This window comes from Rana temporaria, chromosome 11 (assembly GCF_905171775.1).
Source record: "Rana temporaria chromosome 11, aRanTem1.1, whole genome shotgun sequence".
Lineage (NCBI taxonomy): Eukaryota > Metazoa > Chordata > Amphibia > Anura > Ranidae > Rana > Rana temporaria.
In genome coordinates, this window is record NC_053499.1 from 132216712 (window position 1) to 132288800 (window position 72089).

General features: G+C 45.1%; 1 protein-coding gene across 1 annotated transcript; it reads left to right on the forward strand.

Annotated features, from left to right (window-relative positions):
- The first annotated feature begins 12028 nt into the window (after positions 1-12028).
- Positions 12029-56940, forward strand: GAN (gigaxonin). Its single transcript, XM_040329175.1, has 11 exons — positions 12029-14398; positions 23507-23621; positions 27259-27609; positions 38762-38979; positions 43562-43683; positions 45732-45844; positions 47931-48080; positions 52855-52991; positions 53077-53205; positions 54009-54118; positions 56599-56940. Exons 1-11 carry the CDS (start codon positions 14223-14225, stop codon positions 56778-56780), a joined length of 1803 nt encoding a protein of 600 aa, XP_040185109.1. The 5' UTR covers positions 12029-14222; the 3' UTR covers positions 56781-56940.
- Positions 56941-72089: the final 15149 nt, after the last annotated feature.

Here is a 72089-nt window from a genome sequence, read left to right on the forward strand (position 1 = left end):
CTGTCAAGTGTCATGTTTTGGAAATAAACATGTTGGATTAAAGGGTCACTAAAGGAAAACATTTTTTTTGCTGAAATGACTGTTCATTGGGTATAGAGACATAAAAGTTAACTGATTCCTTTTAAAAATGATTAAAAATTGAATTTAATCTATCATAAAATGTGCCTCTAGTTTCACTTTCGGTTTTAAAGGTACATACATGAAGTTCCGGGTGAGAGGTGAGTCGGGAAGACTCACAGAACAAAAACAAACAAATCCAGGGCAGTGTTTTGTTTTTAAAATGAATCTGATTGGTTCTGAGGAGTTTTAGACACACAGTAATGACAGCTTAGACCACTGTGAAAATCTCCCAGTACCATGGTTATAAGGAAACAGGCAACCAGGAAGTGTGGAGATCACAGCAGAATTACAGCTACTTCAAAGCAAAAACGAACAATGAGGACATGAAACCAGTACTGCAGTAAGGTAAAGGAAGCTATTTAGCTAAAAAAAAAAATTCCTTTAGTGACCCTTTAATTCTTTGGTGTGCTGCAGTTTTCTTTTGTTCATTAAACTTCAGTGGCGTGGTCAGGGCCGTCTTTACCGCAGGGCAAATGGGGCAGGTGCCCTGGGCCCTGTCACTGTTGGGGGCCCAAAGCAACCCCCTTTGAAAAAAAAAAAAATGTTTTTATATTTTTATTAAAGGGACAATTTTTTTATATATTTTTATTTTATTTTTTATTAAAGGGACAATTTTTTTTTAGAGGTCTGGGGGTCCCCAGGGGCCCATAGTTCCCCAGGGCCCCGGATGACAACCCCCCTTTTTTATAAAAAAAATATATATATATATATATATATATATATATATAAATAAATGTTTATTATTATAGGACCCAGGGCCCCGGATGGCAACCCCCCTTTTTTTTTATAAAAAAACATTTTTTTTATATATTTTATTTATTTATTTTCTTTTTATATATATATATATATATATATATATATATATATATATATATATATATATATATTATATAATTATTTTTTTTTTTTTTTTTTTTATTACAGGGCTCAGAGGTCCCCATGTGGCAAACACCCTTTATCTTTTTTATAAATGTTTATTTTTTTATTTTTGTTTATATATTTTTTTTATTTTTTATTTAAGGGCCCAGAGGTCCCCAGGGCCCTGGATGGCAACCCCCCCCTTTTTTTTATAAATGTTTCTTTATATATATTTTTTATTAAAGGGCCCAGAGGTCCCGGATGGCAACCCCCTTTTTTTTGTAATTTATTTTTATTAAAAAAAAAATATTAAAGGGCCCAGAGGTCCCCAGGGCCCCAGATGGCAACCCCCTTTTTAAAATATATTTTTTATATATATTTTTTATTTCTTTTTTTATTTTTATTAAAGGGACCAGAGGTCCCCAGGGCCCCGGATGGCTACACCCCTTTTTTATATATATTTTTCTTTATTTCTTTCTTTATTTCTTTTTTTGTAAAGGGCCCCCCGCTTCTAAATTTGCGGCAGCCCCCCCCCTGCTTCTCAATTTCAGGCGGCAGCACCCCCCATCCCGGTTCTCTGCTCCAGGGGGCCCATGCCTGAAGCTGTGTAAGTGGCCCCATAATTCCTGATGGCGGCCCTGCCTCCCGTTAAGCCCCTGTGCTGCCCACAAATCAGGCTGAAAATCATCAGCGGCACACAGCCAGTGACAGTACTGCTTCCCTTCCCAGTGTTTTAAAATGTACAGCACCCCTGGCTTCCCTTTGGACACGCACTTCTCCCTTCCTGCCACTGGGTGCTGCTTGCATATAAAAGTGAATTAGAATGTGATTTTATAACATCCCCAGTTTGCTCTTCCTGAGGCTGACTTCTTCATGTCCTGCTCCTCAAGGTATGTCACTGTTTGCTAATCTATATTGTAAATTGAAGTTTTCTGTAGAGTGTGCCCAAAGTCTTTATAATATTTGATGATTCACTGCAGGTCTGGTCAGTGTTTTAAAAAGTTTCTCTATTTTACACATGGCATGGCATGGGGTCACAGCACCGTCTGTCCATTCTGCTTTAGCACCATGGGACCCCATGCCATGCCATGTGTAAAATAGAGGAACTCTTTAAATCACAGACCAGACCTGCAGTCCAGGCTGAGTAAAGCCTCAGAGTACATGACATTACTGTCTGTATTTAACTGCTTGATGGGCTTATTTTGGGCCTGGCTGGTTCACATGTATGTGTTTTGGCGGCCCACATTTGCGCAGGCACAGCAGCCCATTCATTTGAATGGGCCGCCATGCCTGCGTTTCCTGCAAAGAAAAGTGCATGCCTCGTGTAATAGGCTGCGCACACGGCACGCTTATGCCCATCAAGCACTGAAATACAGCACTGTCTGTCCATTCTGCTGTCTGCTGTGACTTATCTGCAGTTCCCGCACTGTCAAACTTGCTGCATTTTTAGATGTTTAGGTCACGCTTTTAAAAACACAGTGCGTTTGTGTGTGCAAGAACTGCAGGTAAGTAGCATGGTGCAAAAGCAGAATGGATTTCAAGGCAACTGTATTTTTAAAATGCTGAATGCACCTTTTTTCTGCAGGAAACAAAGGCATGGCAGCCCATTCAAATCAATGGGCTGCTGTACCTGCACAAATGAGGACCGCCAAAACATACATGTGAACCAGCCAGGCCCAAAATGAGCTGGAGGGGGGCCCAAAAAAAATGTTTGCCCTGGGCCCAAACCATATTAAAGACGGCCCTGGGCGTGGTATTGTACCCAGCACTAAGGATGAGCTCAGGTGTGTTCGCACAGTCCATGTGCAGAGCCTGCCAGGAAGTCGGCACTGTGCTAATCACAGGCAGGGAGACATTGTCCCGATGCTCGGCTGCAGAGATCGGGAAATGTCTCCCTGCCTGTGATTAGCGCAGCGCGGTGCAGACTTCCTGGCGGGCTCTGCACATAGACTGTGCGAACACGCCGAAGCTCATCCTTACCCAGCACTATTGGGATGGCAGTAATTGCTTAACTGGAGCGGAGTTTCCTTCTTTGAATTGTTAGCAACTCCCCTCACACCAGAACGACAATACCACTGTCCAAAGGTGTTTCTGTTGCTCCTTTATCCAGATTGAAGGCACTACAACACCCCTTTCACACTGAGCTTCTTTTCAGGCGTTTTAGCACTAAAAATAGCGCCTGCAAAGTATCTGAAAAGCACCTCTAAAGCCACCCCAGCGTGAAAGCCTGAGTGCTTTCCCACTGGGGCGGTGCTCTTGCAGGTCGGAAAAAAAGTCCTGCAAGCATCATCTTTGGGGCAGTGCAGGATCGCTCCTCCACTGCCCCTGCCATTGAAATGAATGGGAGGTGCTGCCGAAGCGCCTGCAACCTGCTTCGGCAGTGCCGCAAAACGGGTGCCATTAACCCTTTTCTCAGCCGCAATCAGGGGTTAAAAGCGCCCTGCTAGCGGCCGTAAAGCACCGTTATAAGAAGTAAAGCGGTAACGTCGGCGCTGCCGAATCGCTTCAGCAGCACTGCAAAATGGGCCATATTAACCCTTTTCTCAGCCGCTAGCTGGGGTTAAAAGTGCCCCGCTACCAGCCGAAAAGTGCCGCTATAACAACGGTAAAGCGCTGCTGTAACTAGCAAAGCTTTACCACTAACTGACCCGCCGCCCCAGTGTAAAAAGGGGTCGAAATCAGAAGGTGTGTTACTGGCCAGATCACCAGGTGAAAATAGAAGGGGAGGAAAAGCCTAAAAAAAGAACTAATGCAGCCACCACATCTAATAATTAGTAAGCTGCAATATATTACATTTTTAGTTTGGGGTTTTATACCACTTTGGTTTGGTAAAGAGTTTTTCATTCGTCAAAATTTAATATATTTCTGCAGCAAACAGTGCCAACTAATATAAGCACCAATGGTAGATAATCCAGTCTGCCCATATTCACAAAATGTTAGTAGTCACTTAAGGGCCCTTTCACACGGGCGGATCTGTTTTTAGACATCCGCTTGCTCAGCGGGGATCGCTCCGTTGATCCCCCGCTGAGCCGGCGTATGACAAGTCCGTCTCTGCACACTTTACAGAAACCAGTCAGATCTCCACTTTCCTCTATGGGGGTCGGATGAAAATGGACCATAGTGTCAGTTTTCATCCGATCCACCAGACGGATGGAAAATAGGGTTTCCATCAGTCTGGATTTAATGGAGCGGGTCGGATCGGATGTCAATGAACATGTCAGCGCTGACATTCGTCGCTCCATGGAGATGTATGGAGCGTCCATTCAGGACTGCCGAAAAAACTGACAGGCGGATCTGAATGGTCCACCTGTGTAAAGGGGGCCTAAACAGAAACTCAAGTTTTGGGGGAAAGAAACAATGGGCCAGATTCACGTAGAATCGCGGCGGCGTAACTTATCCTAGATAGGTTACACCGCCACAATTTTTCATCGCAAGTGCCTGATTCACCAAGCACTTGCGATGAAAACTACGCCCGCGGCCTCCGGCGCAAGGCGGGCCAATTCAAATGGGCGTGTGCCATTTAAATTAGGCGCGCTCCCGCGCCGGACCTACTGCGCATGCTCCGTTTCCTAAGTCCCGCCGTGCTTTGCGCGCCGTGACGTAATTTTTTTGAACGGCGACGCGCGTAGCGTACTTCCGTATTCCCGGACGGCTTACGCAAACGACGTTACATTTTGAATTTCGACGCGGGAACGACGGCCATACTTTAGACAGCAATACACTTGCTGACTAAAGTTAGGGCACCAAAAAAAACGACTAACTTTGCGACGGGAAACTTGACTAGCGGCGACGTAGCGAACGCGAAAAACCATCGTGGATCCGCCGTAACTCCTAATTTGCATACCCGATGCTGGTTTACGACGCGAACTCCCCCCAGCGGCGGCCGCGGTACTGCATCCTAAGATCCGACAGTGTAAAACAATTACACCTGTCGGATCTTAGGGATATCTATGCGTAACTGATTCTATGAATCAGTCGCATAGATAGAAACAGAGATACGATGGCGTATCAGGAGAAACGCCGTCGTATCTCATTTGTGAATCTGGCCCATTGTTTCTGATCTGGAGATAGTGATGTCATTGCCTTATTACTTTTCTCAAAGACCCCTTTCACACTTGGGGCGCTTTGCAGGCGCTATAACGCTAAAAATAGAGCCTGCAAAGCGCCCTGAAAAAGCCGCTGCTGTCTCTCCAATGTGAAAGCCCCGAGGGCTTTTATACTGGAACCGTGCACTAGCAGGACGGTAAAAAAAAGTCCTGCTAGCAGCATCTTTGGAGCGGTGTGTATACCGCTCCTGCCCATTGAAATGAATGGGCACCGTGGCTATACCGCCGGCAAAGCGCCTCTGCAGAGGCGCTTTGCAGTGGTTTTAACCCTTTCTCGGCCACTAGCGGGGGGTAAAAGCGTCCGAATAGCGCCGCAAAATTTACGGTAAAGTGCTGCTAAAAATAGCAGCGCTTTACCGCCGACGCACCCACCACCCCAGTGTGAAAGGGGCCAAACTGACAGCAAAGTGAGAGGGTCTGTATCATTGTCACCATGTAATCAGTCTCTGTTCCATAATGGGAAGCGGTTCTGGCATTCATTTACTTGTGTAAGAGGCTCAAAGATTCTCATAGAAATTCAAAAAGTTAATTGCATAGTAATTATTTGATCCAAACTTCTGTACATCAGGAGAGACAATGAGCCAATCTCATAAGCAGCAAATAAAATTCTGGGGGTGTTCTGTACATAGGGAGACATTTCCAAAAACGAGTGCACACAGAATCTGGTGCAGCTGTGCATAGTAACCAAGCGGCTTCTAACTTCAACTTGTATAATTAAGCTTTGAAAACAAACCCTTGTGTTGATTTGTCAAGTCGCACCCTATTGCCGGAAAGTGCGCTGCTTAAAGGGTCACTAAAAGAAAACATTATTTTTGCTGAAATGACTGTTTACAGGGTATAGAGACATAAAAGTTAACCGATTCCTTTTAAAAATGATTAAAAATAGATTAAATTCAATCATATAATGTGCCTCTAGTTTCACTTTCGGTTTTAAACTGGTTTCATGTTTCTGTGAAGTAAAGAGACCCACGGAACAAAAACAAACAAATCCAGGGCAGTGTTTTGTTTTTAAAATGAATCTGATTGGTTCTGTTAAGTTTTAGACACACAGTGGGGTGAATTCAGGTAGGGGCGCACAAAACTGCGGCGGCGTAATGAACGACATTTACGTTACGCCTCCGCAAGTTTTACGGGCAAGTGCTTGATTTACAAAGCACTTGCCTGTAAAGTTGCGGCGGCGTAGCGTAAAAGGGGGCGGCGTAAGTGCGCATAATTCAAATGATCCCGTAGGGGGCGTGGATCATTTAAATGAGGCGCGTTCCCGCACCGAACGTACTGCGCATGCGCCGTCCCTAAAATTTCCCGACGCGCATTGCGGTAATTGACATCGCAAGGACGTCATTGGTATCGACGTGAACGTAAATGGCGTCCCGCGCCATTCACGGACGACTTACGCAAACGACGTAAAATTTTGAAATCGCGACGTGGGAACGACGTTCATACTTAACATTGGCTGCGCCTCATAATAGCAGGAGCAGCCTTACGGCGAAAACGACGTACGCAAACGACGTAAAAAACGAGCGCCGGCCGCGCGTACATTTGTGAATCGGCGTAAGTATGCAATTTGCATACTCTACGCTGACAACTACGGGTGCGCCACCTAGCGGCCAGCGTCAGAATGCACCCTAAGATACGACGGCATAAGAGACTTATGCCAGTCGTATCTTAGGCTACAGTCGGCGTATCGCGCTTTCTGAATACAGAAAGTAGATACGCCGGCGCTACTTAGCAATTATGCTGCGTATCTATGGATACGCAGGCGTAATTGCTCTCTGAATCTACCCCAATAATGACAGCTTAGACCACTGTGAAAAGCTCCCAGTACTGTGGTTATAAGGAGCCAGACAAGCAGGAAGTGTGGAGATCATAGAATCAGGTTCCGCATAGATCTCCCTAAGGCCCCACACACACGATAGAATCCATCCGCTGAAAAATCCCAGCGAATGGGTTTCAGCGGATAGATCCTATGGTGTGTACACTCCAGCAGATCTGTTTCCGCGGATATATCTCCCCTGGGATGGATTCCAGCAGATCGAATATTCGCTGACATGCTAAACAAATCCATCTGCTGGAATCCATCCCAACGGATGGATCCGCTGGTCTGTATAGACTCACCGGATCCATCCGTCCGAAGGGATCCCCCGCATGCGTCGTAATGATTCGACGCATGCGTGGAATTCCTTATATGACAGCGTTGCGCACGTCGCCGCGTCATAATCGCGGCGACGGCGCGACACGTCATCGCCAGAGGATTTCGGCGCGGATTTCAATGCGATGGTGAGTACACTCCATCGCAGAGAAATCTGCTGAAATCCTCGAGACGATTTATCCGCGGAAACGTTCTTCCTTTCCCTTTTTACTAGTAATGGCGGCGATCTGCGATTTTTATTGTGACGGTGACACTGCGGCGGACATATTGAACACTTTTGACACATTTTTGGGACCATTCATATTTACACAGCGATTAGTGCTATAAAACTGCAGTGATTACTGTGTAAATGTGACTGGCAGTGAATGGGTTAACACTAGTGGGCGCTGAAGGGGTTTAATGTTCCCTAGCGAGTGATTCTAACTGTAGGGGGAGGGGACTCACAAGAGGAGGAGACCGATCTGTGTTCCTCTGTACTGGGAACACAACATCGGTCTCCTCACCTCTGACAGGATATGGATCATATGACGTCCACCCAGGATGGGAGATCCCATCTGTGGACGTCATATGACTATGGGCGGGATGTTAAGAGGTTAACCGCTTGCCGACCACCCACCGCAGTTTTACTGCGGCAGGTTGGCTCGGCTGCGCAAGATCACGTAATATAACGTGATGCTGCTCTGCGGCCACTAGGGGCGTGCGCCCCTGGTGCTGATGCGAATGCATGGCGGGTGCGATCACCGCCGGGCACACGCGATCGCTCGTGACAGAGCGTGAACTGGGAGCTGTGTGTGTAAACACACAGCTCCCGATTCTTTCAGGGGGAAAAATGACTGATCGTCTGTTCATACAATGTATAAAAAAAAAACGATCTGTCATTTGCCCTAGTCAGTCCCATCCCCCCTTCAGTTAGAACACACTTTAGGGAACATAATTAACCCCTTCACCGCCCCCCTAGTGTTAACCCCTTCACTGCCAGTGATATTTTTACAGTAATCAATGCATTTTTATAGCACTGATCGCTATAAAAATGCCAATGGTCCCAAAAATGTGTTAAAGGTGTCCGATGTGTCCGCCATAAGGTTGCAGTTTTTTTTACGAAAACTATGTAGAAGAATCAGTTTCGGTCTAAACTGAGAAAAAAAATTGCCTTTTTTATATATGCTTTGGGGGATAGTTATAGCAAAAAGTAATTTTTTTCAAAATTGTCGCTCTATATTTTTGTTTATAGCGCAAAAAATAAAAACCGCAGAGGTGATCAAATACCACCAAAAGAAAGCTCTATTTGTGGGAAAAAAAGGACGTCAATTTTGTTTGGGAGCCACGTCGCTCGACTACGCAATTGTCAGTTAAAGCGACGCAGTGCCGAATCGCAAAAAGTGGCCCGGTCATTGACCAGCAAAATGGTCCGGGGCTGAAGTGGTTAACAAGAGAAAAGTTTAATGTAGCAGTTAAAGGCATTGTGTAAAAATGTACAAATCTCCCGGACCTGGAAAAATCGCAGGTGTTTAACCCCTCCCCCAGGATGACGCTCATCACGAGGAGCCCACAGACCACTTCTTTTTCATTAACATTTGAAACTGATCCCGTAGAAGTGCTGCAAGAGGAAAGCGATGAGCAGTCACTAATCACTATGCAGAGGCTGTACAGCAGAGCATCTACTAGAGATGGGCCTCTCTCACACGGGACTGATCCGTCATGAATCGCCCCGTAAACCTCCGCTTGCTCAGCAGGGATCGATCCGCTGATCCCCGCTGAGCCGGCGGATGACAGGGCGATCCCCGCACACTGTGCAGGGACCGTCCTGTCAGATCTCCGCTCTCCCCTATGGGGCGGAATCTGATAAACATGGACCGTCTGTCCGTGTTCACCTGATCCAATCCACAAAAATAGGATTTTCCTCCGTCTGCAGAATCGGAGGATTGGGGACCCGGATGAGATCGGGTGTCAGCGGATGTTCATGCCATTAAACGCAGCCACTGTGCCATGCCAAACACAGCCACTGCACCCATCAATTGTCACCACTGTGCCCATCAATTGTCACCACTGTGCCCATCAATTGTCACCACTGTGCCATGCCATCAAACGCAGCCACTGTGCCATGCCATCAAACGCAGCCACTGTGCCATGCCATCAAACGCAGCCACTGTGCCCATCAATTGCCGCCACTGTGCCCTGTAAAATGCTGCCAGATTGCCACCCGACCGGCACCTACCTTTCTGCGGTCAGCCATCCTCCTTCCACTGTCCCTCAATGTCGCTTCAGCCAATCAGGTAACTGGTCACAAGAACCGGTGAACCTGATTGGCTGAGACGCCTGTCAGTGTTAGCCAGGGAACGCACACCCCCTGCGTCCCCTGGTTAACTATTTGGAAGCCGCTGTAATCAGAAAGCCTATCAGAGCCAGCGGTCACAAACCCCCAAAAGTGAAGGACTACAAGTCCCAGCATGAACCCCTGAGATCTAAGGGTGTGACTCTTTAGATTTTACAGGTTCATGCTGGGACCTGTAGTTCTTCACTAATTGGGTGGGCAGGGTTGTCACATCTTCAGGTCTTAGGGATTTATGCTGGGACCTGAAGATAACATTGCCCAAAACTGAAGGACTACAAGTCCCAGCATAAACCCCTGAGATCTAAGTATGTGTCCCCCTCCCATCCCTCCGAGGGTGTCACCTGTCTTCTGCAGTCACTGTCTCATGACACACAGTGTGTTCCATCCATCCCCTAACGCTCGGCCTCACCTCTGCGTATTGAGAGTTGCTCTCAAATCCTGACAGTTCCCTTCCCTCTGAGCATGTGGCTGGAGAAGATTGAGGACTAGGTGGGTGGAGTTAAAGCACTAGGCGCAGAGGAGGAAGAAGTTAAATCCTCCTCCGCTCTGAATGCTGGGACCCTGGGCATCACAGACCTCGGGCATCACAGGCTGTTGCGTATGGGGTTGCCCATGCTGACCCATTAGGATGACCATGGCACGTGTCCCTAATTGCCCAGGACAGTCCCACATTTTGCAGGATTGTCCTGGGCACCTTTATTCTGGGACAATACAGTGTCGTGACGTGAAGTCACTGGTTGCTAGATGCCAGGTGGTCCTAGCAACCAGTTTGGGCAGTGTAAAGCCAGCGGTGGAAAAAGATAAAAGGGTCTTAGCGGGCCAGGACTGTCAGTGAGTAAAGCGGCGATGCAGCTGCCTTTTTTGGGGGCATTCTGTATGTCCCAGAATGGTGGTGCCCAGGACCGGACCCGGGACAGACCTGCAAAATGTGGGACTGTCCCGGGCAATTCGGGACATGTGGTCACCCTAGGGCAGGGGTGTCAAACTCAATTTTATCGTGGGCCACATGAGCATTATAATTGCCCTCAAAAGGGCCGGTTGTATCTGTAAGATTAGATGTCCAGTGCATTCCCCTCCCCATATCTTAGATGTCAAGAGCCACCCCACCATCAGAAGATGAGTCCCCCACTCTCCCTTACATCACAATGCACCCCCCTTTCCTTATGCTGCTGCTGGGAAGAAGCTGGATGCATTGCTTGAATGCAGAAATGAATTGTCTGGAGAAGGACCAGAGGAGGGCTGAAGCTCTCCTGCAGCTGCAGGAGAGGTGCGAGGGCCACATGAAATGGCCTGGAGGGCCAGATTCGGCCCGCGGGCCTTGTGTTTGACACCTCTGCCCTAGGGGGTCAGCATGGGCACCCTGACTGGTTTAAGTTTATGCAACTCCATACGCAACAGACTGTGATGCCCTGTGTGTTCTGACACCTTTCTATCCGAACCAGCAATAACTTTCAGCAATCTGAGCTACAGTATCTCTTCTATTGCATCGGACTACATGGACCAGCCTTTGTTTCCTACGTCCATCAATGAGCCTTGACCTCCCATGACTAAGGATGAGCTCCGGCGTGTTCGCACAGCCCACTGCAGAGCCCGCCAGGAAGTTGGCACTGCGCTGCGCTAATCACAGGCAGTGAGACATTGTCCCGATGCACGGCTGCAGAGATCGGGAAATGTCTCACTGCCTGTGATTAGCGCAGTGCTGACTTCCTAGCGGGCTCTGCACGTGGGCTGTGTGAACACAGCGGAGCTCATCCTTACCCATGAGGCTGCCCTCGGTGCGCTGATTTTCCTCCCTTGGATCACTTTTGGTCGCTCCTGACCACTGCAGACCAATATCCCCGCAGGAGCTGCAGTTTTGGAGTGGCTCTCAACACAGCAACTTCAGGGACAACATGCTCACTTCCTAATAGATCCCACCCACTTTCAGATTCCATTGTAATGAGAAGATCAATGTTATTCACTTTACCTGTCAGTACTGTTATGTCTGATTGGTGTAAAATAAAGTTTATTACAATCCAGTAGAGGGATGAAGTGTAATGTGCTGGATGTGGGACTGGCTGTCTCCTTTCTATGGGCACTTTTAGTTTGTTCTGTAACTTGCAGAGTTCGGCCCAGCCCCTCTAATCCCTGCATTAGACCACAGCTTCACTCAACAACATCCCCTCCCTAGAGCAGGGCCACTCCTTGCCTTGTCATTAAGGGTGTATCACACACACACACCACAACATGGCGCTACACCGTCTACTGGAGCTGTGCAAACCACACAGAGCCTGTCAGAGGGGAGGGCACATTCCACGGGAGGAGCCAATGATCAAGGTTGCCTGGCAGAGTATGGGGGAAAAGCTAGAACGCTATAGGCTGCGAACAGAAAGAGAGGCGGGGCTACCTGTCAAGTCCAAATGAAGGGCTTTCACGGCCCCACCCCTTTCGTTCCAGTCTCAGCCTGTAGCTCCATGGCTCCGGGCTGTGTTTTGACACGTGGGGTGTGGGACGCTCTGTGATGACGTCATGCAGGCTGGTCTGGAAGTCTTGGCTGCCGCTGAGCCGGGTGCACAGAGGTGTGAGGAGGAGAAGAGAGGCGAGGGGAGCCCGGACCCATTTCCAGACTGAGGGGGTCACAGCCTGTGTGTGCCAGGAGCGCTGCCCGGGACTCTGCATTCCATATACAGCTCTCATTGTGCCACTCTGCACGCTGCTCTGAAACTTAGACCGACTTCTGTTCTTCCTCTGTCTGTCCATTCCTGTACACAGAGCCCCAATCTCCCCTGAGACCCCCAGCCTGCCCAGAAATTGCTAACTTTCCCAGAGAGCTCCCAGCCTGCCCAGAAATTGCTAGCTTTCCCAGAGAGCTCCCAGCCTGCCCAGAAATTGCTAGCTTTCCCAGAGAGCTCCCAGCCAGCCTGCCCCAGAAATTGCCAGCTTTCCCAGAGAGCTCCCAGCCTGCCCAGAAATTGCCAGCTTTCCCAGAGAGCTCCCAGTCAGCCCCAGAAATTCCCGACTCCCTAGAGATTCCCAGCCCCCCCAGAGATCTAAAGGGATTCCCAGTCCCCCCAGAGATCTAAAGAGATTCCCAGTCCCCCCAGAGATCTAAAGAGATTCCCAGTCCCCCCAGAGATCTAAAGAGATTCCCAGTCCCCCCAGAGATCTAAAGAGATTCCCAGTCCCCCCAGAGATCTAAAGGGATTCCCAGTCCCCCCAGAGATCTAAAGGGATTCCCAGAGATCTAAAGGGATTCCCAGAGATCTAAAGGGATTCCCAGAGATCTAAAGGGATTCCCAGCCCCCCCAGAGATCTAAAGAGATTCCCAACCTCCCTTGAGAGCCCCAGAGATTCCCAGCCTCCCCAGGAAATCCCTTTCTTCCCAGAGATCTAAAAAGATTTCCAGCCTCCCTATAGAGCCCCAAACATACCCATAACCTCCAGAAATCTAAAAGGATTCTTGGCCTCCCCAGGGATTCCCAGCCGTCCCAGAGATCTAAAAAGATTCCCGGCCTCCCTAGAGAGCCCCAGAGATTTCCAGAGCTCTAAAAAAGATTCACAGCCTCCCCAGAAATCCCCAGCCTGTGTCCTGTTCCCTATACAACCCTATGAGCAGATTTTTAACTTAGCTGGACTTCTGTTCTTCCTCTGTCTGTTCCTTCCCATACACAGCCTCTACTTGTGTACATAGGCCTTTCCTGCATGCATAGCCTTATCTACAACCTGTACATTGCCCCCATCCACAGCCTGCTCAGACACAATGATCCCGCTCTCCTAGTGGTGTCTTTTCTTTTACTCCCATCACAACTCTTCTCCATTGTATCCATACTGCTCGCCATTCCTATACACAGAGCTCCATCGCTCTCCATTCCTATACACAGAGCTCCATCGCTCTCCATTCCTATACACAGAGCTCCATTGCTCTCCATTCCTATATAATGATCCACGTTTTCTGCACTTCTAATCTTATGTGATGACACAGAGTCTTCACTCTCACGGTACGGGTTCTTACTGTCTCTGTATTACCTCATTCGTAGTGACTGTTAATGGTCCGGTATTTCTTATGCAGCAATCCACGTATCCCTGAGACCAGAGCCCAGTCCATAGACTGCCTTGGTTGTAGCTTTATAGATCAGTTCTTCCATAGTGTCCTGTAGATCTCTCCTAGTCTGCTGCACTAATAGTATTCCTCTGCAATATACATTCCTGTACTCAGTCCGAACTGCATGTTTCTGTACAGCTCCCTTCATTCATAGTGCCTTTTCATCATCATTCTGTTGTCAGCTGCACCACCTTGTCCCGGATTTAGCTTCTAAGTAGTAGCTCAAAGTGCCTACGTATTACCAGCACATACCTCCTCAGAGACCTCTTTTTTTATTTTAGCAGCCTATGATATGGGAATGATCTGATTTTTGCATAGTCGGTTCTTCTGAACATACAGGCCGTTTATAGCACAGAATGCATGTTGTTTATGTCCTATCAGTGTTAGTAGTTCAGTACTGTAGTCCATGTACAGGTTAGGTATACATTGTATGACCACATCCTGTCCAAGATCTTTCTATACTATTTCTTTGCACCGGGAGTAGCTAGCCCCCTCCTCATTCTCTAATTCAGCGTTGCTTTTTACATAGAGTAAGTTTACATAGTACTGCTCCATCCTTGCACGCATCGGTCCAACATGGAAGATTCAAACTCTATGACAGTGGTATCTGACCCCCAACATGCCGCCAAGCTTCTCCGAGCTCTGAGTTCATTCCGTGAAGAATCCGACTTCTGTGATGCTCTGCTTATTGTGGAAGAACAAGAAATTCCTGTGCAGAGGAATATTTTAGCAGCTGCTAGTCCCTACATTAGGTAAATACGATATTTTTTTCTTATTAAGTGTTATAAATTTGCATATTGTCATCAGGGCATTTAAAGTTAAGCGGTATTAATCCCAAAAGCAAACATTTATTATTTTTTAGCATACTAAGACCCCATTCTCACCAGTGCGATTTGTCATGCAATTTGACAGTTCCAAATCGCATTACAAGTCGCACCTCCATTGTCAGCAATGGAACCATTCAAATGGCTGCCAATCAGAAAAAGGTTCCTGCGCTACTTTTTTGTGTATTTTCATTGTGACTGTGGTATGAAGTTACAACCTGCAATGAAATCGGTAGTGAAGATCACACTTATGTGTGGCTTTGAAATCGCATTAGGTAGCGTGGTTTCAAAGCCGCACCGGTGTAAACACGGGCTTATTCTTACATGTGATGGCTTCATTAGTTTCCTTTTAAAGTGTATATTCCCCTCTACAGAAAAATCTGTGAGGTGAACCTGCACAGGACCCACTCCTCACCCCCCCTAGTCCCGCCGACCTGCAGCATGACAATCTCCCATTCTGAGCCCCTGTATAGCCGTCTTTTTGACCGAGCCAGGGCTTAGAAATCCCCTCAGCATTCTCTCTACTTCTTCCCCACTGACGGGACAGGCTGCGTGGCATCTGATTGGACGGCACCGACCAATTAGAATTCTCTGAAACATCCCTCCTGACTGGGGACGTTTTGGAGATTAAGCCGAGGGGATTTCTAAGCCCTAGTCTGTTGAGGCGGCGATAGCAGGGCTCAGAACTGGAGATCGCCACACTGCAGGTCAGCGGGACAGGAGGGGGCTGAGGTGGGAGTTCACCTTGCAGATTTTTCTGTAACGGTGAACTTACCCTTTAAAGCCTAGACTCGTACAAGTGTGGGAAACACAATGATTCCTGCATTGCAATTGCACTGTTTATGATCTGCTGCGAGTGTCAATACAAAGTTAACACTGCAAATGCAATGCAGTTTGCCTGCACCGGATCGCACGGCACAGACCTCTGCAGTGCCCCATGCATGCATGAACATAGGGCCAGATTCACAGCCGAGATACGACGTAGTATCTCAGATACGCCGTCGTATCTCTCAGAGTATCTATGCGACTGATTCATAGAATCAGTTACGCATAGATAGACAGAAGATCCGACAGGTGTAATTGTTTTACACTGTCGGATCTTAGGATGCAATACCATGGCCGCCGCTGGGGGGAGTTTGCGTCGTAAACCAGTGTCGGGTATGCAATTTAGTAGTTACGGCGATCCACAAAGGTTTTTCGCGTTAGCTACGTCGCTGCTAGTCTAGTTTCCCGTCGCAAAGTTAGTCGTCGTTTTAGGTGCCCTAACTTTAGACAGCACACGTATGTGCTGTTTAAAGTATGGCCGTCGTTCCTGCGTCGAAATGTAAAAAAATTTTTTGGCTTGCGTAAAACGTCCGGGAATACGAAAGTACGCGTCGCACGTCACGCCTAATTTAAATGGCACACGCCCCTTTGAATTACGCGGGCTTACGCCGGAGGCTGCCGGCGTAAGTTTTCACTGCAAGTGCTTGGTGAATCAGGCATTTGCGATGAAAACTTGCGGTGGAGTAACGTATCTACGATACGTTACGCCGCCGCAATTCTACGTGAATCTGGCCCATAGCTTCCATATTTCTGGCCCTTTTCCTGACCCCCTGCCTGTACAGCACCCAATCCATGCATGAATATAGCTTCTATATTTCTGGCCCCTGCCTGTGCAGCACCCCATGCATGCATGAACATAGCTTCTGTATTTCTGGCCCTTTTCCTGGCCTCTGCCTGTGCAGCACCCTATGCATGCATGAATATAGCCTCCGTATTTCTGGACACTTTCCTGGCCAATGCACAATCTGCGCTGCATGCGTGAATATAGCCAACATTTTTCTGGCCCTTTTCCTGGGCTGTGCGGCATGCATGCAATCTGCACCCCATGCATGAATTCAGCAGCCATATTTCTGGCTATTCACCACGCTTGTGTGTGATCTTATCTACATCTGGGCTCTGTGATGAAACAATAGTGGAGATATATTACCCATGTGTGGTAGCAAACGATCCCTGAGGTCGCTTCTGCACTTGTGCTGAATATTGCTGCCATATTGTGACGTCAGAAATATGGCGGCTGGATCCCCTGCATGCGTGATAATGAAAGTAGGGAGCGGTCACTACCACACATGCCGTGTGGAGAAGTAGACAGCGCTGTTCCAGTGATCTCCACTTGCTGATGCATTCTGAACACAGAATGCCGACCACTCAGCACTGGGGCCACCCAGAGAATGTTTTTCAATATCTGAATAAATGCATAGCGTTCTCTGATTGGACGAGGTGGAGAATTCCAATTCCCTCAATCAGAGAACGCTATGCATTAATTAGGAAAATAATTCTATGAATGGTGCCTGTGCTGAGTGGCTGACCTTGCATGTTCAGAATGAATTAGACCGGCAGCTGAACGTGGGAATCAAGTGGAGATCACTGGAGTAGTGGTGTCTACTTCAGTGATTTCCAGCTTCCAGGTGCATCAGCCAGGTATGGTATATACCAGTGGCGGCCCGGACGCCGCCCCCGCCCTCCTGTAGGCACAACAAAAAAAATGTCCTTTAACATTAAGTCAAGTCAACTTAGGCGCCGGACACCAGTGCCCTAGGAAGTGCCATGTCCATGCAATCACAAGATTGCAGGTCTTTTAACCCGCCTTGCGGCGCATTGCAAAGCGCCAATTAGCTTCCCTTGCGTCCCTGGATCCACTATGGGCTCCGGGAGCATTGCTATAGCTAATAGCAGCTGTTACTTCCGGGTTTCGTCTTACAGACGTCACGTCGGCAGCTCCGTTGTTTGCATGGCCCGAGCGGAGCTGCGAAGAAGGTAAGAAGAGCTGGCCACCATGCCTCGTGTACTATGCAGATTATATCTGGATCAAAAATCGTCCTGTCTGAGTCCTGATCCCAAACTGATCGACCCCAAATAAAGTTGTCAGTCAGCAGTGCACTGGAGTTAACCTGATCCCCACCCATCCACCTTGGAGCCTTATTGTAGTTACACTGCTGGGACTTGTAGTTCTCCATCTTCTCCACACGGCAGACAAACCTCTTCTACCCTCACTGCTCTTTCAGCACCCATTCTCTGCACCCCACCAGCCCTCCTCCTACACTGGGGTTTGTCAAATCTTCTCTTTGGCTCTGGTAGTGTAGTATACAGTGGCACGGCGTGTGTCGGAAGTGTAAACCTATAAGGTTGGATTTAGTTCAGGGATGCAACAGGAAGCACATCTGACGATCTGTAAAGAAATAATTGCAGTCTCAAAAAATGAGTCTCAATTTTGTATATTGCACACTAGGACCGGGGTCTGGCTGGACAGAAAGAATGACCCTTTTCCAGCCTTCATACTCAGTGTAACAAGGTTACATACAATGGGCGGTGAAGTCGGCCATAAACCAAGTCTATCATCAGTTTGTTAAAAAGACTGCCTATGTCTCCTATGGTACTCCCAGGCTGGGTGATGTAAGTAGCTCCTTTTTAGTTAAGGAGTTAACTTGTAAAATTCAACCTGATATTTTTGCTGACTGCAAGACGAAGCATTTTTTAAGGGCGGCTCTGTCGTTCTGCCCCCGGGGGCAATCCCAGGGATATTTAGCATGCTGTCTCAGATTTCAAGCTGTCTTGTCTGTTCGGCTGCAATTATTAAGAGAAAATCCTCAACTATTGCATACAATTGCTGAATTTATTGTTAGTAATTATGTGAAGGTGTGTGTCTTTTACTGGAGAAAAAAATAGTTTTCATGTTGAAAATAAAGTTATGGGAAAGTGCAGAACACCCATTGGATAAGGTATGTTCCAATTGCATTCATACTGATGCATCCCATGGGTCAGTAATTCTTTGAGTCTCAGTTCACGCTGGTGCGATGTGGGAAACTCTGCGATTCAGTGCTGGTTCCTGCATCGCACCTGAATTGCACACTGGCTCACACTGACATCTGCGAACCACTAGGGGGGGTTCTCAATGTAAAGTTAAAGGGGCTGTAAAGGTACAATTTTTTGTTTCCCTAAATAGATTCCTTTACCTTAGTGCCGTCCTTCACTTACCTTCTTCGATTTTGCTTTTAAATGTCCTTATTTCTTCTGAGAAATCCTCACTTCCTGTTCTTCTGTCTGTAACTCCACACAGTAATGCAAGGCTTTCTCCCTGGTGTGGAGTGTCGTGCTCGCCCCCACCCTTGGACTACAGCAGAGTCAGGACGCTCTCTATGTTGCAGATAAAGGAGCTGTGTGTTAGTGGGTGTCCTGACTCTCCTGGGGAGGGGGCGAGCATGACCCTCCACACCAGGGAGAAAGCCTTGCATTACTGTGTGTAGTTACAGACAGAAGAACAGGAAGTGAGGATTTCTCAGAAGAAATAAGGACATTTAAAAGCAAAATGAAAGGATGAGGTAAGAGGAGGAGGACTGCACTAAGGTAAAGGAAGCTATTTGGGAAAACAAAATTGTACCTTTACAACCAGCGGCGGAGGGCGCGGGAGAGCGGCGGGAGGGGCCCTCTCCCGCCACCAATAATGGCGGAGACCGCCGTGATCATTGACAGGACCGCTCACTGAAGAGATGGATATCTCGGTTGTGGCAGCAGCTGCTGCCATTACCGAGATATCCATCTTTAAAAACAGGACGTATATATACAGTGGGCGGTCGTTAACCGGTTAATGGCGCCCCAGATTAGATCGCAACTGTGAAATGGTGCAGGAATCACATCGCATAGGTTTGATCACCCATGCAATCCGATTCCAGTGCGGAACAAAAAAAGGGCCCTACACCATTTTGATGCGGATGCGATACGATTTCAGCCATACAGTTCGTATGGCTGAATTTGCATCGCATGTGATCTGTGCAGCAATGCGGTGCGAATCATATGCAATGTCTCTGATCGCACCAGTGTGAACCCAGCCTGAATTGCCTGTATGTTTGAGACTCCCATTTTCTGCTGTGTCATTTATTGGGGTAGTATCTTCCTACTGACATATGCCAAAAATGTGCCTAGACCTTTTACATGCCATCTAAATGCCTCGGTTCAGCATCTCTATGTACATAATTAAACACTAGAAGAACTTTAACCACTTCCATACCGGGCACTTACGCACCTTCCCGCCCAAGCCAATTTTCAGCTTTCAGCACTGTCGCACTTTGAATGGCAATTGCGCGGTCATGCTAAACTGTACCCAAACAAAATTGACGTCCTTTTTTTCCCCACAAATAGAGCTTTCTTTTGGTGGTATTTGATCACCTCTGCGATTATTTTTTTTTTTCTTTTTTTTTTTTTTTTTTTTTTCCTTGCATGTCCCCTTCAGCGACTGCACTTCCAAGTGCATTTTGCACTTGTAGTTTCCACTTGTAGTGCAAAGTGGATTTGCCTTTCGTAAATAACCCCCACAGTGCATTATGAGGCAGTACTGTCAGGGGGTCCACGCTGACCCATGTCCACGGCCAAAGGACCTACAATGGACATGTGAGCATCAGAACTGGACCAACGGTGCAATGGAGGAAGGTGGCTTGGTCTGATGAATTCAAAAATGGTTTGAGGAACACAATGAGTTCAAGGTGTTCACTTTACCTCTTAATTCTCCAGATCTCAATCGAGCATCTGCAAGCTTTGCTGGAAAAACAAGTCTGATCCACGGAGGCCCCACCTCACAACTTACAGGACTTAAAGTGGTTGTAAACCCTCTTAAACTACTTGCACCTACAGGCAAGCCTTAAGGCTTACCTGTCGGTGCTTGCAATATCTCCTTAACCTACATGGTTAAGGAGATATTTGCAGAAAATCGGACACCGATGTCTACGGCGCAGGCACACTGAGCCTGAAACTCGTGCATGTGGGGGGATCGTGCCGGTTCTGCGCTTATTGCTCTTCTTGGAGAGCTACCAGCAAATGTTTAGTATTTTTAGTATGGTGCTGCCAACTCTTTGATTATGTTCTTCTCTGTGAATGCTGTTCGTTCTAGTTGATTATTATTATATAGTGTTTTTTTTATCTGATGTTTAATATACTCACATGTTGATAAGAATATCAAATACACATACAATGACTCAGGGATTTAAACAGGCTTGTGTGTACAAGAATGCATTTTGAAGTTTCCGCCCGAATTGTATAGTAACGGGAACACCACCCATTGGTTTGGGTGGCTGAGATTAAATAAATGAATTTTTTTTTTAATACTATTTATTTTCTATATTAATAGCTTGTTCCAATTGCTTTTTTTTTTTTTTTTTTGGTCGTGATCTGCACCATTTTCCACCAAGGACTTCATCCATCATTTCAGTGTGTTTTGCTATGTCCTGGAATTTGTCCCATTACACCCTTGCTACCTTACCAGATGTCCTCCTAATAGTCAGTTGGGATGAGCAAGATGGCATGATAAAGTGTTGGTCCACATAAAACACTTTTTTTTTTGCAGGCTTCATTGGTGTGACCGTGGCAGGCTTCCAAGCTGCTGACCTCTACTAATTTCTTAGCAAAAAGGTTTCATCCCGTAGGCTCTACTCTTCCTTCCTTCCTTCTTTTTCTTATTTATTTTTCTAGAAATGCAGTGGTTGTGGCTGTGGAGTCTGCTGAGGAAAAGGACCGAAGAGAGGGATGGATTTAGCAGTTGGACTAATTATGCATAACTGAAATCTATAAATTCCCTTTTTAGTTGATCTCCGAAGGTTAAATAGAACTTTTATTTTTTATAGAGCAAGGGAGGGTTATAATCAGATCATGTCAGGAACCATAAACCAGGTGGGGGCAGAAAGTGCAGTAAAAAAACAAACCTTTAATGAAATGGCAAACGTAACACAGTTCCAGAACGTAGTAAAAAAAGAAGCGAAGGTTTGGTTGCCAGAGCGGGTAATCAAATGGGTCAGGAAACCAGAAGTCAGCGTGGTCGGGAGCTAAAATCAGGAACATGACTTAGATGGGAAGTCAGCCAGGTCAAGTCATACACAGGATCACAGGAAGGAAGCACTTAGAGATTATAGACCACGCAAGGGCAAGGAGGAAATGAGATAAGCTGCTTAAATAGCAAAAAGGGGCTGGCTGTAGGCTGAACCAGTGGCGGAATTACCAGGGTCGCAACAGTCGTACTTGCGAAGGGGGCCCTGGCATTCAGTCATTGTGTGAGGCCCAGTGGGATTGCCATTTACATGGCTCTAAGCGGAGAGCGTGTCTCTCATTAAACAGCACAGAGACACTGGCATTGACTTTCCTTCTCCCCCCCCCCCCCCCCCCTCCATCTGTCCTCTCTCGCACCGGAAGAGAGGACACCGCTGATCTGCTCTCCCTTCTCCCCCCCTCTCCTGTGTGTGCTCCGTGGGAAATGTGAGCTCGCTGGCATCGCACAGGAGAGGGGGGGAAAATAGGGAGCAGATCAACTGTGTGTCCTCTGTCATCCCGTGCGAGAGAGGACAGACGGAGGGGGAGATGGAACGTCAATGCCAGTGTCTCTGTGCTGTTCAATGGGAGACGCACTGTCCTGAGAAGGCATACAACACCGATGGGCACTGATAGGAAGAACTCATGCAGTATTGATGGGCAGCATAGAGTACTGATAGGTGGCACTGATGGATGCTGTTAGGCGGGATTAATGCGCACTCATAGGTGCTGCTGATGGGCAGAATTAATGGGCACTAATAGGCAGCGTTAGTGAGCACTGATGGGTAACGCTTGTAGGTGGAATTAATGAGCACTGATTAGGAAGCATTGATGGGCACTAATAGGTGGCATTGATGAGTACTGATAGATTGCACTGATGATTGGGGCACTGATTATCAGTGTAAACAACTGACAGCTGAGCACTGAAAGAAAAGGGCTTCTTGTTAAAGCGGGAGTTCACCCATAAGAATTTTTTTTCAAAAAATCCCCTTAGATTCCTGCTCGTTTTATCTAGGGGAATCGGCTAGTTGTGTTAAAATATGAGCAGTACTTACCCGTTTTCGAGATGCATCTTCTCCGTCGCTTCCGGGATATGGGTCTTCGGGAGCGGGCGTTCCTTCTTGATTGACAGTCTTCCGAGAGGCTTCCGACGGTCGCATCCATCGCGTCACTAGTAGCCGAAAGAAGCCGAACGTCGGTGCGGCTCTATACTGCGCCTGCGCACCGACGTTCGGCTTCTTTCGGAAAATCGTGACGCGTTGGATGCGACCGTCGGAAGCCTCTCGGAAGACTGTCAATCAAGAAGGAACGCCCACTCCCGCAGCCCATACCCGGAAGCGGCGGAGAAGATGCATCGCGTAAACGGTAAGTACGGCTCATATTTTAACACAACTAGCGGATTCCCCTAGACAAAACGAGCATTAATCTAAGGGGAAAAAGTGTAATTTAGGGGTGAACCTCCGCTTTAAGTAGCAGGAGACCAGCCCTGATAATGTCACATTGCAGAGATTTTCCTTCACTTCCTGTCCCAAACAGGAAGCAAGAGGAAATCTTTGCAAATGAAAGAAAATCCTTGGACCTCCAGATCCCCAGAACTAGTGTCTCCATTGGCACATTTCCCCTTTATCACTTTTCTGGGGACAACTCCAAATTTGCAATTTCAGTTAAAATGGACACAAAGGCTTTCTTATGCGAATCTGTGCAGGGAACCTAATTGATGGATTAGAAGAATCCCTCGCCAGCAGTATCTGCATGAGCAATCAAGTCTCTTGGTTAGCCGATGATTTTGATTTCTCAAGCAGATACTGCTGGCAAGCAGTTCTTTTAATCCAGCAGCTAGTTTCCCTACACAGGAAAGCCTTTGTGTCCTTTGACCCCCGAGATGCGTTGGCTGTCTTGGCACAACCAATAAATGAAACTGGACTCTTATCTTTGGTACTCCTTCCATGTATGCATGTGTGTTTTTTTGGTAACCTGCTGGGGTACCAACTGAAGGGATAGCCTTGCCTGGTGTAAGCAGCCCAACCGGTGTCAGTGGGCTCTTCAAAACATTTTTCTATCTCTACCTATAAAATTTTTCAAAGTCCCTGCGCCTCTTGGATGCCTTGATTTATTTATTTTTGCTGCCTCTTGGTCAGTTATTTGCCAAATAGTAATGCATGTTTCTTGCATTTGTTAACTTGTATATTTATTTTTTTATTGCAGAGCCAAACTCAACTACAACCCTCCGAAAGACGATGGGTCCATCTACCGCATTCAGATGGAAGGCATTTCAGTGACCATTATGAAAGAGATCCTAGACTACATTTTTAGTGGACAGGTAGGTTGTCTGCTATGAGGATTTATTGGCGGGGTGGAAAAGTTGTCTGATCTATGTGTAACCTGAGCTAAGCAAAGGCTCCAAAACTTTGACAACTCATGAAAGGTGACAAGTGGAAAGTCGCTATAGAAAAATCTCGCTCTAAAGATTTTATTTGTTAAAGTGAACCTATGCTTTAGTAACAGGTTGCTTTATTGGTGGAAAGAAAAAACAGGAAAAGTAAAAATGTGTAATTGGGTAAAAACATTTTATTCAAAACTACCAAGGGGCCACTCATATGATATCGAACATAACGTAATTATTAATCAGGTGGGCATACACTCGATGATGCCAGGAGATCCACAAGCAGGCTAAACATCAGCTGCAGTACAGAAGGAGAATCCTGGCCACTCTCTTCCGGGTTGCGGCCTGCCAGAGATGTACTATTGGCATGACATCACCAAGGAGGGGTGTGTGCAACGTGTTTTGAAGCATGTGCAGTGCCACCTCCAGGCATTTGCGTTTTTTTTTCCTCGTCAGACTGGCTAATGGCCGTAAAAGGACCAAATTTATATACATAAAATGGTGGAGGATCATTCAAAGCCACAGGTGGTATATTGCCCCAAACCCTGGAAGGACACTCTATAATTGATACAGTGGATGCAACTTCCTCTCTACAGATGCAGAACAAAAACTGTCTCCCTCATATATACCTGAACCTTATGAATAACGAGATTAATTCAAAAATGGCATAGAAAACAATAAATCTAAAAAAAATATATATAAAAAAAGATTGTTTTGCAAAAAGCGTAGTAGTAGTAGATCCGGCCACGCTGGTGGCTTCCAGGCAACTCGGCAGTGCTCGTGGACACTCCGGATGACGTCCCTACTAGGTATAGAGTCAGCAGGTGTGGTGTGCCTTTGTGGAGGAATGGAATGTGTTTGTGCGTTTTTTTTACAATTTAACCTTTTGAATATTTATCTATTACAATTCTTTAACTTTTTGTGTTTTTATCAGCCATGTTGGGGGGTGGCTTTGGTGCGATATCCTGACATCTCCCTTTTGAGACAGGTAAATCAACTAATAGCACTGATTCCCCAGTCAATTTTCTCTGCAGCCTTGGCTGCACTGAATATAAATGACAGGAGACAGAGGCTCCTCTACATTCATAAACGGAAGCATTGTAAACACTTAAAACGTTTATGATGCTCCGTTATGAATGGAAAGAGTTAGGGACTCTGTTCGATTGGGAAAAGGAAGGAGCTGGTAAATGAGATTTACTGGCTCCTTCCTCAGCTCTCCACCCTGACAGTTCGAGGACGCAGGGGGACCAGAGGTGGACACGGGGGGACAGTCGGGGATGATCGGTACGGCGTTGGAGTTATAATCACCAATCTCTCTCCATATAGATTTCAATAAAGCAGCTGAAAGCCCTGGGGAGGGAGAGGAGGAGAAGCATCTGTCAGCTGCTTTATTGAAGTCTATACAGGGAGATCGGTGCTTGTAATACCACCACCGCACCGATGACCCCTGACTGCCCAGGTATCGTGTAAAGCATCAAGGCATTTGCCAGAGTACAAGTACTCAAGCAAATGCTCGGTATCGGCGTTAATACTGATAATTAAAGGTAATATTGTAATGTGAATCAAAACGATAATAATAAAACCATGATAAACAGATTATGGGTTAAAACCAACTCTTAAGACTGTAGCCAGAGGCTGCACATATGTGTTTCTTTAACATGAACAACAAGAATTACATGGCGCTCTCCAGATTGGACTGTAAGGTTAAGATGAGAGTATTTGTGACTCGATCACACATTAGGACAGTCAGATTTTAGTCCATTGTAAAAATGAGTCCATTTAAGGGTGACCGTAAAACTATTCTTAAAGGCTGCCAGGCTTGAAAGAAGTTAGAGACCCTGGAGTGTAGAGGAGACAAAAAGCAGCGCCATCTAAGTTTAGCGTTTAAAACTATTTAATATTGAGACCGTATGAACACTCACAAGAGGATCAACAAAACCAGCATTCATATATTGTGATGTGATCCTCTGCTTGGTTCCCGGGAGGGGGGACTGCTCAGCGTCTCCAGCTGCAGAGGATGTATTGGACCTGGCCACACTGGTGACTCCCTGGCGACTCAGCAGTGCTTGGAGGCACTTCTGATGATGTCACTACCATCAGCAGGCGTGGCGCGTGTTCGGAGCATGTGTGCTTCTTCCTCAGGCTCTGCTGGGGACATCTTTGTACAGGTCCTGGCATTGACTGAGTGCCTAAAAATAGAGTTGGGGGGGGGGGGGGGCATAAAGTGTAACTTTCCCTTAACCACTTGCCTACAGGGCACTTTCACCCCCTTCCTGCCCAGACCAATTTTCAGCTTTCAGCGCTGTCACACTTTGAATGACAATTGCGCGGTCATTTTTTCCCCCCACAAATAGAGCTTTCTTTTGGTGGTATTTGATCACCTCTGCAGTTTTTATTTCTTGCGCTATAAACAAAAAAGAGGGGCAAGTTTGAAGAAAAAAAAAAAAACACAATTTTTTTGCAATAATAAATATCCAATTTTTTTTTAAACAAATGTTTTCCTCAGTTTAGGCCGATACATATTCTTCTACATATTTTTGGTTAAAAAAAAAATCGCAATAAGCGTATATTGATTGGTTTGCGTAAAAGTTATAGGGTCTACAAAATAGGGAATAGATTTATTTTATTTTTTTATTTATTATTTTTTTTACTAGTAATGGCGGCGATCAGCGATTTTTATCGTGACTGCAATATTGCGGGGGACACTTTTGACACATTTTTGGGACCATTCACATTTTATACAGCGATCCCTGCTGTAAAAATGCATCGATTTACTGTATAAATGTCACTGGCGGGGAAGGGGTTAACACTAGGGGGCGATCAAGGGGTTAATGTATTCCCTAGGGAGTGATTCTTACTGTGGGGGGAGGGGAGTGACTGGGAGAGGTGACCGATGGTTGTCCCTATGTACAAGGGGCACACAATCGGTCCCCTCTCCCTGACAGGACGTGGATCTCTGTGTTTACACACACAGATCCACTTTCATGCTCAGTTACTGGGCAATCGCGGGTGCCCGGTGGCCATTGCGGCCGCCGGGCACGAGCATCGCGTCCGCAGTGACGCGACAGGGGCGTGCGCCCCCTAGTAGATTTTAAAGGCGCGACGTCAAATAACGTCCACCCAGAATAAGAGTCTTCCTCCCGCCGTCAAAACGGCGGGCGGTTAACAAGTGGTTAATGGTTTCGAGTGTGACTTTTACACTCTGGCACTCAAGTTGCATCAAAATAGTACAGGAACCTTTCGATTGAGAAGACTGGGCTGCGACTTTATCCAGAGTCGCATGACAAATCGCACAAGTGTAAATGGAGCCTTAGGGGGAAGTTCCATTTTTTAAATAATTGTGTCCTCAAACCAGAGTTTTACCCATGGGTTGCATTGAACATATCATTTTTATCCACATTGGCTCACTTCTAGATAAATCTAGTAGTTCTATCCCTCTACATTGTGGTGATTATTAGGTTTTTTAGTACACTCATATGTATATAACTGTAGGAACTCTAGGAATTTTATATTTCTACTGAAAGCAACATGCTTTGGTTTTCTAAAATTGTATTTATTTTTTCTCCATGGATAGGTCAGGCTGAGTGAAGAAACCATCCAGGATGTGGTACAAGCAGCAGATCTTTTATTGCTTACCGATCTCAAAACCTTGTGCTGCGAGTTCTTGGAGGGCTGCATTACCGCTGAAAACTGCATCGGCATCCGAGACTTTGCACTGCATTACTGCTTGAACCACGTGTATTACCTCGCCACCGAGTACCTGGAAACCCACTTCAGAGATGTCAGCTGCACCGAGGAGTTTTTAGAACTTAACCCAAATAAACTCAAAGAGGTCCTATCCCTAGAGAAGCTTAATGTAGGCAATGAAAAATACGTGTTTGAAGCAGTGATACGCTGGATTGGCCATGATTCCGAAGTGAGGAAGGTAGGTCCTTAATTTAAAAATGCTGACTTTGCAAATTTCTGATGTCCATATTCAGTCACCCAATGTTAAAGTGTTACTAAACACAGGACTCTGCATTCATTATATCTGGTCTCCCACAATAAACGGAACATGGAAATGCAATTATTTTAGTAAATATAAACTGGCAAATACCTTTTCTCATCAGCAGTAAATAGAAGTCACAAGACTGCTATCAATGTCTTGTTAAAGCTTGTAGGAGGAGTTTTCATTTCCCTGTTCGTCTTTCAGGACAGGTACTGTAGAGAGACACAGGCTCCTCCCCTCACAGGAAACACCGCCTTCCAATTAAGAATTTAAGCCTCATCCTCCCTCAGCTCCTCAGTTTATGGTGTTTCCTCCGGAGGGGAGACACCGCTGGGGGCCAAGGGCCAGACAGCTGGGGAAGCTGAGGCCAGTTTTCCTGAGAGGGGGGACCTGTTCTCCCTGGGCTCAGGGCTATTTTTTAAATGCATGGCGTCCTGGTTGACTGGGGAAGTCACTTACCCAGGACATCGCCGTGTAGCGTCCCGCGGACATTCCTGGGGTGGATTCAGCCGCGGAGGCCTATTTACTAAACGCACAGGGGTGGCGCTGCAGGCGGGGTGCACGCTCCCTGTGAGATTTCACAGTCGGCCAGGAGCTGGGCCGGACCGGATGACGAGTGACGTCAGTTCCGGGGGGGGGGCGGGCACTTCCGCCGGATACGCGTCACTGGTCCCGGACGCTGCAGTGTGAAAAGGCCTGACGCTGGGCTGGTGCGGCCTCTCTCTTCTCAGCCGTAGGGTCGGCGTTTTGGCAGGCAGTCGCGACCACATTCCTCAGCGAGATGTCGGAAGCAGAGGCTTCCCGTGCACCTCCGGATGACGACAGCACCAGCCACTCTAAGGTAAGGAGAACCCTGGGGTGGTGTTCCCTTATCATGTTGTACAGCTTCACTGGTGATTTTTTTGTTTTCTTCTCCTGGTGGTCGGGGAGTTTGTTAGTGTAGTGTGTCTGGAACCCTGGTGGTGGTTGGTCCTAGAACACTCCTGGTGGTTACCTGTGTTATGCGCTGGTCTCTCTTTTAATCTAGCCTCCACTTTCTTCTGTGTTTTTCAGAAATCCACAGAAAAATCAGCCCACAGCAGGAAGAAATGCCCTTCCTGCAGATCTTCACTTAGTGAGAGTTGGAACAAAGCACTTTGCAGGAGATGTATTGAGGGGCTGGTTAAAGAAAGGGAGGCAGAGCAGGCATCTGAATTAGCAGCTTCTATGAAAGAGCTTTCTGGCACCTTTCAATCGTTTAAAGATATTTTTGCTAATTTTCAATTGCCCCAAAGCAGCCCTTCTGTAGCGCAACAGGTAATTCCACCGAATCCTGAGGTTCTTCCCTCTGGGAGTAGAGAGAAACCTGCGGATATCAGAGAGGATGCTGAGGAGGAGCAAGACAGTGCCGCTTCTAGCTCCCAAGAGGAGTCAGATAGTGAGAAGACAGAGGCAGGGTCCTCAAAGGTCTCTCGCTACAAGCTTTCCCTTGAAGAGGTGGAAGAGTTATTGGAAACTATCCACGCTACTTTAGGGATAGTTGAGGAGAAAAAGACACTGTCACTCCATGACCAGATGTACAGTGGTTTGGGAGAACAAAAGAAAAGGGTTTTTCCAGTCCATGAAGTACTGGTCAATGCCATCAAAAAAGAATGGCAGGACCCAGAGAGGAAACCTTTCTTCTCAAACTCTTTGAAGAGGAGGTTTCCTTTTTCTGAAGAGGAGGCTTCAGTGTGGAACAAATCCCCCAAACTAGATGCCGCCTTTTCGCAGGTATCCCGACATACGGACTTGGCGTTTGAGGACATGGGGGTCCTTTCAGACCCCATGGACAGGCGGATGGATTCGCTATTAAAAAAGTCCTGGGATGCTTCCCAGGGGAACCTTAAGCCAGCTATGGCAGCAACAGTGGTGGCCCGTAATTTAGAGCATTGGCTCTTACAAATTAAGGCACATATTGAGGCCGGAACGCCAAAAGAGACTATACTTTCCTCTTTTCCAACTTTACTGAGTGGCGTACGGTATGTAGCGGACGCCTCAGCAGAGTCAATCCGCATGTCTGCCAGATCTGCAGCTCTATCTAATTCTGCAAGAAGAGCTCTCTGGCTCAAGACATGGCAGGGGGATAGCGCCTCAAAGGTTAAATTGTGCGGGATCCCCCTTACAGGAGACTTATTATTTGGGCCAGGCTTGGAGGCTGTCTTAGATCGTACAGCCGACAAGAAGAAGGCTTTCCCCTTAAAGAAAAAATTTGGGGGACAGACAAAGAAAAAATTCTGGACCCAAAAGAAGGTGGAAGTCCCCAAACCTGAGGGAAAGAAAAAGTTTTGGGGACCAAAAGGGAAAGGCCGTGCCGGGGCACTTTTTCGTGCTCCTGAACAGCCCCAAAAACCTCAATGACGGAGTCAAGGTGGGAGGAAGGTTGGGGGCCTTTCTCCCACAATGGGAGACGATCACCAGCAACCAATTTGTGCTGGGGATCATAAGGAGAGGGTACAGACTAGAGTTCTCAAGTCCCCCCCATCCAGACTCTTAGTCACCAATTTGCCCCAATGCAAAGAGAAATCTGTGGCTCTGATCTCCTCTCTTCAGGAGTTGGAGGATCAGGAGGTGGTAGTTCGGGTTCCATCGGAGGAGATAGGAAAGGGCTTCTACTCCCACATATTTGTGGTCCGCAAGCCTTCAGGGAAATTCAGGCTTATACTGAATTTAAAACCTCTAAACACCTCGGTCACGTACAAACGGTTTCGGATGGATTCCATCTATTCCGTGAGGACACTCCTCCTTCCGAACTGCTTCATGGCATCCATAGATTTAAAGGATGCCTACCTACACATCCCAATAGCGGAATGCCATCAGAGATTTCTCAGACTGGCCGTGAGGTCCAGAGAGGGGATGTTTCACCTGCAATTCAAAGCACTCCCCTTCGGGCTCTCCTCTTCCCCCCGCATATTCACCAAAGTGATGGTGGAGGTACTAGCCTTTCTACGTCTCAAGGGCATCCTGGTGGTAGCTTATCTGGACGATCTGCTATTTTTTGCAGACTCCCCGACACGGTTGTCCCAGGACCTCCAGGTTGCAAAGGGGATTCTGGAAAACCTAGGTTGGTTACTCAATCTGGAAAAATCCAGCCTGACACCCTCCCAAAGAGTCACTTTTCTGGGATATGTACTGGACTCAACCAGACAGATGACTTTTCTCCCAATAGAAAAAGTTCAGAAGGTGGACAACGTAATATCACTTCTTCAGAGCAGTGGCCAGCTTCCGATAAGGAAAGTCATGTCAGCTCTGGGGTTATTAACATCTTGTCTTCCTGCAGTGCAGTGGGCGGGTCTGCATTTCCGACCTCTACAACTGTTCATACTGAACATTTGGGACCACAAACCGGAATCCTTGGATTCCCTGATATCCATACCGGTTCACATCAAGAGGTCCCTTTGGTGGTGGAGGAAGGGGGCGAACCTTTTACAGGGCCTGGATTGGATCTCCCCGATCTCCAGAACAGTGACAACAGATGCCAGTGGCTCCGGTTGGGGAGCACACCTGGACTCCCTTCTGACACAGGGTCGCTGGGCAAAAGAGGACTCGCAAAAATCTTCGAATTGGAGAGAACTAAAAGCGATAGAGTTAGCCCTCAAAGCCTTTCAGAAGGAGCTGCAGGGACAGCATGTTCGAATCAGGACAGACAACTCCTCGGCAGTAGCTTATGTCAACAAGCAGGGGGGCACCAGGAGCAAGTCCTTATGGGATCTGACAAAATCTATTCTCATATGGGCGGAGGCCAATGTCTTGTCCCTCTCAGCCATACATCTGAAGGGAGAATTAAATCAGGTCGCAGACTTCCTCAGCAGGAAGAAACTGAGGGAGGGCGATTGGGTTCTGAATCAGGAAGTTTTCAGAGCGATCACTCAAAGATGGGGTCTTCCGGAGGTGGATTTATTCGCCTCAAGAGAAAATGCCAAAACTCGGCTCTTTTTTTCCCTAAACAGATGAGATGGAGCTCTGGCGGTGGACGCTCTGGCCCAAACCTGGAAGTTCTCCAGGTGTTATGCTTTCCCCCCTCCGGTTCTAATACCAGCAGTCCTGAGGAAACTGCAGGGGGAGAACACAACACTCATTCTCATCGCACCTCATTGGCCCAGGAGACCATGGTTCTCTATCCTAAAAAATCTATCGATAGAATCTCCTTGGATTCTACCAATTCGGGAGGATCTCCTTTTGCAGGGTCCAATCTGCTGCCCGCAGGTAGAGAGATGGAACCTGGCAGCCTGGCTTCTGAGGAAGAGCTGCTGAGGGGCAAAGGGTTTTCAGAACGCTTGGTCGAAACACTCCTAAGCTGTAGAAAGAAGGAGACGCAAGCCATTTACCAAAAAGTGTGGAAACGGTTTAACATCTGGTGTGCAGAAAGCTCATTCAGTGTCAACAGCTCTGTGGCTGTTTTAGAATTTCTTCAAGCTGGAGCTGATAAAGGGTTGGCAACTAGCACGCTGAAGGGTCAGGTGTCAGCGCTAAGTGTATTTTTTGAAAAACAACTAGCATTTGACCCTTGGGTCTCTAGATTTTTTAAGGCTTTGAGTAGACGGAGACCTGTTAAAACCTCCAACTTCCCAGTTTGGGATCTCTCATTGGTTCTTCAAGCCTTTACAGTAGAACCATTTGAGCCTTTAGACAAATGTAGTTTAAAAGTGATCACTCTCAAAACAGTATTTTTAGTAGCGATCACTACTGCCAGGAGAGTGAGCGAACTCGAGGCCCTATCTATTAGGGTCCCCTTTTTTCAAGTTTTTCCGGATCGCATCATTTTTAAGACAGATCCGGCTTTTCTACCAAAGGTAGCTTCTAAGTTTCACAGAAGTCAAGAAATAACATTGCCTTCTTTTTGTTCAAATCCTGTGAGGGAACAGGAACACAAGTTTCACAACCTAGATGTTAGGAGGTGTGTCCTACAATACTTGGATTACACAAGTCAGTTCAGGAAAGCTGATTCACTATTTGTTTTGTTTTCTGGGTCCAAGAAAGGGTCTAGGGCTTCTAGACGCACGATAGCCAGGTGGTTAAGGGCAGCCATCGTTCTAGCCTATTCTTCTAGGGGAGTAGAGCCTCCACAGGGTATCAAGGCTCATTCCACCAGGGCAGTAGCAACTTCCCAAGCAGAGTATGCTGGTGCTTCCCCGGAGCAGATCTGCAAGGCTGCAACATGGTCTAGTTTCTCAACGTTTGTAAAACATTACAGACTGGACCTACTTTCAACCAAAGACCAGGCTTTTGGACGCAAAGTACTGCAAGCAGTTGTCCCACCCTAGGGTAAGGTGCTCGCTTATCCTCTCTACAGTACCTGTCCTGAAAGACGAACAGGGAAAAACGGGGTTACTTACCGGTAACATCCCTTTTCCTGGAGTCTTTCAGGACAGCACTGGTACCCACCCTCTTTGTTGTAGGGGATATTATGGAAACTCATCAGACGAGGCCGTCAGGTAAGATGTAATTTTATACTTTTATGACGTGTTCTTGTGTCTCCCCAGCTGGCCGGAGGTACTCTGGAAAAAACTGAGGAGCTGAGGGAGGATGAGGCTTAAATTCTTAATTGGAAGGCGGTGTTTCCTGTGAGGGGAGGAGCCTGTGTCTCTCTCTACAGTACCTGTCCTGAAAGACTCCAGGAAAAGGGATGTTACCGGTAAGTAACCCCGTTTTTTGCTCTGACTGTTCTATGAGGCTGCATGACCCCCGACACTCTGTCTGGAGAGTGCTGATTGGCCCTGTGCTGATCACCTATTGATACTTATGTACTTCCTGTTATTAGTGTCTGGCTGAGCACTGGTTTAAGCTTGTAGGAGGAGTTTTTCTTTCTCTTCTTACTGATCTATAAGGCTGCAGAACATCTGACCTTCTGTCTGGACAGTGCTGATTGGCCCTGTGCTGATCGCATGCAACTCCCCAAAAAACAACCTAACAATACACACCAAACTGACCATGTGCAGAGTGCCCCCAAGGCTTCATACTATCAGGAGCTGGATTGGGCACTGTGGAAGAGGGGAAGGATCAGAGAAGACAGGATCAAACCGCCTTTTTACACAATCAGCGGATTAACCCCTTAGGTCCCACAGTTAGTATAACAAGCATGCTTTACTGCATATACAGCCTAATTTTACTGTTGAGGGTTTAGTAACACTTTAACCTCCTGTTTTTATTGTGAGTAGCTGAAACTGTTTAACCACTTGACCTCCGGAAGGTTTTACCACCAGGCCATTTTTTTGCTATTCAGCACTGCGGTACTTTAACTGGTAATTGCTCGGTCTTTCAACACTATATCCGGATGAAAGGTATATCTTCTTTTTTTTTTTTTTTTTCAAACAACGCTTTACTTTTGGTGGTATTTGATCATCGCTGTTTTATTTTTATTATACAAACAAAAAAAGACAGTCAATATTTTCTACTATCTGTTATAAAACATCCAATGAAAAATCAAATTTCTTCATAAATTTAGGCCAAAGTGTATTCTGCTACATGTCTTTGGTAATAAAAAATAAAATCCCAATAAAAATTGTCTACAGGTCACCAGTTTTGAGTTTCAGAGGAGGTCTTTTACTAGAATTATTGCTCTTGCTCGAAGGATCACGGCGGTACCTCACGTGTGATTTGAACACCGTTTACACATGCGGGCACAACTTATGCGTTTTTCTTCTGCACGTGAGCACGGGGGATGGGGTGCTCTATTTTTTTTTATTATTAATAAATATATATATATATATATATATATATATATATATATATATATATATATATATATATATATATATATATATATATATATATATATTTATCGGCGTATAACGCGCACTTTTTGCCCCTTAAAATCAGGGGGAAATCGTGGGTGCGCGTTATACGCCGATGTCATTTTCGTTTACCAATGCGGGGATTGGAAGGGAGTGTCGTGCCGGTCGTCCCACCTCGCATTGGACAGCCCGCCGGCGTACTAAAGATATCAACAAAAGTCCCTTCTCTCCTCTTCTTGCTCCTCCTCCCCCCTCCGAGTGCAGCTTCAGATTGGAGGAGGAGAGGAGGAGGAGACTGCGTTTTGAGCGGGAGACTGTAGTTTGATGCCGACCTGATCGGCTTTGCGGGCATCCGTTGGGACCGAATCCGGTGCTGTCTTGAAGGGGTATCAACACCCGGAGACGTGAGACGTCGGGACTACAGACGCTGACGCCGAAGCTGGGTGAGTGGAGCGACTGTGACAGGAGAAGCATGTAGGAGGGCAGAGTATCCCCCCCCACCCCCCCCACCCATACAGCACTCACAGGAAGTTTGAAAACTGTGATCTGTGTGTCATGTCGTGCTGGGATCTGTGTGTCATGTCATGTGCTGGGATCTGTGTGTCATGTCATGTGCTGGGATCTGTGTGTCATGTCATGTGCTGGGATCTGTGTGTCATGTCATGTGCTGGGATCTGTGTGTCATGTCATGTGCTGGGATCTGTGTGTCATGTCATGTGCTGGGATCTGTGTAATGTGCAGGGGGCTTTGGAATATAAAAGGGGCTGTTGAAAGTTTTTTTCCTAAAACTTCCCTCCTAAAATTAGGGTGCGCGTTATACGCCGATAAATACGGTATATATATTAATATAATATAATTTTTATTTTATTTTTTCCCATAACACTTTTTCCCTTTAAAAAAAAGAAAGAAAAAAAAAAACCTTGGTTGTAATAGAAAAAAAGCATGACAAGACCTCAGATCTCACATTTACTCTTTTAAAACAAACAAAAAAAAAAAAGTGTTTGGGGGGTGGGGTTTATTTTTTTCAGTAAAAAGAGAATTGTCCCTTTTTTTAAGGCAATTGGGTGAGTGTGACGTTTTGACATTGCTTCCATCATCCAATGGTATGGAGTTGAGTGGGGGCCATCTTTCCCTCACTCGACTTCCTTCCTCTGAGGGGACAACATCGGCTCCGGTAAGCAGCGGAGGTGACCGGGACGCAGCTTACCTCTCCTGCCACTTTTTTTTTTTTTTTTTGTGATCTTGCGGCAAATTTGCCACGGAGACACTTTAATCCTAAAGTGGACCACCCTCTGATGAAGAAAACACTGGGGTTATGGCAGCTTATTACTGCCATTACAACGGTATTTAACGTCAAAGGACTGACGTATATCGATGGCCGGAAGTGGGTAAAAAAATGTTTTGTTTAAAGCTTATGAGTGTAACATGTTCCCGAAGGTGAACCTGTCCTTTATCCCAGGTTCACACTGGGCTTTGGGAGTGAATCCTGTGATTTCTCTCCCACTTGTCAGTCCTGATTTTGGCCACGATTACAGAGACATCTGTGCAGTTTTTTTGTAGTATAGAAACAACTTTTTTAAATCGGTGCAGCACCGCAGATGTAACAATGCACCAATTAGGATGGTGCAATGACATGTCAAATCGCACCAGTGTGAACCAGGGCTTAATCCTTTCACAGCCAGAGCCGTTTGTGATCCCCCATGTGTTTTTTTTTTTTTTTTTTTTTTTTTTTTGATTGCAGGTTCTCTTTAATGAGACATCCAGGGTTCAAAGACCCGTAATGTCTCCCCTGTGCTTCACTGAATGTAATGCACATCGCACTGCATTACATTTTTTCCCAGCCTTGAAGGTCGGGGAAACTGGGCCATGGCGACCTGGCGCCTGGGGTTTGTCGAGCACTGGTGTAAACCCTAGCAATGAACTTTTCCTATTTGCTCCCTTTTTGTGCTGTTCAGTATACCATTGGAAGTGCACATCTTGCTTTTATATATCTATTGTAGCAGGAATATTCTCATCGGTTACTATTTGGAAATTGGCTCCTCTGCAAAATGAACTTATCAACTCGATAGAATGCCATATTTTATTAGTCCTTTTAATACTAATTTTTGAAAACAGGATATTTCACCTGATGGTGCTTCAGGATGTCTGTTTAGTTGGGTGAACTTGTGACTATGGTAAGCATTAGTGGAATCCCTCAGCATGCCATTATAGTTGTATTACTAGGCTGAGCGGTGTTATAAGTACTCCGAGTGCATTATGGCTCCTCTGAGACTTTTATCTGCGAAGTGTTCTTGTTACTTGATCTCTTGCAGCATTTGAGTAGTGTAGCTTTCATTGACTGATCTGTCTGAGCTACTAAACTCTTGATGGCATGCTTGGCTCGCTGTATATGCAAGGAACCTTGCCTCCCTTTGTATGCCTGTACTCCTATTCGTTTTATGAGCTCTGGCTGTGAGCGGACGATTTTCACAATTGTTTAAGTATTTAGATTTGTTAAATGGCCGAATAAATTTTTACAAACACCATTTAGTAGTTTGACTTTTACGTTTTTATGTACAAGCCATTAAAATGGTTGTAAACCTCAGCCATGAAATATGAACAAAGCACGTCCCTCTATAGCAGAGGTAGGCAACCATAAAGAGGTGGAGATTTGCCTGAACAACGTGGGTAAAGCCAAAGATCACTGGGCACAGTTTCGCCTCACACCTGATTTCGAATTGCCGTGCTACCGTGTCACAATCGCGTGCATTGCACGGCAATTGTGGGTCTACATCGGGTGGTGAGGAGGCAACCTACTGCGACACGTGTACACTCCTGACCACCACTGCAGCTAAAAGGGGTGCTGTTGGGACAGGGGTGGTAAAACATGCCTTAACTATGGGGTTTTACCATCCCCCCCAAACTACAAATGTAAATGAACCCGTACTGTTCTGAGCCCCTCCTGCGATCAGAGAGTTCACCAAACCCGCAGGATGTAATTGAAGTCTGTGGCTAAGCGCAGCAAACCTGTAGGTATAATGCACTGCACCCGTGGTTTGGGTATACCACAGCACACCAGTGTGAAAGAAGCTACTATTATGCCCGGTGTGTTGCTTCACACTGACCTGAAGATCTCTTCTTTCCTGCTGCTGACACTACTCTGGAGACCGATAGCCGGGAGAAGTGGTGGAGTGCAGTTGGTATCACTCCGCATGGAGCCGGGACTACAGAGGAGACATCCGCTTATGCGGCTTTTGCACTCTACTATAGCTGCAACTTTACAAGTAGCCCCTCAGCATTGTACTCTGATGCTCTGGAATGGCGGGTCCAAGCCCAGACCGCAATCTACCAGTCACCTGTCTGCGATCTACTGGTTGCTTACCCCCGCTCTATAGTGTGTACTTGTCTTAATCCAGAATACAAAGTGTCATTTCTGTATGCTGCTTTATTGCTCTATCAGCATGAGTCACTTCTGATAAGTTTTGCCAACACCAAGAAACAAATGGTGACAGGGGAGGGACATCCAGCTGATTGACAGCTGCAGCTCTGTTGCTGTATGCTGTGTGAAGGGGGTGTGTCCCTTCCCTCTAATCGGCTCTCAGAGCTCTCTTCACTGAGCTCTGCAAAGTGTAACTTCAGTTCTCCGCCCTCTGCTGTGATTGGCTGTCATGTGATCGGAAAGCTCTCGGTAACCGCCAGCTACTGTGCTGGGAGCGTCCATAAGACACACGGAGCCATGGCTTGGCCCACTCCCATTCTCTTCTCATTGGCTCACTGGCTTTGACAGAGAAATCCGGGACAGCTGAGGCTCCCGTTTACAACACTGGATAGAAAGGAGGCTCAGGTGAGTACTGTGGGGGGAGCAGCAGACAGGTTTTTTACCTTCATGTATAGAATGCATGAAGGTAAAAACCTTTCAGCCTTTATAACCGCTTTAACTGCTTGCCGACTAGCCGCTGTCATTGTCCTGCGGAAGGTGGGCGCGTTCCCTCAGGAACTGTAGTTTGTGCCTGCCCACTAGCCAATCGGTGGGTGGGGTGGATTCTATGTAAGCTGGCCACCCGCGATTGTTCCCCACAGTGACAGAACAGGGATCTGCCTGTGTAAACAAGGGGGCACTCCTCAGGAGGGAGAGGCCAGGAGCAGCGAGGAGGGACCCGAGAAGAGGAGGATCCTGGCTGCTCTGTTTAAAGCGAGACTTTTACAATCCCTTTTAATTGAAGCAGGTGCCCCAAGCCTTCACGTAACTCTTTTCAACAGAAAAACATTACAATCTTTGCAGTTGATTAACTTCACTGTTGCTGTGACTTTCTTTTGTAGTTAATGTACCTTAACGGAATTTATTTTTGTTCCTTCAGGTTTACATGAGGGATGTAAGCTCGGCCTTGTGGGTGAGTGGTTTGGACTCCAGCTACCTCCGCGAACAAATGCTGAACGAGCCACTGGTACGAGAAATGGTCCGAGAATGCACCAACATTCCCCTGAGTCAGCCTCAGCAAGGAGAGGCTGTCCTGGCCTCCTTCAAGCCCAGAGGCTATTCAGAATGCATTGTGACAGCGGGTGGAGAGGAACGAGTGTAGGTGACACTTCTGTGCATTAATTCTATCGTTTTATAATGTCCCCCCTCCATTAAATGCTACAGCTTTCCTTTATTTTTTTGGGAATAGTTTTAGATGTACTTTAAAAAAAAGATGAACCTGCATTAAAAACTTTATCAATGTGTGAAAGGGGGGGGGGGGGGTCTTTGTGGCACTTTAACTTAAATGTATATGAATACAGCTCCATCCCTAAGGCCCCTTTCACAATAGGTGGATCCATCTCAGTGGAGTCCGCCAGCTCAGCAGGAGATTTCTCCATGGATCTCTGCTGAGCCGGCGGATGACAAGTCCCTCTGCTCACGGAGCGGTGAGGGGCTTGTCCAGCGCCTCTGTCTCCTATTGAGAGATCTGATGAAAATGGATATGTCCCCATCCGTCCCCATCCATCCATATCGGAGCGGGTGAGATCTGATGAAAACTGACATGCTGTCCGTTATCATCCATAGGAGACAGCGGAGCTGGACAAGCCCCTCCCCGTTGATTTTTGCGGATCGGATGTCAGCGGACATGTCTCCACTGACATACAACGCTCCATAGAGATGTATGGAGCGGCCGTTCAGGTCCGCCAACAAAACTGGCAGGTGGACCTGAATGGTCCGACCATGTGAAAGGAGTCTAAAAAGGAAGTAAGGCCTCTTAAATAATAATAAAAAAAAAAAAAACACCTGCAAGAGAGAGACGCATAATGAGCTAGTATGCATAGCATACTAGCTCATTATGTGGCACTTACCTGAAATCGAAGACCCCGAAGTGCTGCTAGTTCCCCCTCCGCCGCCATGTCACCTTGGTGCTTCTTCCTGTTTCTGGCACTGTGATTGGCTGAAGCGGCGATTGATGTCACTCCCGCGCATGCACGAAAACACGGCATTATCCCATTCACAAAAACGGCGCGCTCAGTGTGCCTGCGCTGTTGTCTATGGCGCACATGTGCCGTAGACATCGGTGCCCGTTTGTGTGATAATATTTCCTTAACCGTGTAGGTTAAGGAGATATTTCTTGCACCTACAGGTAAGCCTTAATCTAGGCTTGCCTGTAGGTGCAAGTTGTGTGGTTGGGTTTAATCAGTAGAGAAAAAATATAGGTGGGACTTTTAAATGAGGTATGTGTGGCAGCGAAAAAACGGTCAGTGTAAAAACAGTGTTTTGTTTCTTGGTAGTAATTGCATGACATGTTAAAATCCATTGACAGAACGTAAATAAAACTGGCAACAGCAAATTGATACATTGTATAATAGATATATAAGAACTGACAACTGTATCAAAATAATGCATTGTAGGATAAACATGTAGCAGCCTTCCTAGATGACTGCCACATGTGTGGGCTCCAATACTTGAACATGAAGCAGGGATATGCAATTATCGGACCTACAGAGCTGTTGCAAAACTACAAGTCCCATAATGCCTCTGGGTGTCATGCTTGTGGCTGTCATTCTTGCTATGCCTCATGGGACTTGTAGTTCTGCAACAGCTGGAGGTCCGCGAATTGCATATCCCTGATCTGGCCTCTGGCATCACATACGCCTCTAGATCATGGCTTCATGTTCAAGTATTGGAGACCACACACATGTCACCTTTTGGATATTCTTTTTTCAAAATTGTCGCTCTATTTTTGTTTATAGCGCAAAAAATAAAAACCTCCGAGGTGATCAAATACCACCAAAAGAAAGCTGTATTTGTTGGGAAAAAAAGGACGCCAATTTTGTTTGGAAAGCATGTCGCACGACCGCGCAATTGTCGGTTAAAGCGGCGCAGTGCAGAATCGCAAAAAGGGGCAAGGTCTTGAACCTGCATAATGGTCCAGGTCTTAAGTGGTTAAAGGGCTGGGAGGTGCTGGCTCCATGTGGTTAATGTGGAATGTATGTCCCTTCTTAAAGAATGTTGATTTGTTTTATTTTTTGTCAACTTGTTGGGGGTATTGTTCCACTTTAAGAACCTCTAGTGGTTAATCTACAAATCTTTAATAATATAACCCAGGGGTCGACACTATCCGGGCGCCAGGTCGCAATTGCGACAAGAAATTGTGACCTGGCGCCCGCGGCGGCTGGTAATTGACGCCGCGGCCTAAAATCCCGCAAAGCCACGGCCTCAATTACCGGCCGCCGCGGGCCTGCCGCGATTGCGCAGTGGGGGAGGTGGGGGGCGCACGGAGGCACAGGATCCTGTGTCACCGTGCGCCCGCACCTCCCCCGCCACGTGATCGCGGCGGGCCCGCGACGGCCGGTAATTGAGGCCGGAGCTTTGCGGCCTTGTGAAGTCCCAAACTTTCTTCTGTGAGCTGGTGCCATCTGGTGGTGGCCGTTGGCATTACAAGTTAAACAGCAATTCCAATATGTAATTTTTCACTGCCATCTCCTTCCCTCTAATTGGAACCCCCCCCCCAAACATTATATATATTTTTTATTCTAACACCCTAGAGAAAACGGCGATTGTTGCAATACTTCCTGTCACGCCGTATTTGCGCAGCGGTCTTACAAGCGCACTTTTTTTGGGAAAAAATACACTTTTTTAAATAAAAAAATAAGACAACAGTAAAGTTATCCCAATTTTTTTTTTATATTGTGAAAGATAATGTTACGCCAAGTAAATTGATACCCAACATGTCACGCTTCAAAATTGTGTCCGCTCATGGAATGCCGACAAACTTTTACCCTTTAAAATCTCCATAGGCGACGTTTAAAAAAATCCACAGGTTGCATGTTTTGAGTTACAGAGGAGGTCTAGAGCTAGAATTATTGCTCTCGCTCTAACGATCGCGGCGATACCTCACATGTGTGGTTTGAATACCGTTTACATATGCAGGTGCTACTCACGTATGTGTTCGCTTCTGCGCGCGAGCTCGACGGGACGCGGTTTCTATCTCCTAACTTTTTTAGCTGGCTCCTAGATTCCAAGCAAATTTGTCAAACCCTGATATAACCACAATATGTAAAATTTAAAGACACTTAAAGTATAAAAATATATATATTTTTTTTTAAGATTTGGGAAGAGGGGTGAGGGGCTAGATGCGGTGTTCCTTGTAACGTCCTTATTCTTTAATTATACTGATCACAAATGTCACCAAGGATGAAGGGTCTTTTATATTTTACATATTATGGTTATATTATTAAATATAAAGATTTGTAGATTAAGCACTAGAGCAGGGATATGCAATTAGCGGACCTCCAGCTGTTGCAGAACTACAAGTCCCATGAGGAATAGCAAGACTCTGACAGCCACAAGCATGACACCCAGAGCCAGAGGCATGATGGGACTTGTAGTTTTGCAACAGCTGGAGGTCCGCTAATTGCATATCCCTGCACTAGAGGGAGCAAATACTAAATCCATATACCGGAAAATGTACAATTTTTAGTTGCCACCAGATCAGGAATAGAGGGAAATCCTCCAATGGGGACACTTGTTCTGTGAAAACGGAGGGGGTCCTCTTGCTTCCTTTTGAGTCTTTATGACAGGAAGTGAAAGAATCTTCCTAATTGGACACAGATGACTGTGGTGTAACCCGCCTCTACTTCTAACCAGAATGACTTTAAATAAAACATCGCAATAATACCTAAAAATATATGCTCACTAAAAATGAATTGTAAACTTTTTGGTTTTTAATGTTTTTGTAAACAAGTTGGTTCCTCCATGAAGGTTTGCCTTTTATTTACTGCAAGCGTTTTCACACAGGGAGATGTGATGAGACGGATACATCTACCTTAATGTGGAGTTTCCATCCCAAATTATTTTTTTCATTATTGTGCTCATTAGACCTAAAAAAAGGAAAAAAATAAAATAAAAACATTTTTTGACTCATCTGGAAATGCCTGTTGCTATGCGGTCCCACAAAATCTGCCTTTGGAATCACCTAGGAGTCTGACATCATCTCCCTCTAATGCTCCTGGGAAATGTGTGTCATCATTTCCCAGGATGCAGTGCGCTACCCAATTATCACTGCCCATCCAAGACTTCCAGGAAGTAAGTGCTTGTGGGCTTTACAATGCCCACAAGCAAAATGACAACAGTGTGGATATAGTTTATAAAACTGTCTTTTTTGAATAACTATGCGGAGCGGCGGCGGATTGTAAAATAGTAAGTGACCAGATTTATATTATAAAAACGCAGGATGAAAGGACATACATTTAAAAAATGCTAATTGTGGTTGGAACCCCGCTTTAATGTGTTCCACAAAATTGAGTGGCATTGTTTTTATAAGGGGACATGGTTTGAATATCCACAAACCAAGCCTAATTTTACCTGGAAAACCTGGTGTTGTGAACCAATGCTGTAAAGCTGGATATTTTATTTTTACTGGAGTGGGGCTTTAAGACCGAGATCGTGACAGAGCCACTTTAAAATATTAGACTTCACTTCTGAATACCAATAACTAGATTGGCATGAAAACTGCTCACATAGGCTACATCTCGGGTTCACCGGAGGATAACGCTGTAGATGCATTCTAAGTCTACAAAGGATTTGTAAATTCCCTGGAGATTCCTCCATTCAAACTAATTGCCAATGAAGATATAATACTTCTTATAGGAAAGTAACAGAATAAATAAATATGTAATGTCTGCCCTTTAAGGTCTCGGAAGCCATTGGCCAATGTTCGTTGTATGTGCCCTCTATATGATCGGAACAGACAATTATGGATTGAGCTGGCACCTCTAAGCTTACCAAGAATCAATCATGGGGTTTTATCTGCAGGTAGGTCTCCTCATTGATGCAAGGTTTTTTTTTTTTTTTTTTTTAAAGTATAAAAATGCTAGAGATGTATGTTCCTGCATTTTGCCGTCTGCGTAATGTAATGCTTTTTTGAAAAGATCACTGAATGTATCAAAAATACAAGTGGTAACTCTGAATCCAGTTCCAAAGTTGCAACAATATTTATCTCTATAGAATGGATGAAAAATACTGCGCAAACATTGAAAGAGTGAAAAAACAATGAATCCTCGTGTTAAGGTTTCTGTTCCCGACATGTTTTGCCAATGATGGCTTCCTCAGGGGACTTGAAGACCACTGAAGGCTGCATTCCCGAGGGGTATTTTTTTTTTTTTTATCACAGCTGCAAATGTAGCAGAGACCACTGCTTCTAATACATTTGCAGCCATGATAAAAACTTGTCCAGATTCTCCTCGGAAATCCAGCCTTTAGTGGTCTTCAAGTCCCCCGAGGAAGCCATCATTGGCAAAACATGTCGGGAACAGAAACCATAACACGAGGATTTACGTAAGATATCGGTATGACCACATTATGGACCTGTAGATTTTAGCCTTGTTCTTTCTAAAGAAAATGTTTTAAAGGACAAGTTTTTTTTTTTCATGGCTGCAGATTGATTTGCAGTAGTGGTCTCTGGTCCAGATGCTCTCCGTTTTAATAAATTTTTTTGTTTTTCTACCTAACTGGTCCATATATGTGTCCTCTTGCCAGTCTTTCAATGTTGGTGGACAGGTGGGAGTCAGTTTTAGTGATTGCTCGGTCCTTAACCACTTGACAACTGGGCCTATTTTGGCACTTCTCTCCATGTAAAAATCAAAAAAATTTTGCTAGAAAATTAATCAGAACCCCCAAACATTTTATTTATTTTTAGAGATATATACATATAGATAGAGATATATACAGATATATATATATATATATATATATATATATATATATATATATATATATATATATATATTTTTGGCAGACACCCTAGGGAATAAAATGGCGGTCATTGAAACTTTTTTTTCTCGCACGGTATTTGCGCAATAATTTTCAAACGGCCTTTTTGGGGAAGAAAAAACTGTTTCATATATTAAAAAATAACAAAATGATAAAGTTAGCCCAATTTTTTTTGTATAATGTGGAAGATGATGTTACGCTGAGTAAATAGATACCTAACATGTCACGCTTTAAAATTGCGCACACTCATGGAATAGCTCCAAACTTCGGTACTTAAAAATCTCCATAGGCTACTCTTTAACATTTTTTTTTACAGATTACTATTTTCGAGTTGCAGAGGAGATCTAATGCTAGATTTGTTGCACACGCTCTAACACACGCGACGATACCTCACATGTGGGGCTTGAACGGCGTTTACATATGTGGGCGGGACTTGCATGCATGGTCGCTTCTGCCCCCTTTTTTTTTTTTTTTTTTTTTTATTGGGTTGAGCTTTTTGACAAATTGCTGTTTTATATATGCTGTATGTTTTCCCAACTATTATGTATTGTAAATTAATTAAGTTTTCTTTTTTGATATTCAGTTTGTTGTACTTCATACTATACAAATCTTCCCCCCCCCCCTTTTTTTTTTTTCTTTTTCTTTTTCTTTTTTTCTTCCTTTCAACTTAGACTTGCCTGCTTTGTGCAGAGCTGCCTTGATCCTCCTCTTCTCTGGTCCCACACCAGCACTATTGGCTCCTGCTGAGTGCCCTAGAGCAAGCAGTTTGCTATTGGGACACCCAAGCAGGCTTGATCTTGAGCTGCTGCTCTGCGCGTTCATTCACACACAGCCACAGCTCAGCCTTGCCCCCTCTCTCTCATTGGCTCGCAGGCTGTGATTGACAGCAGCAGAAGCCAATGGCTGTTGCTTGTGTCTCAGCCAAGAAGAAAGGGGAAGAGCCAAGGTTCCCGTACACATCACTGGATCGTGATGAGGTTCAGGTAAGTATTAAGGGAGCTGCTGCATCTTGAGCCTTTAGAACCACTTTAAAGCCATAAGAGTTGATGCCAAGTATACGCTGAGGTGTGTTTTGCTTTTTGTGTTGGCAGAGGGTTTTTTGTTTGTTCTTGGAGGACAGAATGAAAACGGCGATACTCTGAGTTCTGGGGAGCAGTATGATCCAGATGCCAATGCCTGGAGCCCACTACCACCTATGCTTGAGGTAACATATTAGCAGTAATTTAGAATTCCTAATGCTATCACAACATTTTTTTAGGATTTCTCGGATTAAAAAAAAAAATGCTAAACCTTCTATAAACAGAAATATTTTGTCATTAAAAGATCAGCTCCACCCAAACCACTCTTGTGGATTTAGGATGGCGTAGCACAGTGATTGAGGATGCAGTACTGCTGTATCTGTGATATCTTGTACTGTTGTGGTAGAGATGGATCCAGTTTAGTTGTCCATTCGCCAACCCGGGCAAAACTCCATTAAAAAGCAGATAATCCAGCATTGCTCTTTTTGAAGAAAAAATTAGGCCAGCTAATATTTTAGAATGACTTCCTGAAAAGCCATGCTAGGGCTATTTCTCTGTCCACACTCAACATTGGAGTGGAACTCCATAGAAACTGGTTCATCACACAGTTGAAGTAATACTAAACACACACTGTTTATTTTCATTGTCCCTTCTATTTCTGTATATAGATGATGGCACTTTTAATTATTTTACTAAAAAAAAATAAAAAAAATCTAGTACCTCCTTTCAATATCTGTCACATGACCCAGCTGTTTCCCAGCCTGTCTGCAGGGAAGTATAAGCAGGAGGAGCTTCTAGTCCTCTGCTGCTGGCCACATGTTCACCAAAAAAAATCAGCCTTCGGGATAATGCATAAAAATAAATTAATATCAATAAACTGTTATAAATTCTATAAAAAGGAAAAAGAACAATTTGGGAGAGAAACTCCCCCAAATTTGGGGATTTTTTTTTATGTGAGAGGTGTCAAATGCTGTAAAAAGGCAAACACACTAAACACAGATTGTTTTATGAAAATATATCAAAATTTAATAATTGTTGAAAACAATTTCCAACGATTAACATGGACCACAGTAGTTACAGAAGCAGGGTATATGACAGTATGCAGGTAGCCAACAAGTTTCGCACAAAGGTGCTTCGTCAGGGCCTTGCAACTTTCACCATGCCTCCTTTTTATTCGTTATAAATACAAATACATATTTGAAATCCGCCTGGCTCCAGCGGCTGTCAATCAGTCAGTTTTACAAACGGCACAGGGAGCTGTGACTCGGGTGCCCCCATAGCAAGCTGATTTCTGTGGAGGCACTCAACTGGAGGGAGGGGCCAGGAGCAGTGAAGAGGAGCATCTAGGCTGCCCTGTGCAAAACTAACTGCATAGAACAAGCAAGTATAACCTGAATAAAAAATAAGGCAAGTATATTCTCTCTACACCAGGGGTCTGAAATGTTATAAACAAAAGGCAAGATTACAGCCCTTCGATCCTTAGGGGGTCCAGACTCTGGCCAGTGACCATAGAAAATGCCACAGAGTCAGTGGAAGTAGACAATGTCTCAGACTTGGTGGTCAGAGGAGGAATATTGACCCATCGTCGGTGTCGGTGAAAGGAGTAGTTCCTCATATCAGTGGGAATAACAGAGTCTCATGTCAGTGGTAGGAACAGTGCCCCAAGGGACTGATAAAAGGTCCCATCAGGCCCATGGGCCGTAGTTTGGAGACCACTGCTCTAGACCAAAAGAGCAGTGTACTGGATTAAATATGTTTTTAATCACACCAGAGTTCAACTTTAACAGGAGTTTTGTACTTCAAGTTGCAAATGTGTTCTTTAATATTTTGTATAATATAAATTAAATCATTTTTGATTTGTGTTCTGTAATGTAATCAGAGGCTAGTAGACTTGCTCCCAAAACCTTCTTGGGTCCAGGAAATGATATCTGATCCTTGCTCTGATTTTCTTATTGCTTAGATTACCAAGTTGTGTGTGTTTGTTCCCCCCCCCCCCCCCACTAAGGCTCGGTTTACACTAGTGCATCCCCATAGTCACACGATTTCCAGTGCAAATTTGATGCAACTTTACACTTTTACTCAAGTCACATCAAAGTAGCGCAGGAGCCTTTTCAAAGTCGCAAAGATCGGAACGCATGCCATTAAAATCAATGGGCTGCGACTTGTCACCCGACTTTATCCTAAGTGCAGAACATTTATTTATACTCCCAGCTCAGTAAACTGTTATGCAAGTATAAGACAATAGTAAGTAATGTATGTCTTCTCCGATAGGAAAGGCACAGTTTTGGTGTTGTAGAAATTGATGGCGTAGTCTATGTTCTGGGAGGAGAGGATGGGGATCGTGAGTTAATCTCTATGGAGTCCTATGACACCTGTACGAAATCCTGGCGCAAGCAGCAAAATATGACTATGGTCAGAAAGGTATGTCTGATATGATTACCATTTGTCAGCATGGCTTATCACATATTTATCACATTTTTAGACGTTTTTTAAATTGTAAGCAGACAATGTTCTGCAGGCACACAAACTAGGGGCAACATAATGATTTAAAGTGAAAAAAAATAAATGTATTGATTGATAACAGTTGATCTGAACAGTATTTGGATATGTACTCTCTCTTAGATGGGACTTGTAGTTTTACATTCACAGATCCATTTCATATGGAATCCACTGTTCACGTATTTTCTTAAAAAAAGACAACTTGGGTGTGTCTTCTATGGACAATGCAGCATCCTTTTGGTTCCTAGTGTTCCTTTTCAGGCGTGCTAAAGCATCTAGGTGTACACTTCCCTTTTTCTTTTTTCTTTTTTTTTTTTTTTTTTATCTTTTTCAAAAAGGTATTTAAGGAAAGATTAGTGAGTCGGTCAATAAAGGTGAGCACAAAGGCGTGGCGCATAATATGTAACTTGGCAAAGGACTTTGGTTTGGCACTTGAACTCCAAACAAAGCCAAGACTTGCAAAATTTTAGTACCTCAAAAAAAAAAAAGCACATGGGTAGTTCTGCATCAACATGGTAACATTATGGGGGTTATTTACGAAAGGTAAATCCACTTTGCACTACAAGTACAAAGTGCATTTGGAAGTGCAGTCGCTGTAGATCTGAGGGGGACATGCAAGGAAAATAAAACCGCATTTTAGCTTGCACATGATTGGATTATAAAATCAGCAGAGCTTCCCCTCATTTCAGATCTACCCCTCAGATTTACAGCGACTGCACTTCCAAGTGCACTTTGTTTTTAGTCCGGATCAGTGGCGCACAATCTTTTGATTGGCCTAAATGGAGATCACTATATGCATATTTGGGAAGAGTGGGTCCCAAGTAAGAGCATTTTAACCACTTCCCGACCTCCTCATGTACATATACGTCAGCAGAATGGCACGGACAGGCACAAGCACGTACCTGTACGTCCTCTGCTTGACGTGGGTGGGGGGTCCGATCGGGACCCCCCCCCGGTACATGCGGAGGTCGGGTCCGCTCGGGGAGCGATCCGGGACGACAACGCGGCTATTTGTTTATAGCCGCTCCGTCGCGATCGCTCCCCGGAGCTGAAGAACGGGGAGAGCCGTGTGTAAACACGGCTTCCCCGTTCTTCACTATGGCGGCGCATCGATCGAGTGATCCCTTTTATAGGGAAGACTCGATCGATGTCAGTCCTACAGCCACACCCCCCTACACTAGTAAACACACACACAGTGAACACTAAATGTTACAGCGCCCCCTGTGTTTAACTCCCAAACTGCAACTGTCATTTTCACAATAAACAATGCAATTTAAATGCATTTTTTGCTGTGAAAATGACAATGGTCCCAAAAATGTGTCAAAATTGTCCGAAGTGTCCGCCATAATGTCGCAGTCACGAAAAAAATCGATGATCGCCGCCATTAGTAGTAAAAAAAAAAAAAATGCAAAAAAACATCCCCTATTTTGTAAACGCTATAAATTTTGCGCAAACCAACCGATAAACGATTATTTTTTATTTTTTTTATTTTTTACCAAAAATAGGTAGAAGAATACGTATCGGCCTAAACTGAGGAAAAAAAAAAATTATATATGTTTTTGGGGGATATTTATTACAGCAAAAAGTAAAAAATATTGCATTTTTCAAAATTGACGCTCTATTTTTGTTTATAGCGCAAAAAATAAAAACTGCATAGGTGATCAAATACCACCAAAAGAAAGCTCTATTTGTGGGGGAAAAAGGACGCCAATTTTGTTTGGGAGCCACGTCGCACGACCGCGCAATTGTCTGTTAAAGCGACGCAGTCCCGAACTGTAAAAACCCCTTGGGTCTTTGGGCTGCATATTGGTCCGGGGCTTAAGTGGTTTAAAGGGTGTCGATGGGTGTTTTCATGTGTTTTGATGTACATTTAGATCGCACACCAAACACAGGTCAATTAAAATCTGTTGTCAAATCATTGACCATAATTAGTACACATAGCAGTTCAGAGGCTGCGTCTGACCTGCTTTGCATTGCACTGCATTTCTATGGATGCAGCATGTTCTAGTTGGAGTGTGCTTGACCAGGCTAAGTGGGTCAGACCCAGCTTTTCTTAGCAAACGCTGCATTTGCCATTATGATGCATGCTTTTTGTGTTTAAATAGCAAAGGCAGCTTTTAAAAAGAGCGCCTGACAACATGAGCCATAGGATATGCTCGGCAATGCACAGCCAAAACCTCAACAGAGCAGGGCACCGTTAAGCATGTCCGTGGATGCAATTACCTTTTATTTTCAGATTTTAAACACTTCTTTTTTTTTTTTTTTATATATAATGTTAATAATGAGGCTAGGCACAGACAGTGAAGCAGTTTTTAAAAATAAATAAACACTTTACGTAACTTTTTAAAGGCTAAGCTCACCTTGAGGCTGGGATCACGCCAGTGCAAATTGGATGCAGGGTTAGGTCCAAGCTTGTACAACTTTTGTATTAGATCATTATGTTGAACTGTATCAAATGCCTTGCTGAAATCAAGATAGCCTATGTCCACAGCACCACCCTTGTCCAAAACAATAGTGATATAGTAGAAAAAGGAAAACCAGTCTGATTAGTCTGACTTGATCTGCCCTCAGTAAAGCCTTGCTGCTTTGGGTCCAGCAAACTGTGTGTTTTAAGTGATCAATGATCCTTTTTTTCAGGAGTGATTCCAGTAACTTGACTAGAGCTGATGTTAAATTTAGGGTTGTCCCGATACTGAGTATTTGCGGGAGTACTTGTACTCGCGCAAATACCCCCGATATCTAAATAGAATACTTCCCCCCCCCCCGCGCCGCTGCATCGAAAGCCGCCGCATGGGTTAAACGGCGTGCGGGAACATCACAGCTTTCATTTGAATAGCTGTAGTGTTCCCGCGCGTATAGACATACCCCTTGCTCGGGATTGGATGGGTGATCCTGATCTGTCCAATCCCGAGCAAGGGGGAGTGTCTATACGCGCGGGCAAAACAGCTATTCAAATGAATGCTGTGATTTTCTACATGCGGCGGCGGCGGCAGCAAAGGTATGGGGGAAATGGCTGGAGGGACATGGCTGCATATGTGAGGGACATGGCTAGAGGGACATGGCTGCATATGTGAGGGACATGGCTGCATATGTGAGGGACATGGCTAGAGGGACATGGCTGCATATGTGAGGGACATGGCTGCATATGTGAGGGACATGGCTAGAGGGACATGGCTGCATATGTGGGGGACATGGCTGCATTTGGGGACACATTTAAAAAAAGTATCGGTATTCGGTATCGGCGACTACTTGAAAAAAAGTATCGGTACTTGTACTCGGTCCTAAATAAGTGGTATCGGGACAACCCTAGTTAAATTCTACTGGCCTGTAGTTGCAAGCTTCTACTTTGCTACCCTTCTTGTGGATGGGTACAGTATTAGCTGTTCGTCAGTCATAGGGAACTTCTGTTAGAAGAGATTGATTGATTAAAAAGACCTGTTATTGGTCTAAAAACTCGAAGTTCTCGGACTCAAAGTTCTCTTAGAACGCCTGGATGAATACCATCAGGGCCCATTGCTTTATTAAAGGGGTTGTAATGTTGATGTTGAGTTGATGGGGAAGATAAAGCCAAATACAGGGCAATCTTGGAAGAAAACCTGTTTGAGTCTGCAAAAGACTTGAGATTGAGATTCACCTTCCAGTAGGACAACGACCCTAAACTTGCAGCCAAAGCAACAATGCAATGGTTTAGATCGAAGCATATTCATGTGTTAGAATGGCCCAGTCAAAGTCCAGACCTAAATCACATTAAGAATCTGTGGAAAGACTTAAAAGATGCTGTTCACAGACGCTCTCCATCCAATCTGACAGAGCTTGAGCTATTTTGCAAATAAGAATGGGCAAAAATGTCACTCTGTATGTCCATGTACAGGGTTCCATTCTCAACTCTGCAAGGGTTTCTCTTCAAAGTCAGTTTCTCTTCAGTAAAACAAGGGGGGGGCTTGGAATGAGAGGAGCAGGGGGGGGGGGGTGGCAATTGAATAGCTCTTTGTCTCTTGTTGTAACTTTTAAAACCTATATAACTTCTTTTAAGGAAAATGCACACTATTGTGATATATATATTTTTCACACATGCATATATAGATAATGAATATAAAAACAATATAAGAATATAAGAAGAGAAAACATTTCAGTGGTTCTAATAAAAGAATTGGCTTAACACAAAATAGGAATTTTAGTATCTTCCATCACAGTAGATGTGCAAAGCTGGTAGAGACATCCCCAAAAAGACTTGCAGCTGTAATTGCAGCGAAAGGCGGTTCTACAAAGTATTGAATATAAAATGTGTGCCACACATTTCAGATATTTATTTGTAGAAAATGTTGAAAACCATTTATCATTTGCCTTCCACTTCACAATTATGTGCCACTTTGTGTTGCTCTATCACATAAAATATAGATTTTTTTTTTTTTTTAAACATGGCAAAATTTTGAAAATTTCAAGGGGTATGAATACTTTTTCAAGGCACTGTATCTCATATAGGATGTGTGGTGGCCTATCCTTGTTAAGTGCCTAGTTCCAAATGACCTGGAAAGGGTGCAATATGAGCAGGCACGGAAGAACTATTTAAAACAAGTATCAATCTGTTACAGAACAATGTTTTTTTTTATACTGTCTGCAGATGTGGGCTAAGCATTGTGAAAAAAAAGTTTTTATTTGTGGAGTCTGCATTTGACATTTTGTTGGTTAATCACAGATTGGCTGCTATGCCACAATGAAGAAGAAAATCTATGCAATGGGAGGAGGATCGTATGGAAAGCTTTTTGAGTCCGTTGAGTGTTATGATTCCAAAACGCAGCAGTGGACAGCAATATGCCCCCTGAAAGAAAGAAGGTGAGAGGGAAAGCCTGTTGTGATTTTATGGAGAAACTCTTCCTGTGATCTGCACTTTCTCCAACGTCTTCTATTTTCTCTGCAGGTTTGGCGCAGTAGCATGTGGGGTCGGTATGGAACTTTATGTCTTTGGTGGAGTCAGAAGTCGGGAAAATGAACAAAACAGTGAAATGGTGGCTTGTAAATCCGAATTCTACCATGACGACTTTAAAAGGTACATTTTGATGTTTAGGAGGTCAGTCAGAAGGTGAGGCAGTGGTGGTTAAGATTGTGGACGGTGTGTCACCTTGGATTCTCATATGTAGAAACTGAAAGGATGGACAGCCGCACCTCCAAAAAAACCCTTAGGTTGTCTTTTTTTTTTTTTAAATTTTATGGAAAAATGCACTACAAATAACAGCAAAGGGTGGAATACAGCCTACGCGTTTCGCACTGCGATCAGTGCTTAATCATGGCCATGGGTGTCATTGGAAGAAATTGTTTCCAATCATTGGTGTCATTGGGAGGCATTGTGCCCCTTCGTTGGTGTCATTGGGAGGCATTGTGCCCCTTCGTTGGTGTCATTGGGAGGCATTGTGCCCCTTTATTGATTTCAGTGAGGGGAATTGTTCCAATTGTTGGTATCAGTGTATGAAATAGTGCCCCAAGGGCCGCATAAAAGCAAGCAAAGGGCCACATCTGGCCCCCGGGCCACAGTATGGAGACCTACTACAGGAACATAAGAGTATATACCTGGGCATGAACTAGCAAATTTGGATATGCGGTTTTGCGCTCATTATGGAGTCCAGTATGATGTACACTAATATGTGAGCAGATTATGGGAGGTAGTTGGTAGAATTAACGCAATAAATTATGTAACATGGTGTTATAAGCAGTTTTTGGCATCTTTTGGTATTTGACACCTTTTAGTCCTAATCTAGATTTTTATTTTATTTTTTTTAATGGATGGAAATCGTCCACTCATGAAACATCCCGGTATCGATTACCATTTTCATTGTATGTTTGTTTTTCCTACAGATGGATCTATCTAAATGACCAGAATTTGTGTATTCCAACAAGCTCTTCCTTTGTCTATGGAGCAGTGCCTATTGGAGCGAGTATATATGTCATTGGAGACCTTGACACGGGTAATTAACATTTAATGTTCTACACCTAAGCTGGCTGTTATGCTAACTGATGGGGGCTGCAGTTTCATAGGTTGTTGGCCAGGCTAGTTAAAGGAGTTGTAAAGGCAGAAGGTTTTTTATCTTAATTTATTCTATGCATTAGGATAAAAAAACTTCTGCGTGTAGCAGCCCCCGAATTACCTCTCTCCAGCGATGTCCATGATCCCCTTAGCCATCCAGTACATTCCTCCTGATTGGCTGAGACAGAGGAGCTGCGCCATTGAAAAAAAAAACGGGAACCTTAAGACCCCTTTCACAGCTATGACTAAGCATATATCCATGATGTGAAACATGTTAGCTTTGTTGTCCCCTATGTCCACTTTCTACCATTGATTGCAGTGTTGCATGCATTTTTGGATGTTGTACAGCTTTGGATTTTATCCTCTGTTCATTTTGTTTCAATAAATCGCCTATCAGAGTGCGGCTGTCCAGGAACATTTCTTTTTTTTCCCTTTCACATTGAGCCGCCCATAGCGTCAGTGGTGAAACGTCGCTATTTTTACCGCCGACGCTATAGGCGGATTTTCGCCGCATTTACCCCCCCGCTAGCGGCCAAGAAAGGGTTAAAACCGCCCACACGAAGCAGCGCATTGTGGGTGGTATAGCTGCGCTGTCCCATTGATTTCAATGGGCAGCAGCGGTATAAACACTGCTCCAAAGATGCGGCTAGCAGAACTTTTTTTTTTTACTGTCCTGCTAGCGCAACGTTCCAGTGTGAAAGCACTCGGGCTTTCACACTGGCGACAATGGAGCAGCACTTTTAAGGCGGATTGCAGGCGCTATTTTTAACGCTATAGCGCTTGCAATCCGCCCTCAGTGTGAAAGGGGTCTTGGTGTCCCTTTTTAAATCTGAACGTTTTTAGCTTTAGCTATACTTTAACCACTTAAGGACCGCTTCCTGCACATATACGTCGGCAGAATGGCACGGCTGGGCACAAGCACGTACCTGTACGTACTCTTTAAGTGCCCAGCTGTGGGTCACGGGCGCGTGCCCGCGACCCGATCCGAAGCTCCGTGACCGCGGGACCCACGGACCCTATCGCCGCTGGAGTCCCGCGATCGGTCCCCGGAGCTGAAGAACGGGGAGAGCTGTGTGTAAACACAGCTTCCCCGTTCTTCACTGTGGCGGCGTCATTGATCGTGTGTTCCCTTTTTTATAGGGAAACACAATCAATGACGTCACACCTACAGCCACACCCCCCTACAGTTAGAAACACAAATGAGGTCACACATAACCCCTTCAGCGCCCCCTTGTGGTTAACTCCCAAACTGCAATTGTCATTTTTTACAGTAAACAATGCATTTTTAATGTATTTTTTTTGCTGTGAAAATGACAATGGTCCCAAAAATGTGTCAAAATTGTCCGAAGTGTCCACCATAATGTCGCGGTCACGAAAAAAATCGCTGATCGCCGCCATTAGTAGTAAACAATTTTTTTTTTATAAAAATGCAATAAAACTATCCCCTATTATGTAAACGCTATAAATTTTGCGCAAACCAATCGATAAACGCTTATTGCGGGTTTTTTTTTTAACCAAAAATAGGTAGAAGAATACGTATCGGCCTATATTTCTGTGCCATCAATTGTCACCACTGTGCCATGCAACACAGCAACTGTGCCATCAATTGTCACCACTGTGCCATGCCATCAAACGCAGCCACTGTGCCATCAATTGTCACCACTGTGCCATACCATCAAACGCAGCCACTGTGCCATCAATTGTCACCACTGTGCCATACCATCAAACGCAGTCACTGTGCCATCAATTGTCACCACTGTGCCATGCCATCAAACGCAGCCACTGTGCCCCTCAACTGTTGCCACTGTGCCCATTGTCACCACTGTGCCCCATGATGCCACTGTGCCCATTGTCACCACTGTGCCCCATGATGCCACTGTGCCCATTGTCACTCACCACTGTGCCCCATGATGCCACTGTGCCCATTGTCACTCACCACTGTGCCCCATGATGCCACTGTGCCCATTGTCACTCACCACTGTGCCCCATGATGCCACTGTGCCCATTGTCACTCACCACTGTGCCCCATGATGCCACTGTGCCCATTGTCTACCAAAAATAGGTAGAAGAATACGTATCGGCCTATATTTTTTTTTTGGTGATATTTTATTATAGCAAAAAGTAAAAAATATTGATTTTTTTTTTTTCAAAATTGTCGCTCTATTTTTGTTTATAGCGCAAAAAATAAAAACCGCAGAGGTAATCAAATACCACCAAAAGAAAGCTCTAATTGTGGGGGGGAAAAAGGACGCCAATTTTGGGAGCCACGTCGCACGACCGCGCAATTGTCAGTGAAAATTGGCCAGGTCCTTTAGCTGCCTAAAGGCCCGGGTCTTAAGTGGTTAAAAAATAGCACCGGCCTAGTCTGTAGTAGTATTATTATTTATTATTATTTTGTGACTCCATTGTTTTCTATTTTAGGTACAAGTTATGACTACGTGAGAGAATTTAAGAGGAGCACGGGCACCTGGCATCACACCAAACCTTTATTCCCCTCCGATCTCCGACGCACAGGCTGCGCTGCATTACGTATCGCCAATTGTCGCCTTTTCCGGCTGCAGCTTCAGCAGGGACTCTTCCGCATCCGGGTCACACCCTCATGAGAAGCTTGGGTCGTTTTACTATGTAAAACAGCAGGCTGATGCTAAATCCTACCAAGGAATATATCACCTTGCAGCCTACATATGCACCCGGTATGTACTGCAGGCCTGTAAAGCACCGTTTTATGTTTGTGATGTCAAAGTCTGATCAAAGAAAAAAAAACACTATTTGAGAAAAGACACTAAATATCGGGGTGTTGGGATCAATATATTGTGTATGTGTATATTTTATATTGCTTTTATGCTTCCGGGGGGTTTGGGAATTTAATACTTGAGCATGAGGCAATGTACTGAAAGAAATGGCTTTAATATGCAAATTATCGAGAGAAAATATTTTCACACTACAAAGGGCAACCTAATGTTAAAGTGTTTGTTACTCATGTGTGCCTGCCTTAAAACATAGCTTTTTATTTTATTTACTTTGTCTTTTAACACCTGCTTAACCTAGGTGACGCGTGCAATGGATCAAATTATTTTATTTTGTTTTTTATTAATACTTTTTATTCCAGTATTCAGCCATATCTTCCATTTCTGTTTTAGAGATGTTTTTATTGAGGGAATTTTAATTTACTAAAACAGGATCCAGTGTTGTCTTAACTTGTCTTTTTGTTGCACAAAATGTCTTTTGTTGGGTCTGTTTATATCCATTTCTGGTGGTACGAAGTTAGTTTTATGTTGTCAGTCAGGGCAACATAATGTGTTTTCTTGCTGCTCTTGTTCTCTAATGCTTTTCTAGGCTTTTATACGTTTATCATTTGTGCCAAATTCAGACTGTTTAACTTTGGCTCGTTGCCTTGAGGGAAGTTGTGGTCGCACAGTGGGACTTTTCTATCATGTACAAAGGCTGACAAGCCATTTCTGCACACTACAGATTTGTTTCTGAAATGCAATTTTTTTTTATTACCTACAGTTTACATTTTTTTTACAATTTTTGAAGATATGCAACTAGCAGTTTTGTGCAATTTTAGGGTTAAAATATAGAATTTGTGTATTTTAGTTAGAATGTTTTTACTCATTCGGCACTGAACTATTCTGCATTGTTTTGCAAAAAGCACTGAACACATAACATCATTGGGGTAGATTCAGGTACCTTTGCGCATTTTTTACGGAGGCGCAGGGCGACGTTTTTGCCCTGCTCCCCCGCAAATTTTCTGCGCTACCCGCGATTCACGGAGCAGTAGGGGGCGGGAATCATTTAAATTTGGCGCGTTCCCGCGCCGATCGTAGAGCGCATGCTCCGTCTGGAAACTTTCCCGACGTGCATTGCGGCAAATGACGTCGCAAGGACGTCATTTGCTTCAAAGTGAACGTGAATGGCGTCCAGCGCCATTCACGATTCACTTACGCAAACTACGTAAAGTTCAAATTTTGCGACGGGTATACGTAACATTGGCTGCCCCTGCTAATAGCAGGGGCAGCCTTACGCGAAAACCGCCGTACGTAAACGGCGTACGCAGGGCTCTCGTAACGTTGTGAATCGGCGTTAGTATGCAATTTGCATACTATACGCTGAGCACAACGGGAACGCCACCTAGCGGCCATCGCAAGAATGCAGCCTAAGATATGCGGGCATAAGAGCCTTATGCCACGCATATCTTAGGCTGCAGTCGGCGTAACGAGGTTCCTGAATCGGGAGCATTCGTTACGCCGGGGCAAGTAAGCAATTGCGCTGCGTAACTATGGTTACGCAGGCGCAATTGCTCTCTGAATCCGGGCCATTGTCTGCCCCTGAATTTAATTACAACACAGTGGGGGTTATTTATGAAGGGCAAATCTACTTTGCATTACAAGTGCAAAGTGCACTTAAAATTGCACTGAAAGTGCACTTGGAAGTGCAGTCGCTGTAGATCTGAGGGGGACATACACGGAAAATAAAAAAAACGGCAGCATTTTAGCTTGCACATGATTGGATAGTAAAATCAGATCTACTCCTCAGATTTACAGCGACTGCATTTCCAAGTGCACTTGTAGTGCAAAGTGAATTTGCCTTTCGGAAATAACCCCCCAGTGTCTTAGTCATACTCAGGATCAGGATTGTGGTAGGAAATCGGACCCTTACAGTAATAGTAATGAGGTTCAAACCCAGGATTCAGTGGGCTTCAAGGTAGGCAAATGCATATAAACTGGTTGTGGCCTACACAAAAGCACTAATTCAACCAAACCGAGGAACTACTACCCACTGTTTTAGTTACCAATGACCTCCTAATAAAATATATCATCACAACTCCATAATTATAGTAGTGCCGCTTTTTCACCACTAGATGGCAGCAATGTTTTTTTATTAAAGGACCGTTCAGTATTTGGTACATGACTGTTGTCAGCAGGACATAGGAGTAAGCGAAATGCATACAATTTTCACTGGGCACGGCTGAGACTGTAAAAGCAAAGAGAACAAGATCCAGAATTCATATTATTTGCAAAGGTGAAAATGGAAGTGTTTTTTTTCTGCAAAACAGAATGGTTCTTTAAAAATAAAAAGTATGGCTGTTGTATGTGTGTTTTATTTCTTTAAAAAAATATATACAGTTGTATTCAAAATTATTCAACCCCCACTGAAATTGATTGTTTTGGCCAGTTTGACATTGATTTTGATCATTCTGTCATCCTGCTTACAATTAAATCAAAGAGGCACGTGTAGGTCAGACAAATATAACATAACATTTATAATGAAATAACCACAAATGTCTTTTCTGTGCTCACATTATTATCAGTTTTATTCAACCCCCAAGTGACATTCAATCTTAGTACTTAGTACAACATCCTTTTACAGTTATAACAGCTTTTAAAAGTGAAGCATAGCTTGACACAATGTCTTGCAGCGATCTACGGGTATCTTCGCCCATTCGTCATGGGCAAAAGCCTCCAGCTCAGTCACATTCTTAGGCTTGCGCACTGCAACTGCTTTCTTTAAGTCCCACCAGAGGTTCTCAATCGGATTTAAGTCTGGTGACTGCGATGGCCACTCCAAAATGTTCCAGCCTTTAATCTGCAACCATGCTCTAGTGGACTTGGAGGTATGCTTGGGATCATTGTCCTGTTGAAAGGTCCAACGTCTCCCAAGCCTCAGGTTTGTGACGGACTGCATTACATTGTCATCCAATATCTCCTGGTACTGAAGAGAATTCATGGTACCTTGCACACGCTGAAGCTTCCCTGTACCTGCAGAAGCAAAACAGCCCCAAAGCATGATTGACTCCCCGCCATGCTTCACAGTAGGCAAGGTGTTCTTTTCATCATAGGCCTTGTTCTTCCTCCTCCAAACATAGCGTTGATCCATGGGCCCAAACAGTTTCATCAGTCCACAGAACACAATCCCAAAACTTCTGTGGTTTGTCCACATGACTTTTGGCATACTGCAGTTGACTCTTCTTATTCTTTAGAGACAGCAAGGGGGTGCGCCTGGGAGTTCTGGCATGGAGGCCTTCATTACGCAGTGTGCGCCGTATTGTCTGAGCAGAAACTTCAGTACCCACATCTGACAAATATTTTCTCAGTTCCTCAGCAGTCACACGGGGACTTTTCTCCACTCTACGCTTCAGGTAGCGCACAGCAGTCGAAGTCAGCATCTTCTTTCTGCCACGACCAGGTAGCGTTTCAAACAGTGCCCTTTGGCTTGAATTTGCGAATGATGCTTCCTATGGTGTCTCTTGGTATGTTTAACATCTTTGCAATCTTCTTATAGCCATTGCCCTTCCTGTGAAGAGTAATCACCTCTCCTCTTGTCTTCCTAGACCATTCTCTTGACTTCACCATGTTTGTAACCACACCAGTGAATGTCTAGAAGGAGCCGAGTATCACAGTCATTTTAAAGCTGCCTAATTAATGCTTATTGGGCTTTATTGCTGCTCCCTGACATCCACAGATGTTTTCAATACCTGATTGAATACACTTCAATGAACCTCTGTTCTTCAGAGTGGTAGTCTTTAAGGGGTTGAATAATTGTGTAAATGAAGAATTCACAAAATAAATATTTACTACTGTATTACAAAACCGATTGATGTCATTTTAGTTGCATATGGTTCTTTAAGAAGTCCTTGTAGGATTTCATTCTGAATACAATTACAAATGTACACTAAATTCCCTAAAACCCTTTACAGCATTGGGGGGTTGAATAATTTTGAACACAACTGTATATATCTCATGTATTTAAAATATCAATGGCTGTATAGCAGGGGTTTTCAAACATTGTAAACATAGGACCAGTTTATTGTCCTTCAGACTTTAGGAGGGGCTCGACTGTGGCCAGCAGGAGTGGACATTTTCCTGTTATCAGTGGGAGTAAACATCGTCCGATTTTGGTATCATTGGGAGGAATTGTGTCCCTGGTTTAAATAGAAGCAGAAAGGTATGGACAGCCGCACTCCGATAAATATAAAAAACAATAAAATCCTTTAATCCAGTAAAAAAACACTGCACAAACGGTGGGATGATATAGCTGACGCGTTTCACATTGATATACAATGCTTAGCTGGCTATGACTAAGCATTGTATATCAATGTGAAATGCGTCAGCTATATCATCCCACCATTTGCTGTTTCTCTGTTTGTGCAGTGTTTTTTTACTGGATTAAAGGCTTTTATTGTTTTTTTACATTTATCGAAGTGCGGCTCTCCATACCTTTCTGCTTCTATTTATGCTTCGTGCATTGCCTGCACCCACTGGATTTTTCTGAGTCCATACTCACCACCGAGGTGCACTCATCTGGAGCGGCGGTCTCTTTCCCCTAGTGTCCCGTGGTTGGTATCATTGGGAGGAATAGTGTCCCGTGGTTGGTATCATTGGGAGGAATAGTGTCCCGTGGTTGGAATCATTGGGAGGAATAGTGTCCCGTGGTTGGAATCATTGGGAGGAATAGTGTCCTGTGGTTGGTATCATTGGGAGGAATAGTGTCCCGTGGTTGGTATCATTGGGAGGAATAGTGTCCCGTGGTTGGTATCATTGGGAGGAATAGTGTCCCGTGGTTGGTATCATTGGGAGGAATAGTGTCCTGTGGTTGGTATCATTGGGAGGAATAGTGTCCTGTGGTTGGTATCATTGGGAGGAATAGTGTCCTGTGGTTGGTATCATTGGGAGGAATAGTGTCCTGTGGTTGGTATCATTGGGAGGAATAGTGTCCTGTGGTTGGTATCATTGGGAGGAATAGTGTCCTGTGGTTGGTATCATTGGGAGGAATAGTGTCCTGTGGTTGGTATCATTGGGAGGAATAGTGTCCTGTGGTTGGTATCATTGGGAGGAATAGTGTCCTGTGGTTGGTATCATTGGGAGGAATAGTGTCCCGTGGTTTATCATTGGGAGGAATAGTGTCCCGTGGTTGGAATCATTGGGAGGAATAGTGTCCCGTGGTTGGAATCATTGGGAGGAATAGTGTCCTGTGGTTGGTATCATTGGGAGGAATAGTGTCCTGTGGTTGGTATCGTTGGGAGGAATAGTGTCCTGTGGTTGGTATCGTTGGGAGGAATAGTGTCCCGTGGTTGGTATCGTTGGGAGGAATAGTGTCCCGTGGTTTAAATAGAAGCAGAAAGGTATGGACAGCCGCACTCCGATAAATGTAAAAAACAATAAAATCCTTTAATCCAGTAATAAAAACACTGCACAAACAGAGAAACCGCAAACGGTGGGATGATATAGCTGACGCGTTTCACATTGATATACAATACTTAGTCATAGCCAGCTAAGAATTGTATATCAATGTGAAACGCGTCAGTGGGGATTATTGAATTTATAAGGCTCCTTTCACACTGGGCGGACTTCCTGTTTACTGCCATCCATCAGATTCGATTGGACAAAGGCAGGTGAAAATGGCATAGAGAATAATCGAAGGGTTCCGATCAGGTCCACCTGAAAAAACGGACAGGTGGACCCAACCAGAACGTCCGTGTGAAAGGGGCCGTCAAGGCTCAAATCAAGATTGTCTGACTATGCCTGCCCTTTCCGCCCAGCTGCTCCATTCATAAAAGTTGTTACGTGCATTGATAGGGTCTGACCTATCAATGATTTTCTTGTCCTACATTCATGGCTCATGTTTTATTCATAGAATCTTTAGTATGAATATGTAGTATTAATACTCTATGAATGGAGCAGCTTGGTGGCAAGGGTAGGCATAGTTAGAACTAAAGGGGGTTGTCTAGGGGTGCAACGGATTGTCATTGATTCGAACGGGTCAATGTCTGTGGATCGGCACACCACGCGATCCGCTAATTGAGCCCATAGGAAAGGCCGCGGCTTCGGTCTAGCTCCGGAGCGGTGGCCTAGGTGAGCTTCCCAGATCAGCGCTGACTGGGGAGATGTGGACATTACAGTGGGGGGAGATGTAGGGACTATATATGGTGGTGGTCCGAAAAATGATCCGATCCGTGGCTCTGATCCGAGGAACATTCCCAGCCGTGAGTTTTTTGATCCATTGCACCCCTAGGGTTGTCGCAGTCTCTCATCAAAAGTGTCTGTTAACCCCTGAAACTGGAAGATTACAGCAGCAGGGGTAGGGTGGCATGGATGGAGGAGGATCTCGCCTTACAGAAGAGACATCACCACAAGGGACACATCTTACTTGCTATACATTCTGTCCCTTGTGCTGATTTTATTTTTTTGTTATTTTGGCTGCACTTAGGCTTTAACAATAATGAAAAGTGCATCTAACCAGGAGTTGACTGACATAAAGGGGTTGTAAAGGTTTGTTTTTTATTTTCTAAATGGGTTCCTCTAATCTAGTGCATTGTTGGTTCACTTACCCTTTTCCTTTGATTTCCCGTCTAACTGATTTTTTTTTTTCTTTGTCTGAATTTCTCACTTCCTGTTCCTCCTCAGTAAGCTTGCCCCCATTATCTGAGCTGTTCTGGCTGGGGGTTAGTTAGCGTGTTCACACACCCCCCCCCCCCCCCCTTGAGACTATATCCTTGCGGGGAGATGCTGGGGATGTAGTCCCAAGGGAGGGGGTGAGCATGCTGACTAACCCCCAGCCAGAACAGCTTGGATGATGGGGGCAAGCTTACCGAGGAGGAACAGGAAGTGAGAAATTCAGACAAAGAAAAAAAAACATTTAGAAAGGAAATGGTAAGTGAACCCACAATGCACTAGATTAAAGGGGAGGTTCACCCTAAAACTACTTTCTAGTATTACAATGTCCCGACACATTACATTACAATACAATTATGCCTATTTTTATTATGCTGTACATACCTCGGTACAGCTAATTCACCCGCGGCTTCCGGGTTGCGAATCCTGCGGGAGTGGGCGTTCCTAACTTGCTAGTGATTGACGTGATGACCAAAAACGAGCTCCCCCCCCCCGTTGCGTAAGCTGCGTCACGATTGCCGAAAGGAGCCGAGCGGCGGTGCGCAGTATAGCGCCGACTCGCCGTTCGGCTTCTTTCGGCAATCGTGATGCAGCTTACGCGACGGGGCGGGGCTCGTTTTTGGTCATCACGTCAATCGCCAGCAAGTTAGGAACGCCCACTCCGAGGTATGTACAGCATAAAAAATAAAATAAAAATATGCATTATTGTATTGTATTGTATTGTATTGTAATGTGTCGGAACATTGTAATACTAGAAAGTAGTTTTAGGGTGAACCTCCCCTTTAAAGGAACCTATTTAGAAAATACAAAACAAATTCTTAACTAAACGGATGACACCAGGACGTGGCACTGCAGGTTACTTTATAAATGCAGACCCTAGAGTTCTGCCAGCAGGTGGCACATGCAGCAAAGGGTTGGCCATTCCCATAATAAGGAAAAGAAGAAAAAAGAGTAGCAGATTCTGGTTTGTTGCATTTTCCATACCTGTAGCGTGTTCCACAATGTCAGGGCATGTTTTATCACAGATCCACTTTGCTAAACACTCCCCTCTTACATGATTCATTTTACCTGTAAAAGGCGGCATGGAACTTGCAGAGCTGCATTCTTGTTTGAGACGCACGTAGTACTTGTTCCTCTCATGTAAAGCCTGGGGGGGACTTCTTTAGTGTTGTACATAACATTTGATATTCAAAGTGCACCTGTAGCTTTGTAGTAGAAATTGTGCTGCTACTGTAGTAAACACAAACAGGCACTACTTTTATCTTCCTACCCACCTCTGATGTTTTAGTGTATTTAGGTGGTGATGTGAAGCCATGCCTCTCCACCTGTATGGGCAAAAATGGCATGTTGACAACCGTGTGCTTCCAAACTTGTTGGATGCCCCGCCCCCTGCGCACAAGGCCAGTCCCCGTAAAGGCATGGTTTGGTGTGGAGGAACGTGTGCATAGAACATGCACCTAAATCCGAGTGAACCCCTTTTGGATAGATTGGGAAAGCAATTGTGTGCCAGATCCCCCTCATTCAACATCAAATCTGAACTCACAAATGATATTTTGGCTGAATGGGCACAAGCACGTGCCAGCTCTGTATTAAAGTGTTACTAAACACAGGACCCTGCATTCACTCTATCTGATCTCCCACAGAACATGGAAATGCAATTATTTTAGTAAATATAAACTTCTAAATACCTTTTCTCATCAGCAGTAGATAGCAGTCTTGTGACTTCTATCAGTGTCTGGTTAAAGCTTGTAGGAGGAGTTTACATTCTGCTCTGACTGTTCTATGAGGCTGCATGACCCCTTGACACTCTGTCTGGAGAGTGCTGATTGGCCCTGTGCTGATCACCTATTGCTACTTGTGTAGCAATTATAGATTTCCCCTCACTTAGGCCCCTTTCACATTGAGGCGTTATTCATGCGGTACATCGCTAAAAATAGCGCTGCTATACCGCATGAATAAATCTTGCCCTGCAGGCTTCAATGTGAAAGCCCAAAGGCTTTCACACTGAAGTGGTGCGGTAGCAGGACCGCTCCAAAAGTCCTGCTAGCCGCATCTTTGGAGCGGTATAGGAGCGGGGTGTTTACCGCGCCTTACCATTGAAATCAATGGGGAAACCGCGGTAATACTGCCCGCAATGCGCCTCTGCAGAGGCGCATTGCGGGCGGTATTAACCCTTTTTCGGCTAACCTCACGGCTAGCGCCCGAATATCGCAGTAAATACGACGGTATAGCGGCGCTAAAAATAGCGCGGCTATACAATTGCCGCACCTCCGCTGTCCAATGTGAAAGCAGCCTTACTCTTCTAATGACACTTCCTAAATGGGGTAACCGCAATGAAAACATGACAGAGTTATCCACAATTAAAAATAAATAAATGTTTTGGCTTTCGTTTACACACGCCGACCGCTGCACGCCGATTTACGTTGGCAGAACGGCATGGTCAGGCAAAAGGCGCGTACCCGTACATCCCTTTGAAATTCCCATATAGCGGGCACGTGCAAATAATAATAAAAATGCCAAAAGCTGCAGAGGTGATCAAATACCACAAAAATAAATCTCTATTTGTGGGGGGAAAAAAGACGTCAATTTTGTTTGGGTACAACGTCGCACAACCGCGCAATTTTCAGCTAAAGCGATGCCGTGCCCAATCTAGCAAAAAATGCTCTGGTCAGGAAGGGGCTAAATCCTTCCAGGCTGAAGTAGTTAATGCTCCTTTCACAACTTTCATCTTAAGTCTTGGCACATTTTAGTTGCTATGGATGGTTGAAGTTTGAAAGGAAATGGGGACAGAAATTCGCAGTGGCACCACATCCAAATATATGAACAAAAAACAGCGAAGAAACGGAAAAAATTACTTTTAAGGCTGCCACTATAATCCCAGTAGGGAAAGACAAGTACCGTATTTGCCGGCGTATAAGACGACCCCCTAATTTTCCAGCCAAAATGTTGGTTTTGGGATATACTCACCATATAAGACTACCCCCTTCCTACTAGTCATGCCTCGCCTCACGATGCCACCATTACATGCCAGACTGTGCCCCATTACATGCCAGACTGTGCCCCATTACATGACCAGACTGTGCCCCATTACATTACCCCTCCATTGTTATGTTCTCCCCGTCCGCGCTCCGCTCCGTGTCCCCCCTCGCTGTGCCCTTACCTTATCCTAAGGTAGACATGCATTAGACATGCAGAATCGCCGCCGTACTGTAGTTTTTTCAAAAGCCGCGCCTCCTACATCTTCTGTTTCGTGATAGGCGGAACAGTCAGCTTCCCAGGAGGCACTGTGTTCAGTGTCCGCCTATCACAGAGGCCCTCTCGTCCGAGGACACTAAACACAGGACAAGAGGGCCTCCGTGATAGGCAGACACTGAACACAGTGCCTCCTGGGAAGCTGAGTGTTCCGCCTATCACGGAACAGAAGACGTAGTAGGCGCGGCATTTGAAAAAACATACGGCCGCGATTCTGGATGTCTTTAGGATAAGGTAAGTTAGGTTACCGGCGTATAAGACGACCCCCGACTTTCAAGAAGATTTTAAGGGGTTAGAAAGTCGTCTTATACGCCGGAAAATACGGTACTTGGAGGTAAAAATCAAAGATCAAAATTTATTTAAATATCATAAAAACATGTTACAAAAATAAATACATGGGTGTGCCATAGTATGTACATTCTCCCATATATATGACCGAGAGAAACCTGTATGGGTGGCCTTTGGAATATTGGGTTGTCATGAAAGTATTCTTCTATCTGAAGGCCATCCGACGGGATCACAATGCCAGCACCAATGGATTCCTAAGCATTTCGCTAATAGCATCCTCAGGATATCCTATTGGTACTGAGAGATGCATTGAAATTAATACATATGCTTACAGACACCTGTATACCACATGTGTGTGTATATACAGTGAGGAAAATAAGTATTTGAACACCCTGCTATTTTGCAAGTTCTCCCACTTGGAAATCATGGAGGGGTCTGAAATTGTCATCGTAGGTGCATGTCCACTATGAGAGACATAATCAAAAAAAAAAAATTCCAGAAATCACAATTTATGATTTTTTAACTATTTATTTGTATGATACAGCTGCAAATAAGTATTTGAACACCTGTCTATCAGCTAGAATTCTGACCCTCAAAGACCTGTTAGTCTGCCTTTAAAATGTCCACCTCCACTCCATTTATTATCCTAAATTAGATGCACCTGTTTGAGGTCATTAGCTGCATAAAGACACCTGTCCACCCCATACAATCAGTAAGAATCCAACTACTAACATGGCCAAGACCAAAGAGCTGTCCAAAGACACTAGAGACAAAATTGTACACCTCCACAAGGCTGGAAAGGGCTACGGGGAAATTGCCAAGCAGCTTGGTGAAAAAAGGTCCACTGTTGGAGCAATCATTAGAAAATGGAAGAAGCTAAACATGACTGTCAATCTCCCTCGGACTGGGGCTCCATGCAAAATCTCACCTCGTGGGGTCTCAATGATCCTAAGAAAGGTGAGAAATCAGCCCAGGACTACACGGGAGGAGCTGGTCAATGACCTGAAAAGAGCTGGGACCACCGTTTCCAAGGTTACTGTTGGTAATTCACTAAGACGTCATGGTTTGAAATCATGCATGGCACGGAAGGTTCCCCTGCTTAAACCAGCACATGTCAAGGCCCGTCTTAAGTTTGCCAATGACCATTTGGATGATCCAGAGGAGTCATGGGAGAAAGTCATGTGGTCAGATGAGACCAAAATAGAACTTTTTGGTCATAATTCCACTAACCGTGTTTGGAGGAAGAAGAATGATGAGTACCATCCCAAGAACACCATCCCTACTGTGAAGCATGGGGGTGGTAGCATCATGCTTTGGGGGTGTTTTTCTGCACATGGGACAGGGCGACTGCACTGTATTAAGGAGAGGATGACCGGGGCCATGTATTGCGAGATTTTGGGCAACAACCTCCTTCCCTGAGTTAGAGCTTTGAAGATGGGTCGAGGCTGGGTCTTCCAACATGACAATGACCCGAAGCACACAGCCAGGATAACCAAGGAGTGGCTCTGTAAGAAGCATATCAAGGTTCTGGCGTGGCCTAGCCAGTCTCCAGACCTAAACCCAATAGAGAATCTTTGGAGGGAGCTCAAACTCCGTGTTTCTCAGCGACAGCCCAGAAACCTGACTGATCTAGAGAAGATCTGTGTGGAGGAGTGGGCCAAAATCCCTCCTCCAGTGTGTGCAAACCTGGTGAAAAACTACAAGAAACGTTTGACCTCTGTAATTGCAAACAAAGGCTACTGTACCAAATATTAACATTGATTTTCTCAGGTGTTCAAATACTTATTTGCAGCTGTATCATACAAATAAATAGTTAAAAAAATCATACATTGTGATTTCTGGATTTTTTTTTTTTGATTATGTCTCTCACAGTGGACATGCACCTACGATAACAATTTCAGACCCCTCCATGATTTCCAAGTGGGAGAACTTGCAAAATAGCAGGGTGTTCAAATACTTATTTTCCTCACTGTATATATATTATTAAATTATCACATAACAGGGACAGTTAAAGCTCAACAGTTGTACAGGCTCCTCTCCTGTACTGAAAATTCTTATTCTAATTTCACACGGTGCGTTAGAGTCTGCAGCAAGTCCGATAGTTGATCTAATTTACTGGCTAAAAGATTTCCAGCATCATCTTTCATCCCCAGCCTGATTGTTCCTGGCCCAAAACCTTTTATTCATTGGATTTTGGTTCTTTTAATTATGAAGGCTCAGCATTACATGTAGGTGCTATAGACATGAGATTTTCACCACATGTCGGTAACATGGAGGGAATGGTCATAAGGGGGCGCTAATAAAGAGAAGTGCTAAAGTGTATTCATCTATAAAGAATTAAATGTTGTATGTGTAACTCTGAAAGCAATACTAATAGATATTGTATGAACCATAACAAAAGTGTTGTTTTCAACCTACAGTAAAGCGCATATGCTTAATATTGACAATCCTGTATTAATTAACAAAAGGTGCAAAAAAACAGATCCAAATGTGCAGCAATAGTCAACCTGCCATAAGCAATTAAAAGTCCATGTATTAAATTGAATTCCTTGATGTTTAACACCGTCACCACTGCAACAATGAAGAGCTAGCGACACCCAGTGGAAAATGGAGGTAAGTGCCTACTTACCAGACCACCATGACCTCTTGTTTAACCACTTCCCACCCGGTCAATATACAATTGACGTCCGGGAAGTGGTTGTGAAATCCTGACTGGACGTCTATTGACATCCTGCAGGATTTCATGCCGGGGCGTGCCCGTTTGGGTGCGCGACGATCGTTGATGCGGCGTGTCAGTCTGACACCCTGCATCTACGATCTCGGTAAAGAGTCTCCGGCGGAGGCTCTTTACCACGGCTGATCACGATGTGAACAGGAAGAGCCGTTGATCGGCTCTTCCTCACTCACATCTGACAGACGCGAGTAGAGGAGAGCTGATCGGTGGCTCTCCTGACAGGGGGGGTTTGCGCTGATTGTTTATCAGCGCAGCCACCCCCCCCCCCCTCGGATGCCAACACTGGACCACTAGGGAGTGCCCCCCGGGGCTCAATAGAGATTAAAAAAAAAACAATAAAAAAATAACACAATCAGTGCCCACAAATGGGCACTGCCTCAAATGATGCCCAGCAATGCCATCAGTGCCACCTCCTCGCGCTGTCTCCTGGGAAATCAGGAGCGGTGTCTTCTGGGACCTCGTGTGTGTCCCAGGAGACATCCGCACATTCACATATCGCCGCGCAACTCGCGCATGCGCAGTAGGGAACCGGGAAGTAAAGCCGCAACGCTTCACTTCCTGATTCCCTTGCCGAGGAGGGCGGCGGGGCAGACGAGACACGAGCGATTGCGCGGCTTCAGCTGCCAACATCGCGGGCACCCTGGACAGGTAAGTGTCCATTTATTAAAAGTCAGCAGCTACAGTGTTTGTAGCTGCTGACTTTCATATATTTTTTTTTAATACCGATGACTTGTCGGTATGGTTCCTCTATCGAAATGGTTCCTGTGAGGACTGCGCAGGCGCAATCCTTGCTGACGGAAATCTCCGAACCTCGGCCGGCATCCAGGCTCATTCCTTAACATCCCCGTAGATTGGAGGATGTTAAAAAAAGAGCCAGGAGGCCGAGCGAGCGTAGTGGGTAGAGCATTCCATAGCCGTGGTCCTTGGACTGCGAACCTTCGTTCTCCTTTAGATTCGTAGCAGGACTTGGGGATGAGGAGGAGGTTTTGGTTAGTTGATCGGAGACCCCTATTAGGGGTGTAGTGTTTTAATTTCTTGCATAAGTATTGAGGCGCCTTTCCTTGTGTGCATTTGTGGGTGAGGCAGAGGGTCTTGAATGTAACCCTATCCTTTATGGCCAGCCAATGGAGAGTCCTCAATACCGAGGTGATTGATTCCCAGCCGACTGGCCACTTACCTCAAATTCCACATCGCCCTGGAGGTTCGGTGATTTCCGTCGGCAAGGATTGCGCCTGCGCAGTCCTTACAGGAACCATCTCGATAGCCGGAACCATATGGTCAGATCACCGGACCTTCGCTTTAACTCCTCGCCTAATGCTTGCATCATGGCTAAAGACTTTTGACATGACAACTGAGGCAGGGTGGGGTGCTGTTTAAGATTTTGAATGACATTTTTTTAATTAGCAGGTTAATGAGGAGGGATGGGAGGGACTAGGGCGGGTAAAATATAAGCAAATTAAACTTCAGCTTTATGTTCAGGTGCAGTAAAAGTGTACGATGGTTGTTTTATGTGGAATATAATGTTGTCATGTACTTTCGAGTCTTTTATTCCCATCTTTTCCATTTACCTTGTGTTAATGCATTTGTTAGGGTTTGTACTTTACTATTCTATACCAACTCCTCATTTTGCTTTGTTTGACACTCTGCCAGATTGTATAACAAATAGATTCCATGGTATTACAAAAGGTTGGAAACAGACGGGAGGCAGCAGAGTACAGCTCCATGCTCCCAGAGGCCTGTTCATTGTTTCTGCAGAGGGCTGAGAGGCAACAAAATGTTTCTTTAACCCAAGCACCATACAATGCAGGCTTTCACTAAGGACAGGGCTGAGAGGCATCTGTAGGTAGTCTTCTAGGGCCAGATTCACAAAGGACTTACGACGGCGTATCTCCACGTACGCCGTCGTAAGTCCGAATGTGCGCCGTCGTATCTATGCGACTGATTCATAGAATCAGATACGCCTCACTGTTGCCAAGATACGAGCGGCGTAAGTCTCCTACGCCGTCGTATCTTGGGTGCATATTTACGCTGGCCGCTAGGGGCGCTTCTGTATATTTCCGCGTCGAATATGCAAATGAGCTAGATACGCCGATTCACGAACGTACTTGCGCCCGGCGTATTAATATACGTTGTTTACGTAAGGCGTACGACCGGAGTAACTTTACCCCTCATAAAGCAGGGGTAAGTCATGCAAAGGTATGAACGTTGGAACAGCGTCGTATTTTACGTCGTTTGCGTAAGTCGTA

Coding starts and splice junctions, on each gene's coding strand:
- GAN (XM_040329175.1), top strand. CDS start 14,223: ATGGAAGATTCAAACTCTATGACAGTGGTATCTGACCCCCAACATGCC. Junction 45,845..47,930: donor CACTACCACCTATGCTTGAG/GTAACATATTAG, acceptor CTTCTCCGATAG/GAAAGGCACAGTTTTGGTGT. Junction 48,081..52,854: donor ATATGACTATGGTCAGAAAG/GTATGTCTGATA, acceptor GGTTAATCACAG/ATTGGCTGCTATGCCACAAT.